Source organism: Leptonotus elevatus, chromosome 12 (assembly GCF_054856555.1).
Source record: "Leptonotus elevatus isolate MCC_2025b chromosome 12, RoL_Lele_1.0, whole genome shotgun sequence".
NCBI classification, from domain to species: Eukaryota; Metazoa; Chordata; class Actinopteri; order Syngnathiformes; family Syngnathidae; genus Leptonotus; species Leptonotus elevatus.
Window position 1 is genome coordinate 5639088 of NC_141250.1, and position 63321 is coordinate 5702408.

The 63321-nt window shown below is 38.8% G+C and overlaps 1 protein-coding gene across 2 annotated transcripts; it reads right to left on the reverse strand.

Annotated features, from left to right (window-relative positions):
* Nucleotides 1–14340: 14340 nt before the first annotated feature.
* satb2 (SATB homeobox 2) lies at nucleotides 14341–53523 on the reverse strand. Of its 2 annotated transcripts, none has more exons than XM_086091981.1 (14): nucleotides 53159–53523; nucleotides 45641–45856; nucleotides 42588–42773; nucleotides 34275–34401; nucleotides 32922–33045; nucleotides 31852–31954; nucleotides 30617–30667; nucleotides 29968–30545; nucleotides 28035–28247; nucleotides 27859–27945; nucleotides 25897–26049; nucleotides 24692–24886; nucleotides 16906–17085; nucleotides 14341–15992 (listed from the first exon to the last, which is right to left on the reverse strand). In XM_086091981.1, exons 2-14 carry the CDS (start codon nucleotides 45810–45812, stop codon nucleotides 15519–15521), a joined length of 2643 nt encoding a protein of 880 aa, XP_085948107.1. In that variant the 5' UTR covers nucleotides 45813–45856; nucleotides 53159–53523; the 3' UTR covers nucleotides 14341–15518. The 2 variants fall into 2 exon arrangements, with proteins under 2 accessions (XP_085948107.1, XP_085948106.1); XM_086091980.1 differs by having other exon boundaries at nucleotides 16906–17106.
* Nucleotides 53524–63321: the final 9798 nt, after the last annotated feature.

Below are 63321 nucleotides of genomic sequence, written 5' to 3' on the forward strand. Positions count from 1 at the left end.
ACTATCCATCCATTTTCTTAACCGCTTGTCCTCACAAGGGTCGCGGGGGGCACTGGAGCCTATCCCAGCTGGCTTTGGGCAGTAGGCGGGGTACGCCCTGAACTGGTTCCCAGCCAATCGCAGGGCACACAGAGACGAACAACCATCCACACTCACAATCACACCTATGGGCAATTTGGAGTGTTCAATTAACCCGCCATGCATTGTCTTTGGAATGTGGGAGGAAACCGGAGTACCCGGAGAAAACCCACGCAAGCACGGGGAGAACATGCAAACTCCACCCAGGAAGGCCGAAGCCCAGACTCGATCTTCAACAAAAACTAAACAAAAATAATTTTGTCAACGCACATTTTTTACCGGACTAAGACTAGACTACAGTAAAACCCTCATTAGTAAACAATAACTGCAACTAAATCAGTATGCATTTTTGTCGACTAATAAAATATACTTCACTTAATAAAAACTGTACTACAACATATGGACATTTTAGTTCCTTAACAAAACAAGATGAAAATTATATGATTTTGTAAAATCTTATCTCTGATAATCTGTCACTGTGACACTGTCATGTAACACACAGTGACACACCCCTTTCAAATCTGCAGCTAGCGAGTGCAACATGCACAAACACATGGGACAGACAGGAGGTGGATAACGGTGAACGGTAAAAAAAAAAAAAAGGAGTAAATTATGGATAGAATGTAACATTAATCCAATGGTTAGAATGTTCCAACAATAATGTTAATCCAACCGCTAACTAATGCTGGGTAATTTATTAGCTCATAGCATGGAGCCATAGTAGCCACTTGTTGATATATTGTAATTGTGTGTCAAGTTGTTTTTCATCAAAAATACATGAAAATTTGATGTGAAATAGTTTTAGATTCGAAATGTTCAACAAAATTTGCTGACAAAAAAATATACAGGGGTAAAATGATTGTCCTGACTAAAACTAAACTAAAACGTTGACAGTTTTTGTTGACAAAAAATAGAATTATGTTTTCTTGGACTAAAATTGACTACCGTAAATAAAAACGGGATGAGGTAGACTGACTATGAAACTGGACTAAAACTGAGACTAAATCAAAAAATGGCTGATAAAACAACACATAGGTGTAAAGTGGCTGTTCTGATTAATGTAGTGGTGCGTGTAAATGGCAAATTGAAATAGATTGTGTCACATGTAAACAGCATTCTCATTCCTTTGTTAATCCGGCTTCATTCTAATCAGAATACAAGGTTTATGTTATATTGTAAACCATGACCAATGTGAAGATTCAGTATAAGCATGATCTCAGACAGTTTCATTGGTCCACTGTGACAAGTTGGGCAATTGTATTGGTTAAATGTGACAAGACTATTGTTAAATAAATGTATTGGAGGCATGAAGCTGTGTCACAATTAGTCACAGGGTTCAAAGCATGGGAAAAAAAGTAGCGGCTTGTATTCCAGAAATTACGGTAGGTTTGGTTGTAATGGAGCCAAAGAGGATAACATAAGCTTAAAAAGGCAACATTTACAGTTAGCACTGGTAGCCTAACACCCCTCCTAATCCCCGTCATACTCACATACTTGCACACACACTGTAATTATGATACCATAATGATGACCGTATGTGACGTCAACCGCGAAAAAACGAGGTGACAAGTTTAGCCGTTTTTATTGTTAATATGTTATTTAAATAGCAAATCTGTGGGTGATTTATGACGGGACGCTTACGTTAGTTAGCGGTACAGTGGGCTCCAAGCTAGCTCCACCCTACCGGTCCAGATGACTCTGACAGATCAAGCTAACTCTTTGCAAATGTTATTTAAGATAAGATACATCAGTCCTTCAGTGAGTATGTACGTTCCAAAAGGTGAATAATTGGAGGGCACAATATGTAATGGAATACAGTTAAGTCTTGATTACGTAACGACATTACATGTATTGTTACTCCCCAAGCCTGGGCCTTTCTATTGATTCAATCAAATGGCGTCTTGAAATTAGCTAAATAAATTGTAAACTTTTTTTAATCTCATTTCCTCTATGATGCGGTGATAATTTTTGAGAAATTGTTGATCGACCATTTCTGCAGCCATTTTGGTTGTTGTGCCACTGGCTGGCTCGAGAAGGATCTTGTTGGAATTTTTTAGCACAAATTGGCCTAAGAGAGATGCCTCGATTATGTGTAATGTCTTCTTACCTGTATCTTCTTATTTATTTATTTTTCACTATTGCAATGAGCGTGCGTGCGTGTGCGTGTCACTTGTGCACTGTCAGCTCTTTAACTATTTCAGCAGAGGGAGCCCATTATGTGACAGCTTGTGCTGATGAATATTGAATACACTGCGCGCCCATGTTAATGTGCGCGTATGTGTGCTGGATCTGCACAACATGCGATAACGTCTGAATAATGACAATTTCCTCTCGGTGAGAAATGCATGCGATGTAGCTTCATCTTGGTTTTAGTTGATTAACGCACGCACACGCACACCCCCCCCCCCCCCCCCCACACACACACACAAATGATGGGGGACTTATGTCGACATGGGACACAGTGGCCCGCGCTCATTACTTATTTTCATGGTAGTAAATATTTGAATCAGTCTTGTTTGTCTTTGCCCTGAATGAATGGCTTAGCAAACGGAGGCAGCGCAAGGCTGATGTCCAGCCGATCTGCAGAATGATCGTTTGGATGTATTAAGATAAACACATGCAGGACAATAAGTGACCGGTGGCCATTCAAGCGGCACGCCCGACTCAATAGGCTCCTGATGTGGTTAATGCCTGATGAGAGTTCATCGCAAACGTTCGTAAATGCTAGTTACTCATCCACCGCTTGTCTTGTTTTGAGGCTTTTAATATAAGGTCATGGGCAGCACTGTGAAGTAGTGGATAGCACGACTTGCTCACGTCTGAGACGGGTCACGGGTTATAGCTTGTAGGACTGGGTTTAAAAAATCCAATGATCAATTTCAAATTGAATTTCCCTTTTGAGCCTAATATAGATTAATATGAACAAGAATCGATTTTCATATCTCTTTTCTCCATAAATTAAAAAAATATATAGAGAATTTTAAAAGCCACATTTTTATTTTATTTTACTGTTGTCTTGAAATTGAATATTCACACGATTTTCTTACATTTATGAAAGACCTGACTTATTGCATTTTAAGACAATTCAGAATCTTTTTAATTTATATTTAAAATTATTGAATTTGAGTTATGAAAATATTTTAATCTCATCCTTTCTGATGTCAGTGTTTGTGTAACACTTAAGTGATTATAACACGTGTTACTTTCATTCATAAACTAAATCATTTAAGCAGTTACTGCCGCCACAAAATTTTATTTGGAATTTAATGTTTGTGGAGTTTTTGTCATGTCCTTGACATTTAAGAAAAATGTATGTTCCATAATTAATCAATATCGGATTGAATTGAAGTGAATCGGATCGGGGAATCAAACTGATCTCTTGTGAATCGAAATCGAATCGATCGAGGAAATTAGAATCAATACCCAACCCTTATATCTCGGCTTAGTCCCACCTGTGAAGGGTTAGCTAATATTACTCATAAAACCTCCATTATCAGTTCAATGGTTGACATCACATTTTCTCTTTGTCAGCTGTCACTCGTACCCCTTTTTGGCGGAGGCATCACAAAACATTCCAATGGTCTATTTTTTTCCAAAAGAGTTTGGTCCATGCTTGACTTCAAGGGTGATTTCACTGTTTTAGTTGTTCTAGTTGTACTGTCGTCCTGTCCTGGCCGTGTTATCCAAGCAGCTTATCTGTCACGAAGCATCAGCGCTGAGTTAGGTGGAGTCTGTCACCGAGGGACGGCCCCAGGCGGCAGCGGCCTGCGCACACCTGCCGCCTGCTCGCCTGAGGGAAACTTGCCCGAGCCTCCGGCAGCTGAGCTTAAGATGCTATCAGTCTATTAAATTAACAGCTTTTACTGCTAATATTTCATATGTTGAGAAATGTATATGAACAGGAAAAGCCACATCCATCAATGCATCGTCATAATTGGCTGTTTATGTAAACACGTATACTGTTACGAACTTATGTGTTTATCAATTAGCTCATATTTGACTATTGTTGACTTTGTTTCTATATAAACCTAAAGGCTTGTTTATGCTCTCAATGCATATGAATGAATGAATGATGATGGTGTTAATAATGTTCTTCTGAGGAAGGCTGAGGTTCTCATAAACATCAGTGCATGTGCATGGTGATTTTTCTTCGCTATGCATCACTCCGGAATAATTCAAATCCGATCTCCGCACCTCAAGCTTCAAGTAATTGGACAGAAATACGCTTAAATGATGGAAATGATGGGCTGCCAGTGAAATGAATCAACCAGTGTGATTTAGCTAGCATCAAATGTAACTTGTGATTTGTTTAAAGAAGCGCATTCATGCCAGTTATGACCCAGGTGAATCTTTAAACTCATTTGATCTCCATTTTTTTTCTCATTGTTTGCACAGTGCAGCCTTCTTGGTTGAATCTTTTGATAGGGGCAATCATTACATTTTCCCTCATGCATCTTTCATGTCCCAGTCCAGATTAGTTATTCCAGGGTTTAGAGAAATGCTGAGTGTGATTTATTTTTAATCACAGCAGCTGTTTGCCTTCTCATATTGAAGATCTAGGTTGACAAAGAGCGAGATTGGAGGAGACGCATGTGACCTGCTGCAACACGGGACATTGTTTATTCACACCGCATTCAACTTTTTACATGTAAAATTGTTTGTTTTCTTTCTTGGCTGTTTGCAATGACCCTCAGTAGAGGGCAGAACAGAAATCGGTTCTTCCATACCCAATCCAAAGCAAAGGACTAGTGTTTTCACATGCATGTTTGCATCACATTTCTTAAGGTGGGGGTTCAAATCAAGTATTTTATTGACGCAGTGTCGTCAATAAAATACTTGTTGCCGGTCTGGGAACACACTTATAGAAAAAAAACATCGGGTAGGACATGTATTTGATGCACACTGTTGTCATATTTAAAAATGAATGAAATGAGATGGCATCTACCACAGACAGAGCTCAGAATCTGTTTGCCTGCACCACGATCAAATCCACCAAAATCGTCTAAAGTTTAGTCTACTTTCTGCCCTCAAATTGCCAGGTGCGCCATGGGTGAACATGTGAAAGAAAATGCACCTGTGTCCGCCAGAACGTACCAGCATGGCGCAGTGTGATCTGCCAAACTTCCCAACACGCCAAAGGAAGCTCACACCGGCACAAAAATCAAGATGCGCCACTCATTACACTGGAGCCCGTTGTACTGTGTCTAAATTTTTTTTTTTTATCAACAAATAAAATAAAATAAAATGTACTGTGTTTACAAAGAAAGAGCCTATAGTGTGCAGCAGACTTAAATCCGACGTTGGGAGTCGGACAGCGTTGGACCGTCTGATCAGTGTATAAATAAAGTCGGATCGAGTTGGAATATGTCGGGTGGGCGTTTTCAGCAAATTCGACATGTTGAATCAGCGTCAGGCCTCGGGCCATTTGATCACTGTGTTAGCTAGCGAATTAGCACACGGGGCAAGAAGAAGAAGTGAAGAACACGGATAAACAGTACTGATGGATAGCCTGGACCATTTTTCCCCCAGCTCATTTTACGCATCGTCACCCTGCTGTACCCTCCGCATTTGAACGTACAATGTCTGTCTGGACAGAAGATTGGGAAGATGACTTTGTCTCTTTGGTTCGTGGGAAGACATCGTGAGAGAAAAAGTAACCGGTATGCATTATTTACGTATTTAAATCCCGTCCCCGTAAAGAGGTTTCCGGTTTCCTTTAGGAATAATGGCTACTGCCGCCGATGGTATGGAGGGGAATTACTTCTCGCGCATGCGCTGAAGGAACGTAATAGTCGGGGTTGGTGCAATGTGTATTTACGTCATTTTTCTACGCAACATGCTGATGTCTGGGCTGACGCTACAGGGGGTAGGCGTCGGTCACATTTGGCCGACGTCGGATCGGTGTATCTTGGCTTTAGGGCTCCACAAGACTGCTTAAGTGCCTCCCTGTAGTTCAGCAGGTAGCGACTATTTAATGCTGATGAGGGAGGGAATGATGTGCCTATTTGAGGGAGGCATTTATTTATGGGTCCACACTGCTGAAATACTCTCATTCACATGACTGAAACATCCTCAGACACAATGAAAAATAAGAATATAAATAATAAAAATAAAATAATAAAAATAATGCTCTCAAAAACAAAACTCAAACACTCTGATATACACTACTGAAACTATGAAAAAAATAATATGAATAAAAACGAATAATATAAATAAGATAATATTAATAATAAAGATAATGCTCTCATAAACACTACTTAAACACTCTAATACACACTACTGAAACATCCTCAGACGCTACGAAAAATAATAAAATAATAATATAAATAATACAAATAAATTAATAATTAAAAATAATGCTCTCATAAACACTACTGAAAACTTATTTCAGTATATTTCAGTTTGATATGTAAGAAGATTTCATTCGTGAGTGTGAGAAAAAAAAATCCAATAATGTATGTGAGAGCATTTTAGTAGTGTGTGATAACATTTCAGTTGTGTATATGATGGCCTCTATCTGTATTTGTGTAACTAAGCTTTACCTTAATGAAGCAGAAGTGCGCACTTGCGTCTCCCGTGACCACAGCAGGAGGCCACAGGTGTGTGAGCACCGTCCGTATCGGGCCTCCCCTCTGGTGCTGCATTGTGGGTAATAATAGCAACAGCAGATGTGCCCCCTCCCTCCCCCTCTTATTCACCCCCTAATGTTCTCTAATCATCCTGCTTTCAAGTCTAATAGTCCACAGTGGTGCCCTCACAGCTGCCTTAGGAGCCCTGGGTATCCGCACACCTGTCAATCTCGCGCACACAAAAAAGACGCACGAACGAGCTAATTGGAAGCGACTTTGAACATCAATGTCACTTGTCCTTTGTGTTGATCCAACCTGGTGGTAGCAGCCATTGCCCCACTGCTCATGATTATATATATATATATATATATATATATATATATATATATATATATATATATATATATATATATATATATGGGGTTTTTTTTTGTTTTGTTTTTGTTTTGCGAAGACAAATGTGTTTAGGTCACAAATATTCCTTCAGGTGCTCTACCACTGTGCTTGGTGCCTCAACGGAAGCAAACCAAAAAGTGTTACAGATCATTTAATTTGGTACCATTCATAAGCTTTGCCAGTAGAAATCCAAATAATTGTGTAAGTGCTTGTGTAAACAGATCTGAAGTGTCATATTTGGTTTGTTTTGAATTTGCCTTTGATCCGCTGACCTCCGTCATCACAACCGGGAAGCGCATAGAGGATGTGATCACTTGAGCCTTAAAGCTTAATGTGCCTCCTCTCAACGCGAGGTCAAATTCATTCCCCTTGGAGACTTCCCAGAAGGCTTCGGCGGGGCAGATGCTGCACACACATCAGCACGCTGACGACCGCAACAGCCTCTGGGTGGTCTTGCGGTGTGACAGTACTGTCTGTCTTTCTATCTGTCGAAGCCCACTCCCATCAAACCTGCTGTTTAACACTGAGAGCCTGATATGTGTTTAACTGCTGCGACACCCTGCTGCTGCGCACCCACTTATTCCCAGTGTCTGTGTGCGTCTGTGTTTGCGCGCAGGCGGTCACAGATTCAGTCTGCTAATGACTACCAGCTTGTACAGGACCTGAGGCAGGAGAAGGAGGGGTTTGAAGCCCACCAATTGAGCGAATAATAACTTGAATCAGGAGATTTAGGGATGAGGTGCAAGTAGGAGGAGAAGAAGGGTTGGTTTGGAGCAGAATGAAAACCAGAGGTGCTTGTTGTCACCGCCGCAGTGGGCCCGGGGATTCGAGTCGAATTACGGAGGCTGCGGTGTGAACACAGCGCAAAACATGCCGATTTCCCGGAATGTTCTTACAAGCACATTTCCAATATTGTTGTTTTGAAGATCCCACGGCAGTCATTTTGACTGGCAGTAAATACAACTCTACTTCCTGTGGAATACTGTAAAGATTAAGTCTTGTTTGCAGAAATATTTGGTAGGATATAGGATATTTAAAAAGCAAAACACCATGCAGTAATTAGCAATATTGATCTATTTGTGCTGTGTTTGAAAAAACTTTGGTCCTCTCTTTGACCTGAATTGCCATGATTTCCATACTGCATATAGTTTTTAAAATACAAAATGTCATCAAGTGTAGTCGATGCCACAGCTGCCTTTCATGAACAGCATTCAGCAATCATTTGTTTCTGTAATGTGCTAAAATATCATTACTGTTATTGTCCTCAAATTTCCAAATGTATTGTATTGTATTAAGATTATATTGTAATTGTTTACTTGTATTCCTGAACAGAAATATATATTTCCTTGGTTGAATGTTTTGCTTTTTTTTCCTATCTGACCACAGTGTACCCCGTCATTCGCATTCCCGTCATATTGTGGATTTAATGCAATTACAGGAAATTGTGAGTCTAGTGGAATGTAAGATGACTGTTAATATCTGTTAGACATTTCACATATGTTAACGTTAGCTTAGCACATTTTCATTTGATGAAATTGTATGGTTTAGTTGAACATTTTGATGTTGAGGTGTGAAATTTTTAATTCTCTTTTTTTTTTACTTCAACTTTCAACTGGTAGTGACAAACAGCTTAAAGCAAGCACACTTTCACGCTTATTTTGAGAACAGTGCTAGCCATAGTGAGAACCAAGATTAGTCATTGAAACAAACAAAATAATTACAACTAGGAAAAACATGTAATTAAAAATGAATGAAAACGAGAGTATGACCGTAACTAACTACATTTTGCATTTACAAAACTATCTAAAACTAACTATAATTATAGTGAAAATGTCCTTTGTTTCCGTCTTCGTCAATTCAATTTGTAAATGAGCGTTTGGGGTTGATTTCAAATTAATTCTAATTTTACATAAATTTACATCAGGCAACACTCTAATTTGGTTCATGAATAAACCGTTTTTATCTATCTATCTATCTATCTATCTATCTATCTATCTATCTATCTATCTATCTATCTATCTATCTATCTATCTATCTATCTATCTATCTATCTATCTATCTATCTATCTATCTATCTATCTATCTATCTATCTATCTATCTATCTATCTATCTATCTATCTATCCAACTAGCTAGCTAGCAAACTTAACATAAAATCAAAGTCGATACAGCCTGTGTCTTATGAATGATTTTACTGTATGTTGTGATACATCTAATCTAACGTTCGAGCCAGTATTATCTATTACACTTACTGCACTTTAAAGTCTGCAGTCTGTACAGTAATACCTGTATTTGACTTGTTGATGGTTGTTCATCTGCTTGTTTTGCTGAGTTTTTATTACCCTATGCTTACTGTGATCTTGTTCAATTTTCGCAAACAGGAGACATCCCGTATTCAATAAAGTAAAGCTAACAAAAAAAGTAAATGAAACATTTTTTGTTTTTAATAAAAACTTATATATATATATTAAAAAAACTATATAATTATAGTATAACTAAATTTGAAAAACAAAAGTCAAACCATAATAAAAAACAACCATGGTGAAAATGTATTGTATCATTATAACCCTAGCAAGAGCAGGCACCCTCGCCATTTGCTTTAGTGCTTGTTCTACAGGTTTTGGGTTAGCTGGAGCCTGTTCCAGCTGACCTGAAGCGGGAGGGGGGGGGGGGGTACACCCTGGACCGGTCACCAGTCAAATACAGGCCACATATAGACAAACAATTGTTCACACTCAAATGTTCACAATTTAGCCTTCAATGAACCTAACAGGCATTTTTGGGGGAATGTGGGGGGAAAGTACTTGCACCCATCTTACAGAAAGGCAGAACCAAGATTGGATCCACAAAGAAACACTAACCACTACTCCACCATTCTGCCCAATTTTATTTGAGTGAATAAGATGGTTTGCATTGGAGCGGCTGTACATTCATTACAGTCATGAGAAGCACCCTAGACGATAGTGACATTTCCATTTCAATGTCATCGCTTTTCATGCTATTTTACATAATATTTATGACTGGTTGACGTTTTATGCTGTATGCTGATGGAAAAATAAGGAGTGTGACTGTTTTGATGAAGTTTGTTATTTAATTTCCTGAAGCATTGACAGAGAGGCCATGTGGTAATTCAATTTTGTTTTTCAGAACAAAAGAGAGCGTGCAAAACATTTGCAGTTATATTGGGGTTTTGGCCACTTATTAGCCTCTTCTTGCATAATGTCGTCCCTTTCAAGTGGATTAGTTTCGGCATTTCAAATAACTGGAAAGCATTGTTGTTTTATGCTGGCCAGATTGTACCTTTGCAGTTATGTGCGGCTCTGGAACATCTATTGAGTTAAGATCCATGCTTTTTTTAGTGTATAAACACAAGAAGCTGCATTGTCATCTACGATTTCCAGTAAATTTAGCCCAAAAAAACATCTCTGGGTTTATTTTTCATTTCTGGTTTGCTCTGATTGCATACATGTACAAATGAAGCAACATTTGGTTCCTGCGGCCGCGGCGTTGTCTCCCTCGCTCGTTTTCCTCGCTCGTCTCCGGTTTGCTCTACCGCTTTTTACACAATGCACATTATTGTTCACGACACAAAACGGATACACATGCTCTGTTAGTGAAGGATGTTAAATATATAAAAACAATTACGACAGGTTATAAAAATACCAACGGCACTAGTAAAAATATAAAGTTGTTATCGTGTCATCCTCTGGAAGTACTTTAGAAAAATCAAGTTTCCACAAAAAAATTCCCTACTCGACAAATTTGGGGAAAGGTAGTCAATAGACAAAAATCTCTCACCTTGTTACAATTATTTCTTTATTACTTACAGACAGCCATACAAATCACACAAATGCAAAATGTCAATTCAGCAATACTTCATTGTGAACTTCTGTTTTGACTTTTTAAAAAGATGAAATGAGACCTCAGTTCAGTGAGCATCAAGGTGCTGTGCATTTTTCTTTTTCTTTGACTTTTCTGCATTACAAAAGATAAAGGGTAGCAGTGTCTCATTCGTAAGGAATTGGACTTGGGAACTGGAGAATTTGAATGTGAGTCCACTGCGGACAAATGTTGAATGTTAAAATGACAATGAAGAATCACGAATATTTATTTAGGTGTATTGTTGAACTATTTTAGGAGCAGCAACATTCTTCTTTTTCATAATTGATTGTGTATGACTTGAGCGGTTGCACACTGTACATTCTTTTTGATTTCTTTTAATGACCACTTCCTGTAAGAATAATCCTTTTGTCCATTGAATTCTTGTAATCTCACTGGAGTGGGAAAAGGTGCTGTAATTTTATCGAAGCTATGCAGGGGGTCCGTCGAGACAGGCCATTTTCTTGGGAAGTACGTGGCTATGCAGTCATTTAAGGCACTTCTCTGCGGGTATAAATCATCCCATTGTGTCAAAATCGCAGCATGGGCTGATTGTCGTACCTCTTGATGTTTATAGATCATCAGCAACACTTAGGGGCTATTGTTTGTATCTTCAAAGATTTCCTTTCCCCGCCGCGCTGAAACTCATCTGAGGAGGCATTTAGATGATTTCTCGCAACAAAAGTCAACTTTTTATGCCTGCCAAATGGCCCTTGATTGACACATCCAACTGGGATACACTCTGCCTGTCCTACAGTGTGAACCACAAGCCATCTTGAGCCAGTTTAGCTAAGGTAGTTTCGCCCAATTCAGAGAAAACCTCCGTGACCCATCAACTTTCAACCACAAAACCACAGACTCCGCTCGGAGCCAAATTGACTCTGTCTTGACGACGCGAGCGAGGCAATAACTAGGTTGGAAAGTTCAAATGATGCCTGTTTAGCCTCGATATTATTCACTAAACTGTCGCTGTTAAGGCTGTGCTGTTAAATAAGGAACATGTCGAAAAGTACGAACCAGCAGGAGTTACCTATCTTTTCTGTGTCTTTCTTTTTTCATGGATCATCATTCATTCCATTCACTTATCCCGCTAATGTAAAAACTGCAGGGTGTCCCCCCCGGGCAGGCCAAACAAACCTCTCAACATGGAGGCTCCTATGAGGAGTCAAACTTAAAAAGACTACAGGGCAATAAACCAGGATTTATTTATGCTGGCGTTTAACACGAGCTGGCCTGGACACTTGCATTTTATTGCTTTCAATGTCTATTTTGTTTTAGTACTATTTTTAATTTCTAGTTTCTAGATTATTTTTTTTTACTGCATTTTAAATGTATGCTAGCTGAGCTGGATATCTCTTTTTAATTGTTTTAATTTGTATTCTTTCTTCCCTATTGTTTTGATTCATAGTGTTTTTAATATGTGCAGCACTTTGGGCAGTGTTATTGTATTATAAATGTGCTATATAAATAAATCTTGACCTTGATAAAAAACTGAAGGAAAGTAGTCTATACAATAAAATTGTGTAAAAAAAAAAGAAAAAAGATAGGCCTACATGAATATTAGTAGGTAAATAAATGTCTAAATAATAATGAAATCATTTAAAAGCTTAATAAATAAACAAAACAGGTGAGTCTTGGGCCTCCGTTAAAAGCATCAACAGTCTTGCATTCCTGATTCCCTCTGGCTGGCTGTTCCTGAAATAGTGGCTGAAGGCAGCCTCTCTGTATGTTTTTGTTGTAGGTCTAGGAACAATTCAAGTGCAAGTTCCAGAGGACCTTGGGACCCACGAGGGTTGATATGACAAAAGCATATCATAGACATAATGTCCGGTCTTCGTTAGTATATGAGGAGCTGATCTTTACACATTGTGGGAGTTTAAAATGCTGTAGTTTTGGAAACAGTTTCTCTCTCATGCCTCCCTAACCAATAACTAAATCTTCTGTGTTGTCCAGGTTGAGCTGTAGGAGATTTACTGTCATCCACGACTTCATATCTAAAATACAGATAAGAAGTGAATCAATTGGCCCTGTGCCATCAGGAGACTGTGGAAGCTGATGTCATGTCTGCTGATGATGTCCCAGACGGAAATGGAAAACATGTCAAATTAAAAAAGATTTGGACCTAAAATTGACCCTTGGGGCACCCCATACTCATTTTCATGTGTTCCGGAGGAACATATTTTCATACATAAAAATAATCTTAGATATGTGAGATAAGAGTGAACCAGTACCAGAGATGCCAACCAAGTTTTGTACTCTGTTTAATCAAATGTGGTGATCTACTATATCAAAGGTGGTGGTGCTGAGATCTAGTAGAACCAAGACAGTGAGTGATTGTGAATCTGTATACCTGATATCATTTTAAATCTTTCAAACGGCTGTCTCGGAACTGTGGCTCATCTATAATCCAGATTGATATATTTTAACAAGTAATTTTCTCCATCTAATAAGCAATTTAAAAAACAAAACAGTTTTTTTCTATATCTTACTTGCAGTAGGTTGGATGTAGGTCTGTAACTATTTAAAATGTTGGGTCTAGCTAACTTTTGATCAAATTTGATGTAACAAAGAAAATAATGAACTGCCCACAGCAAACATCCACTTTCACACCTGAGTGAAAATTTGCTCATCAGAGCCCTAACAGGAGACCCACCATTTAACTGCCTTTTATACTAAAGCAGGCAAAATGTTATTGCATTGTAGAGCTCCCTTGCACGTCTTTTTAATGGCAATGATTCTAATTCCCGTCGCAAAAAACTGCAAGGTCAACTTCATCACACACGTTCTGTGTCAATGCTGTGAAACAGGAATTGTGAACTTCCCAGTAAATAGTAAAACTGCATGTGGAAATTGCTTCATATTTTGTTCACAACATTGTCCACATTGGCTCTTTTTTTTTTACTTAGTCTTTTTGACATATGGTACTCGTATTCAAACCAATTTCCGTGTGTGGATTTATGTATGTTTTGAGACTATGAGTATTTTGTTTCAACAATAAAAAGCAGCAGCTCAGACTTTTTGTCTGCTCTTGAAATTCCACAATTTCAATTATAAAATTCCCTTTGAGATTACTCAGTTTGGTTGTGTTTGGTTAGGCTGTTTAGAGGTTTTAATAAAAGAACGTAAAGCCAAGTGAAACTGACTAATATTCAGTACCATGAATATGTTTAGACAAACACAAGCTAACAAAATTGAGTGTTTTCAGTGTTTAGGAAGCAATCATAACACAATCGTTGGTTTATGTTTCTTTTATGCTTATTCATTTGAACAGTTTCGTCCCGTTTCAGTTATAGTTTTAGGACCTTCATTGAAAATGATAAATTTTGCAGTCTTCTATTCATTCTTCTGGTTTACCCAAACCACGACGGTTCACTATCAAATTAAATTGGAATAAATAAGGATTCCGACAGAAAAGACACTTCTTTTAAATTCACACATTTTATTCACTTCAACACTGAATGAACATTTTGAAATGATCTCATCGGAACTGTTTTTAACCCTGATTCCTGTCTTACAGAAAAGCACAACAATATCTGATCCGTTGTGACGTGATAATTAGAAGGCAGGTTGTACGGTCATGAGAGAAACGATTCATCCTCATAATGTTTTCAACATATGTGTACACCACTGCACCAGACGTTAAACACTAAACACTTTTCACGTCTTCTTAAATACTCTTGAAAAAAAAAAATTATCGTATTTGGCTGGCACAATGCAACAAACTGATTTCACTGAGTTGACACAAAAAAATGAGTGGATGTGATGGAAGGGATAGACTACTAGACTACCGCTCGTAAAGTGACTGATTGCTTTGCTGTTGAATCTTCGCACGAGTACCAGAGTTTTTTGTTGTTGTTGTTTTTGGCTTATTCTTGTCACACGTGAATGGCGCCGGGAAAGGTTCAAGGCGTGAAGCTGAGAGTCTCTTTGCGCCACATCCTCCTTGACTTTGGTGCCCTTGCAAAACGGTCCATCTTGTGGTTTCTTTATCAAGCTCACAGTTTGGTGAGATTTGACAGCATATGGTAAAGTGGGTTAGAGGGTGAGGCTAGGCGAGGGTACATCACATCCACAAAATACTCATAAGTGCTAGATAGGACTGGTAGTGATTTTCAAGGGCTATGTGGAATGATTGGTTGGTCTTCTCAGGCAAGGAACAGCAATAAACACAAGTGTGCGTCCTGAGGTTTGACGAGAGGTCTCAAGGCCCAAGTCTGCGAGAGCCGCGCCTCGACTCCGAGGGTCCAGCTTGACTGTGCTGCTCAGACTCAAGAGATGAATGTCTTTGGCACGAGCTGATCCTACCCTGCCAACCCATTTCTAGGAGCTCTTGACTTTCATTTTTCTGACCACATGAGCAGCTTTACTTGAGCTATTGAGATGTTCACATTGACACGGGGCCCACTAATTGTTTCTCGGGGCCAAAGTAAAAAGCTAGTCCAAGATTGTCATCATGAAATGTTTCTGGCCAGTGGTTTATGATTCCTGTGCCTACTTAAGCTGTACATTTAAATCATACTCCATTGATCAATACATTAATCGGTTTCATTGTCCTACTTTTGTCCCCTCGCTTTTTCTTTGTTGTGTTCGCCCATCTCTACCTCTGGTAGTCGGGCTGCTCTCTGGGACTAGATGAGGAGCTTCCACCTGGTCGAGGGTGACTCTTGTCCTGGCCCTCCTCCTGGGCCAAGCTGTTCCCGGAGGACCCCTGACTAGAGTTGGAGGAAGCTTGAGGCTGGTTCAGTCCTCCTGTGCTTCCAGCAGCACTCCCCTCAGACTGGTAGATTTCCTCCGCCCCGTCCTCACTGGACTCGGGATCCTCTGAGCCTGAGAGCAATTCCTCCTCACGATATTCGCTGACATCCACGCCTCCGCTGGCGGTAGCCCCCTCGCTAAGTTCCTTGAGGCGCCCGTGATGCTTGACGTGATAGCGCTGGTTCTGGAAGAACTTGATGATGGTGTGCTTGGGCAGGTCCAGCTGTGCCGACAAGGTGTGGATGGCCTCTTGGTCTGGATACAGTCCGACGTCCTGGATGAAGCTCTGCAGGATGCCCAATGCCTCCAAAGAGATCTATAATGCGTGGATTGGGAGAGAATGTTTAGTCCAACCACAGTAGCAATAACTTTTTGGCGCTACAAGGTTTTTCCATGCCACCCAGTGCCCATGCCACCCAGTGAGTTTAACCCAGCAGATTTGGATTTGAATGAAACTTGGTGTGTTGGTTGATAGTGATTTGACAAGATTATATCTCAAATTTGAGGTCAATCGGAGCAGGCGTTTGCGAGCTACTGCCTGCCAAATCTTGACATTTTCAGTAAAAAGGGGCAACCCTTAAATCTCAGGAACTGGGTCAAACTTCACAAAATTGTTTTGTTTTTGAAAAGGAATTCAACAAGAATTCCAAATCTGCAACCATTTTAGAAGATTGGTGCATATTTTAATTACCTTTTGACCTTTTGTTTTAGTTGAACTTGAAATTTACTTTGTTGATTATGTGACTTTAACAATATTATATTATATTATATTATATTATATTATAAGTGAAACAAAAAGTTTCAGAGAGGTAAAATGTTTTGTTTATCAACAATAAGGAGTCAAAGATTCCAAACTCTTAGATACTCATTGAAGGTAGAACTTTTAAGTACTTGACCAAGTTTGCATGAACATGTTTCTTGTTTTAGGCGTATGGAGTCGAGAGTGGGGTGCGCCAACACACCTGCCTTCAGGAAGTTGGCAAAGTATGTGGCTTGGCAAGACTATACCTTAACACTCACGGCTTAGGTGTGTTGGTCATAGCGAATGTACCAAATCAATCAGGATGTAGAAATGGGTGTAGTTGAGAAAGGACTGAACGAGACCGCAGATTTCCTAACTGAGTTGCAAAAGTGCCCTTCAGGGGTGCGCAGGATCCGAAGTGTAAAGACAGTCGGCCAGCATAATGACCCTTTGACCTTGTTTTTCCCTATCAAGTGTTTTAAGGTACCTTCGTGCGCAATCTTGGCTTCTTGCTGATGCCAGAGCTGCTAGTGGTGTTTTGTGCACACCCTAGGGTCGTTGCCACGGTCTGCGTGCCCTCCTCGTTAACAGGGGCCGATAACAGCTCCTCTCGCATTGGAGACAAGCGGTGCTCCTTCATCTGTGTCGGGGGTGGTCTGTGGAGCGCCTGCCGAGAAAAGCAAAAGAGCTAATTAATGGGGCGCAATGACCCCTGATCAAGACTACAGCTTGGAAAAAATCGCACAAATGAGACCCATAAGAATGTTTTTTTTTTAACACCAGACTGTATTGTTAGCATGTTGTTTGAGCACACAGTAGCTCTCAGGGTGAATGAGGGCGTTCACAGTCCGCAGCATGTCACGCACTATTAACCAGCTTGACGAATGGACAGTCTAACTACCATGTATCCATTATACCTTTGACCTAATGTGATGAAGGGCGGCAGTTCTAGTGAAACACTAACTTGACACGTCTCTCAGTTATTTTATTTTTTTAACTCATTCAAAGTGACATGGTGTATCTTCCACTCATGATTACACGACATCCATAAAAAAAAAAGCATTGAATCTGAAAGATTAATTGGATGGATTTGTTGGTAATTTGGTACATTTGAAATTATTAAGAGAGGATAGTGTTATGACATTTTTTCCACATGGATACACAGCCACTTTGTTTTTGTTATTGGAACAACTTCGTCATAGGTACTAAAGGATGCCCGGCGGGATGTTCTGTGGTCATGTAAAACTTTAAATTACTAATTATATTCATTTTTAGTACATCAAGTGAGTGGTGTTCCTCATGTTCTTTTTTTTCCCAAGAGTACTTTGCAGGATGGCTATTTGACAGAAAAAGTCAAAGGCTCGATCCTTGAGGTACTCCACTTTTCAGTTTTGATGACAAGAGGACTACACAAAATAGAAACTATCATTGAAGAATTGCTCTCCAAAAATGAGAATTAAAAAGTACAAAGTTGAAGGGGAAAAAAAGAAAAGAAAAACATGCCTTTGCATGTCATTTTTCTTAGGATGATCAAAATGGATTAATAACCATTTGCAAAATAGCTCTTCAATTGTATTATGTGAAATGCTCCTCTCCAACCATAATAATAAAATAACCATGACATCGCCAACTATCGGTCGACGGGGACAGGGTGAGGTACTAACAGAAAGTCCTATCACATGGTCCTCTATTGTACCATAAGTTCATCCAGTGAGGACCGAGGTTCGCGGGGGAAAAAATGAGCACCAAGCAACAACCTCTGGTTGTCTCCTTCTTTGGACTATGAAATGGGAAGATTCCAAAACCAAAGATGGTATTCATACCGCCTCACCACAAAAATTGGCCAAACATTTCTGTATTGTGAATGTAATATACTTTAAACAGTTTTGAAGAATTTGTTTTCAGCTTATGATAGTTGCATGTAAAGAAAATTGTTCTAAGGAGACAAAAACGAGTGGCATTGTGAACATGTTTGCCGCCGACAGCTCCGTGATCAAGTGTTGCGAGACTTGGCCTGTTTGTCAGAAAGTGGCGGCGTGTTGTGGCCATGTCACTTTAAGAGCAGGGCGGGGCCCTTCACCACTGGAATGTCCAGCTATAAATCTGCGGCACATTAAAATTAAAGGAGTCACGCAAAGATAATAGTCATTCTCTCTTAAATAATGACAGGGTATTACTTCAATAATGGCAAGGGCAGGCTCCAGTTTCAATCGGGGGGTGCATGAATGGTCAGCCTACAGGAATTTGGTATGTTTATATTTTCCCTCCCTGGCCCATGCTCGCCTACTTTAACGGAAAGTGACATATTTAGAAGTTGAGAAATTCCTTGAAAAACTTTCCCCCGCCCCTCCTCCATCACAGTTCACATCTAATGCATCATGAATGATTAGTTGAAGAAGGTCTCTGTCAAGCTCAGCCAACTCAAGCTGGATGATGCCAGGAACTCTGCATTACCGCCTCCGCCTATTTTACTCCCACTTTTTACACCTCTAGTTCCAAAAATAAGAACAAAATCTATTAATTTGGAAAAACAAAATCCATGAATCAGGTTGTCAGAAGTAAAGTTCTTACATGCATGTTTTTTATATTTATACATATATATAAACATCACAAAATACAAGGTAAAATACTGATTATAATGCCTTCTAAAGATGGGCATGGTAGCAGCCATTTGCTAGCATGCAATGCATTGTGCTCTGATGACAAAAATCTTGACAATAACATGTTCTATGCAGTCCCACTAGTCTAAATACAGTATTTTGGTTAATATTGTGTTAGTGGAATATGAGTTTAAGCAGCAAAATCCAGCCATTTTTAGCAATATCAGAAGGCGGCCATTTTGCCACTTGCTGTCGAGTGAAAATGTTATCACAGTGTCTAAGGTCTCAGGTAACAACCAATCACAGCTCAGCTTCAGAAAACAGGTGAGCTGTGATTGGTCAATCCCTTAGCCCTGAGCAACTGTGATGTCATTTTCAGTTGACAACAAGGGGCAAAATGGCCGCCCATGAGATGAATAAAAATGGCTGGATTTTGCTTTATAACTCATATTCCACAAATGTAATATTAAACATATTTTTGTCAAGAAATGTTTATGGTTGACTTCCTCTTTAATGGACATGAAATCAATTTGAAATGTTTGTAGAAATAACATGTCGGGTGACACAATTCAATGAGACATCTTTAAACGGAGACTTTAAAAGATTTCATAACTTTTAAGGATAATGGCAATTAAACAAACAGAAACCACCATGTGCACTCCTAAATGCCACACCTGTCACTATGGATGGGCTTTTTTTCTTGTTATAGAAATCCATAGCAACTCTTCTCATAGCGTGATACTCTCAAAGTATTTCTTTCCTGAACATCAAACTCTATTTTCCCGCTCTACTGTGCCTGCTTTTCTCTTTTAATGCACAGCCCTAAAAATCAAGTTTCCTGTAAATTGAGGCAAATTACAGCGCAGAAGAATAAAAGAATTATAAAACATCAAATATTCATCCTCTCCTTAATGAGCCCTCACCTTGTGAGGAGGGGGCTGGGAGGTGCACACGTGTGACCACCAGAGACGCCATTAACACAGCGATAAATTTGTAATGAAGAAGAGAAAAAAAACTTTTCTGTTAGTTTTGTGCTTGACTTAAGACATCCTGTTATCAGTGAGCGTGTTTTTCTGTTTGCTTACTTTTGCGTGTTTGTGTGTGTGCGTGTCTGCGAGGAATGGATGAGTCTCAGCACTTTCGTCTGTTATTGTGAAATGATTCTTTAGACGAAAAGAGCACACAAGCTGGTGTTGGCGCTGAGTGCGTGTGCTCTCTCTTTTGCTTTAATTCAAAGCGTTTGTCTGTGTGTGCGTGCGTGTGGTATTCATTCGATTTATCTGCAATTAAATGGTTGCGTTAATTGTGGCTTGCCCCCAAAAAAAGCAGGCTCCGCCCCGCTGTCGGCACCAAGAGGCCACCAGAAAGTTGTAATCAACTTGTTTATTGTTCGTATTTAGCTTTAAACTTTGTGGAAAAATAGTTCATATCGTTGTCATTGTCCATTAAATCACAACACAACTGTAATGTGTTAGTGATGCACTGCATTTATTGTCCAGGGTTTAAATTTGGAATTGTCATATTTGTTCATTTTATTTGATCATATATTGCGTATCTAAAGCTAGCTTCTTTCTAATCTCCAGAGATAACTCTCACCTTTGCCTCTTGCCTGTGATCCGTGTTTAGTGTGTTTTACACCATGCCACCAAACATGCGCGCAGTGACTACTTGTCACCCTTTAAATGGGCTGACTGATTGCTTACGATTTTGAAGACACGTGACGCCAATTAGAGGCAGGCCTGTTTGTTTCATGATTTAAAAAAAAATATATATTATTATTATTATTATTATTATTATTATTTCATTAGCAGAAGGGTACCAACAATTTTGTCCATGTGTGGAATCCACCTTTCAAGATGATGATATAAATTCTTAAGTACAGAACTCATCATATTGTACAAAAACGCAATAGTGAGCAACTGTGCCACGTTCATCATCTGGAGCAGAATCAGTATTTATCTAATGACATGCAAACAAACAAAAAGAGGGAAGGGAGAGAGAGAGAGAGAGAGAGAGAGAGGTCAATTTGACATTTTTTCTATTAAACTCAGACATACAGAAGGGACCATGTGCCCGGGAATTGTCTCTTCTTGTTCTAGTCTTAGACTCCGGGGGTCCGAGCTGCCTCTACACACACGCAGACACACGCAATCACGCACACACACACACAGGCGTGCAGCAGAAATCAATTTAGCAAAAACAATAAAGAAATTATTTATAAGGGCAAGCTGTGCCAAATTAGCTGTGGGACGCACTTAACTGCAAACAACATATGAATAAAAGCTGTACAGCGAGCACGGGGCTGTGTCACTCATGAAGAAATGTGAGGCTGCTGTGGGGGGGCACTTACAAACACACACAGCCACCACAAACACCTATACACAAACTCACCTGCCCACCTAATAGACACTCAATCCCAAAGCCCCTCAGACATGAAGCAAAAAGCTAAAGTAACAACATGTATGTATGTGTGGCTCCACTGTACATCCATTTTTAATTTTGCATTGTTTGCTCACCACCCCCATTGTCCGAAGACAAAGGAGCACACTCAACTATCTGTGCGTGCGACACATGGGACACATGTGTAGTGTGTTTGTGGTCACCTCCCATGAAGACATACTTACATGTCCTATATATATTTAGATGTATTAAATATACACTGGCACACACCTCATTTGCCATTAATAAGTCGGCAGCCCTTCACCACATGTGGCCACGGGTGGTGAGAATTAGGGGGCTCTAAAAGGGCCAACAGTATTTTAAGAGTGCGAGAGAAGCGGAGGAATGTCATCATGGTGCCACCGCAGCTTCCTTCCTGTCCCGCCATTAGTCTTTAATAGAAAGCTCGCCATTTGCACGCTGAGTCATGACATGTGGTGTACTGTGAGGGCCAAACAATTGTACTCAGGCAACATGACGGCAACCATGATCAGCCTTTTTGGAGGGTTAACATCAATGGGAGAATAACAAAGTACAAATACTTTGTTACTGTTAAATGCTAATCTCACAACTTATTACTTTTGCTTCCTACATTTTAAACAAACAACCTATAGTTTCTACTTTTTACATTGTCAAAATAGGCTTATGTTTTTCTTACTCAGTTCATAACGTTAGCAAAGTTGTTCTGAAAGCATAAGGGTTGAGCTAGCTAGCTCTTAACACTAGCTAGCTCTTTAACAATGCTAGCTAACTCTTAAATAACAGCACGCAACAACAACAAAAATCTCATTATGAGCACTGTGTTGACAAACAAAAAGGTTATCCATTTGGTCATGATTAGGCTTGCGGGTGAGCTGGAGCCTATCATGGCTGACTTTGGAAGAGAGGCAGGGTTCACCCAGGTCGCCAGTCAAACAATCATTCACACTCATATTCACACCTATCACAGGTAGACCATGCTGACTCCAGGAGACCATGCTGCCCCATACAACTTCACTAAAGGTTTACTGTTTTATCTTAAAATTTACAGTGGAGCCGTCAAGTTAAATTCCCAGACATTAGTTGTATTATGATTCTATAATTCAGGGTCGAGTTGTCTCTTCGGGCAATGTTTTAAGTAACATTTAACAGCATTCAAGTTAACAGCTGTTAATATTAAAACAAACAACAAAAGTCTTATCTTTACCCCTTCACCATTAATGTGGTGAGTTGCCTCAAGCATCTCACTTGTTTTCAATATTCGTCAGTCACCTACAGTAAGTACAAAAGTAAATTAAACATTGCTAAGTGTTAAAAAAAAAAAAAACATTGAAAATGTTGATAACGTAACGTGACACTTGTGGTGATGTTAATCTTGCTGCTGTAAATTCCTGTCTGTCTTCTTCGCTTAACCGCTTGAATGAAGCTTCAACATATTTTGGAATAAGTGTCACAAAAAGCAAAATGCAAATAAGTTAATCCTTTGCAGCTCTGTGAACTGAGTGGTCAAATTCCAAATTTTACTACCTGAAGGGTGTTTGACTTAAAAGGTTCCACTGTAATTTATTTCTTAAACGAGGGAAAGCCACTTTAATCTTCTATGTAATTAACTGCTTGCTTTCTTATTGTTTGGTTTTCTCATTTTTTTAGTGTGCATTGATTTATTCATTGACATTCTTCTATTTGGCAGAACATATTTATTAATACAAATAAAAAAAAGAACAACAACACAATTCATCCATAAAGCTAATTGTCTTGCCTTGAGTTTAATTTCCCTAAAAAGCATTTTTAGAGAAGTTAGAGCCAAGGGTCACAATTAAATTAGTTAAGAGGTTCTAAAAAGCTCTCCATGTCTTTAACTTGCAACTAACTAATCTTGGTGTTTGAAGTCACAACTCAAGATTAAACACATACACATTCTCTCCGTCTTTAAGCCAGCCTCCTCAAAATCTAATGTGGCATTTCCTGTTGTGCCACCCAGCAACCATGTTTACGCTTCACTCTGCTGGGACAAAAACTAATGAGAAAGTAACAATAGCCACATTTCCACCCAAAGTTACATTTCGTGATTTCGCAGTAGCTGCTGGAACTACAAGATTCCAATCATGTCCAACACGACCCCCAAAGGTTTCTGTACCTCTCGAAAATGTTTTGTCCCCTGATATTGTAAGTTACTCCCAAGTTTTGAGGACACATTTGAAGGCACTGTGTGTTTTTGTACATGTGTACCCCTTGTCCATGTTAAGTGCTGGGACAAAAGATAATGAGCATGAAAGAAAATCTTGCAGGTGCTCCATAATGTTGAATTGCACCAAACTCACATGGCGACACATTTTAAAGGAAGCTTTTGTACATGAGTGTTTTGAGCAATGTTTACCGCTGGGACAAAAGACAATGGCAACACACAAAAAATAACCCAACTATGGGTAAAAAATGGACTGATCTACTTGAATCCATTTGACCCAACTTTGAGTCAAGAAATGGGTCTTTTGGTGTAAAACAATAGATAAATATTAGTCAGATCCTTTACCTGGTTCCAAAAAATTGGGTCATTTTGTATAAGAAAACCCAGAAAGTTGGGTCTAATTAACCCATTAAGTGGATCGGTCCATTTTTTATCCATCATTGGGTTACTTTCGACCCAACTTTTTTTAGAGTGTAAATTGAAAGGTTTTGGAATGAATAAGTTAAAAATTTTGCAAAACAAAATGATAACAAATTTGTGGATAGCATCTGGCTTTGTACTTTGTACTGGGATGAGGTTTATTGTAATGTGTAAATAAGAAAAGTCTCAAAGATGGACTTGTTGAATAATTGCACGCTCTAAAAAAAGTGGGGTCAAAAATAATCCAACTATGGGTCAAAAATGGACCAATCCTCTACTTGGGTCGATTTGACCCAACTTTGAGTCAAGAAATGGGTCTTTCAGCGTAAAACAACTCATAAATATTGGTCAGATCCTTTACTAGGGTCAAAAAATTGGGTCATTTTGTATAAATCCACCCAAAAAATTGGGTCTAATTGACCCATAAAGTGGATCGGTCTATTTTTGATCCATAATTGGGTTGACCCAACTATTTCTAGAGTGCACAGATTTCAAATGAACATGAAATTTGAAAGCAGTGTTTACTGCTGGAATACAAACAAATGAGCAATTAACTCTGATTAAGAAGTCTCAAAAAAGCATTTCGTAAGGACTTGTTGAAGTCATTGCGCCGCAGGCAAATTAAATTTTTTTGAAGAGAGTTTTTGTACCTGTGTGTCCTGCGGCAGGTGGAGGACAGTGTGTAGCCTCTCGTTGTGATGGTGCCGCGACTCCTCCTCGTACGCCAAATCCCTGTCGCTCTGCGGAAGCGCAAGGAACCTCCGGATGGTGCACAGGTTCTCCCACAGGGTACGATTCTCTGGGCTGGGGTTTTCCTTCCAGCGGAGCAGCTCGCACAGCCAACCCTGTGATGACCGACACAGGTGGACCGAATGCAATGTTAGTTTCAAACGTCATGCCAAAGAATTAACAAAAAAAAAAAAATCTTAGAACAAAAATGGCCAACGTGAGAGCAGCTCTTGAGGACATATATAGCTTCAGGCGAGCAGATCTATTTCATTTTCAAGCTTTTCAAATGTAGGGAGTAAAAGTAAAAAGTCATCAGAAACATGATGAATGTTCAAATAGAATACAGAAAAATCTACTTACTGTAATATAGAAGAAAATTTGAACTGCAATGAGGGTAAATGGGCTTAAAAAGTGTGCAAGGTGTGTAAGCTAGGTATACATCCAGAAGTGGAGATGGAGAAGATTCAATTATGTCTGCTAGACTGGCTCTGTTTGTGACACCAGCTGTTGTGTTCAAGCCGCCACCTCAGGCAGCGTGCGACGCTAATAGCCTGATCATCTCTTGCTGCTGCTCGCGCTGTCCTGGTGGCCAGCTGCAGCAGATGGGTGCACTGAACTGTGACCCCCTCAACCCCCACGCCCACCAACTCCCACCCCGACCCGGGGGACCTAACTAACCATGCACGCAAACACACACACACAAGCACAAGTGTGCAAGTACTGTATAGAAAGTGCGTCTCAGACCTTCACGGTCTGATAGCGGCTACACGCTACTGTCCTACTGGTTGAATAGCTGAATTCCTTACGTGCAAAAAATGTTGAGTCAGGTCTTAAATCTCATAAACATTTTGGACATAGGACAATTTCTATTCATATTCAGTGAAAGTATGACTGTGAGTGTTAATGGTCAGTGATTTGCTAGCGACCAGTCCAGGGTGAAGCCAGCTAGCTAGCCCTACTTTTGGCTAGCAGCCATATACTTGTCACATGAAATTAAACAGCAGTGTTTTACATGTGTGTGTTATGTTTATAAAACTCACCCAAATGTGTAAATTTCCCTCATATCACTAAAAATGCCGCCTCTTTTTTCTTTTTTTTGCGGTGGTGGTGTTCTGTGTTCCCTCACCTGACTCTTGTTGGCAGCCACCTTGGCAAAGAGCGCTTGGGACACCTTGGCTCGCTTCATCTCCTGCTGGATTTCGTCATAGATTCCCGACGTGATGTTGACTAGCGATTCCAGCTTGATTGGTAGGTCAGGCACCGGACCTATTGGCTTTGGCTGGACAGGGGACATGTGACGGTAACACAGTGAGTGCGGGTTGAAGGACATTTGAATTGCTAATACAAGATAACGTAGCCTAATTGCAGTTGCTGTATCCCACTTGAAACGTGTAGTTGTTTGTGCACACAACATACAACAGTTTGGTCACAGTTTGTTTTTTGTTCAACCTGGGCAAAAAGTGGTAGCCTACACTGTCAATTTCATAGAGTAAATTTTACTCTAAAAAAAGACTATGCTCAGTCCCAGTCCAAACAGAGTAAACTTTAAACTTGGAAGAGAGTAAAAAAAAAATAAAAAAATAAAAACACTCAAAGGTTGAGGAACAATCGTAAAATCTTCAGATTGGGAGACGGCCAATCTACCTACCTATCCTACTGTGTGTCAGTATATCGCTTGTGCCAGGTAAAATCCTCATACCTCCATTATTGGTCTCCTTTTGGACACGCCAGCAATATGTTAACAAACAGCAGGCATGGCAAAGCCCAAGTGGTAGAGTGGCCACCTCCATGCTGAACGATGTGGGATTGTTCCCCAACCCCTGAGTTTTTTTTAAAAATGTTTTACTCTTCCAGGTGTAAAGTTTACTCAGTTTAGACTGTGACTGAATATAGTCTTTTTTTAGAGTAAAGTTTACTGTACGAAATTTACTACATCAATTTTGACAAATTACGACACGTTTTCTCAGAGATTCATTAATTTGCTTGTTTTGATGAGCAACTTTATGTGCCAAATGCATATGGGCCATTCCACCTAATCTGTGCCATTTGCGTCCCCAATAAGTAAAATGTATAAATGAGCAATATTATACAACTGCTTGTAAAATACATTATCCCACTACGCAAAGTATCATGCGCATTGATCTAATCATTAATTTAATAAATACAACTACTACCTTGAACACTGAAAAAAAAGTTGTTGTTTTTTTGCCTGTGCCTGCTTTCTAACATTAGAGGATATAATAATGTATAACCTTTACCAATGTTATATTGTTTCATTATTTGTGTTACTCCCTATGCCAACTATGTTAAATTTATTTTCTTTCACATTACACCCTCTAAAAAAATATAATTTTTTTTAATAAACTGGAATATTCCACAAATCACATAGTCCACCGGATGTTGCATCGTTTAGATCCGTGCAAGACTGGTTGAAGGCCAAAAGGAGATCTTGAATCCAAATCTTGTACAGTATAGAGATTATTGTAGGTAGGGAGAAAAGCTTTTCCGTAGAAGGTCAAAATGTTGTTTTAGAATGTTGTTTCAATGTAAGTGCTATGCTAACTATACATGAGATCTCAACATAAAACAGTATCTCTTTCTTCAATTATGAAGAAGCTATGAGTGTTTTATATTCAGTGTCTGAAGAGCAGGTAGATTGTTTTGTTCAATGATTGTTTTTAAACAACTTTTAAATACACATACCATATTAAACATCCCAGCATGTCAACAGTTGACATACTGTATCAAACTCATTTAGCTTTTGCTCTTGTGTTATGCCTTATGTTTGTTTCCGAGTGCATCGAGCTCTCAGACCACTCGCCTTGTTTTGAAGTCATCTACAAAGACGTGCACAGACGAGGTGATCTTACATTCCAGATACTGAGATAATTTGGCATAGACATAATAAATAATAGCCCACACGGCATCAGAGTTAAAAGGTCTTATCGCTGAACATGTTCTATTACATCCTTTATGTTTACAATAAGCTCCTATCTTTGAAGTTGTTGTTCCATTATACGTGGAATTTGTTTTAAAGGAGATATTATTCACATTATTTACATGATATGCAAGATTACAGGGAACTCACAGAGTTGGTTATCTTATTCTTGTTCTTCCAAATGGAGGCCCAGGTATCAGGCATTATCTGCTCATCCAAGCTCCTCTCCCACACTTTCTAAGCACACACACACACAACATGTAAAGATGGAGTGTGTACGGCGCCATCAAATCCTCATTCGATTTATGAGTCGATGCGTCTTGTACCTGCGAGAGGCGTGGAGTGCCGGGGTTGGACGAGTTGGAGGCAGGAAGGCCCACGGTGGGGTTCATGGTGCGCTCCCGCTCCTCCTGGTAGATGCGGTCGCGCTCGCCTTCGAGCAGGTTGAGAAAGTTCTGCATGGCCTTCAGGTTGACCAGCAGCGACTGTGAGGCCGTGCGAGGGTCCTCCTCCTTCCTCAGGATCTCCGACAGCAAACCCTGAGTTGACAAGAGTGATTTGTTACTTTGGTGCAGCTGTAATGTATACTGACCGGTGCTGACGGCTTGGCTTGCAGTTCCCACTCATTAATGGTGCGATTTGTTGGAATGTATTTTGGGAATAAAAGCAAAAAGTCATCATTAAATAAATACGCGAGTAACGTGCAGACACCTGAAAAATCGAAACACAGTATATGCCAGTACATGGGCTCGTGGGGAAAAAAAAACTTGGCTAAGTGGATCACAAAAATTGGTCGACATAAAATGTCTACCTTGGAACTATAATTCATTCAGAAGAAATTGTAAAATAAGAAAAGTACTACTCCAAATAAGCAAAATTATCTGCCAACAGAACAAGAAAAAATGTACTTAAATTTACCTGCAAGATTTTGAAAAAAATTATAATAATACTAGGCCCATATCAACCATAGCATTCTTGAAAATAATATTTATAATATTGACTGTTTTCAAGCTGTAATATATAGAACTACTTGCTTAAAATTCATACATAACCATTTGTGTTTGGCCAACAGACAGAGTGTCAAGCAAGGAGATAACAGGTGCCATTTTGATTGGATTTGGTATGAGCCAGCCAGGGATTGAACCCACAACCTCCCAGTCTGAGGTTAGACACTCTACCACTAGACCACTGAACTGGTAGTACATTTATTGGAAAGAAGAAAAATTAGCTTAGTAAATATAATGAAACCAAAAATAAATGCTTACAATTGTTTGCTTGTTTTCACAGTATTTTTTTTCTATCGATCTTATTACGAGATTATGCAAAATCTTAACATACGAAAATTCTACTTTTGAAACCCCCTGTTCAGGGCCTTTAATGTTGGTTAGTCATCTTAAAATGTGGAAAATGTTTGTTTTAAGCCTCCCAGTAGGAACATGCTCCTTTGCTTCCTCGGGCCCATGTTTAGTATGGTACACAGCAGGTCACCAAACAGCACAGTGACCGCTTGTCACCCTTTAAATCAGCCAAGTGACTGATTAAAAGTTTGAAGGCACCTGTGATGCCAATCAAAAGGGCACACCTTGGTCGTACATTTCACTTTTCTAGGAGAAACTATCATTTTTGTCCAGCCCTGGTTCATTAGTTTGTTTATTTAATAAATTCTCATGAACTACAATTCAAAAACAATACCTGCTTTTCATCAGTTCATTTTCACTTATTTTCTTTTTTAAATTTATAATTCACTTCAATCAAGTTATTTGTGTGACCACTATGGGTTTTTCTTTTATTAACAGAGGTGAACCAACAATTTTGTCAGTGTGTATGCTCTTCATTGTTTACACGTTCAGTTCGTTTCTTCAAATTGTCAACATTAGATGCAATTGATTGTGCCTTGAAAGTAGCGTTCACACCTTTTCTTGAGTAAATTATATGAGCCATCATTACATTGATCTAGTGGGGCGTACTGTAAACGGTTTAGCGTCGCCTTGGATGCATCAGGTGCTTGTGCCCCTGCGGTGGAAGAAAAGAGGGCTAATGAGCCGGCAAGCTACCCCGCCATGCTTCTGCTTTTACTGCTGAAAATACCTCCAAAGTGGGTGTCCGCAAATGAGGCCAACACTGCGTGAAGAATTAGAGTGGATCTTGATCATGTATATATTTCTCTCTTCTCACTGTGATCTTTGGTCTGATTGGACTCAATGACAAAATTCACTTTCCCGCCCTTCTAACTTGCCGTCCCGCTTCCTGTTCCCTTACCTGTGTGCGGTTGAAGGCCACCCGGGCGAACACAGCCTGGGAGACGCTTGCTCTTTTCAGCTCGTCTCGAACCTGCTGGTAGATTTCAGAAGAAACCTCAGAGGCCGAGGGGTTGTTCCCCGGATGGTCACCGCCGATTTTGGAGGAACCTCGCGGGATGGGCGGATGGTTGAGGAACTGTTGGTTGATGGCCTGCGGGTGCTGGTGGGCCAACAGCCGACTGACGGCTATCTGCTGGTTGATGAGGTGGGCCATGGCGAGTTGCTGGCGCACCAGCTGTGGGGAAAGTTGAGACGAGAGCAGCCCACCTGGGCCCAGCAGTGGCTGGAGGGCGCCGGGCGGATGGGGTGGCGGCGGTGCGGGCACCTGGCCCGTGTGGAGAGGGGGGCTGTGGTGCAGGGGGCCGTGCGGCGAGGGCTGTTGCTGCGGGAGGGGAGGCTGCTGGGGAGGCTGCGAATCTCCGGATCCCGCCTTGAGGTGGGGGGCGCCGACCAGGTGACCGAGCTGCGCCAAGCCAGCCAAGTGAGGAGGTGGTCTCTGGCCCAGCATGCAGAAGTCGGCCATGTTGTCTCGCTCGACTGTTGAGCAGACCAAACTGTCAGTTGTTTACTCAAACATTTTCTTGGATGTCAAAAAGAAGATTACTTACTTTTGATGTCAGCCGGATCTCGCCCTGACCACATCTTCTCCAAATAATCCACTGCTCAAAGCAAACGCAAAGAAGAAATATAAAGCTTCATTTCATGGTAAAGTAACCAATCTGCAGCTATATCTGTTACATTGTATTATATTCAAAAATGGACCTGAAATATTATGGAAAATATCTCAAACTCTAGTCTCTCTCTAATTCTGTATGCATTTTTTTGTATTTTATGTGACTTTAAGGTATGCAGTTAGTTTTATTGTAAAGTATTAATGATTACTCTAAGGAAGCCTCTTTCACACTTTAATACATTCTAGGCTTTGTTTGGCCTATTAGTTAGGAAAAGCTGATCTGACAAATAACTTAAAAGGAACACCGACTGTCATGACAAGTTTGCTCTATAATATGTATTTGGTTGTTATTAGCATAGGCCTAACTGTGAGATTAATTTTTTTTAAATAATTTCCAGTTTAATACATTTTGAAGAAACTTTATTTGGACATTGTTATTTACGTCGCAACACATTCAGTGCGTAGTGACGTAAAATGGCGGCAGGCACTCTGCCAAGCAATGTGAAACGCCTATAAAGTAAGCATGGTAGCGTTCCTAAAGGGACGATCAAAACTCTTGAATGTGTCTGGTGAATGACGAGAGCACGGCGTGGGGGAAGGTGACTCTCCCGATCGCATGTTGTTTCTTTAGGAACGCTACGAGGCTTAGTTTGCTTTCTTTATAGACATTTCACATTGCTCTGCAGAGAGCCAGCCGCCATTCTACGTCACTACGCATGGAATGCGTTGCGACATAAAGAACAATGGCGGCGTAGGCCTACATCCAAATAAAGTTTCTACAAAATGTAATTAAACTGGAAATGATTTTTCAGCATATTAAGCTTTTATAAAGTGTTTATGACATGAATTGTAATCTATTTGTGAAGCCATATCAATGAGGCTAACGTTGTAAAGTGATAAGTTATTTTGTGACATTTGACGGTGTCTATATATAATACCGTATTGAAAACGTGCTGTGTAATGCACACTTTAAAGTACCACTTCTTTATGCACTTAAATGACAATCAACTGTAAAAAAAAACTGCCAGTGGAATGAATTATTTCTATTTACATTAACTCTTAGAGACATTTAAACTGAGCAAAATTGAAGGCCAAACTGATTATTTTGGAGTCGTGAGGTTCCACTGACTTCATTGCCAGTCAAATTCACATTGCGGCTGTCGAGCGTACCTTTGATTTTCTTGTACTTCTTGTACCAGCGACCAAACTCTTGGCATTTAGCAGTGGAGACGTTGGCATAGTAGGAGCTGTTCACGATGGACGAGATCATACTCTGAAAGCCCGAAAAGACACGGACAGAGATAATTAATAGCCGGCGTGATACCAAATGTTTACAGTCACGCAAAAAAGGCCATGTGACACACACACAATTGAAACAGTCAGTAATCATGACTGGAAGCCACCCGTGGAAACTTGAACTAGTAGAGAGCAGTGAGAGAATCTCTAATGCGCGCACGCACGCACGCACCCACACACACACACACACACACACATATGCTTGCAATTGATCTGCTCGCTGCCATCAACACACCCCCACCAGAGCTCCATTTAAGCCTGTAAATCTCCCGCAGCAGCCATTATGATGCGGCGGGAGCGCTCAACATGCAGCTGGGGAATTAAAACACGGCAGAGTTTGATTAAAATGTAGCAATAGTTATTAATCATTTTTATTTTCTGGCTTTCTAATTGTGTGTGGCGTTAAGACAGACAACTTGCACCGGCATCTACTGAAACTCAAACAGAATTTGCTTCTCCCGCTGGTCACTGAATCAGTGGAGGCTGGTGTTTGTGGATCTTACTCTGCTTCATCTATCCTTCCTTCCTTTAGTCTTTCCTCTGGTCTCTTGAGGTCTCCCTAACCAGTTGGAATTTAGATTTTTCTGGGTTATTGAAAGATTCTGGTTTTGTAACTCTGTGGGTAGTAGGTGGTGTCTGGTTAGTGCTGGATTTCACTTTGTTTCATCTTTATATACTTTGACCCTTCCTCTGGTCTCCTGACAACTTCACGACTCTGGCGGGACTCTAAAGGATCCGGTTAAGGGTCTGGGACTTATAACAGGTATCAAGTGAATTAAAGACACTCACACACGCAAAATAAAGTACAATAAAAGAGAGCGATGATGATGACATGTTGACTCGGGAAGGCTACCAAATGAATAATACTGATCTCTCAAAAAAAAAAAAAAAACAGACAACTTGTCACGACTGACAGGGTGATATTTTCTTGCTTCTTTTCTAACCTGCGACAGAGGACACTCTTTGGCCAGAGTGCTTTGGTTCATTTCCTTGAGGAGCACCTTGAGAGCGTTTCGGACGGTCGCGTGGTTCCATTGCTCACAGGGAAGGTCCTCAAGCTTGGAAAAACTACAACAAAGAAATAGTCAAGTCAAGGACAAATGCCTGAAAAGTTTCAACAAATATTATACTTCGACAGCGACTACTGCTTTCAACACACAAGAGCGGCAGGAGAGAGTGTCAGGTGTTACTCCTAAAGGATTGTAGCACTTTGCAGCAATTTCATGATGTAATTACACCTGAAAATCTGCACTCGATCAAACCCTCTAATGTCATAATTTCCCAAATAATGTAATAAAACATCCTGACTTATACACCCTAAAAACAGTTGGGTCAAAAATAATCCATCTATGGGTAAAAAATTGACTAATCCCATTTTTGACTGAATAAATGAGTATTTTAATGTAAAACAACTGATAAATATTGGCCAGATTATTTTACTTGGGTCAAAAAAATTGGGTCATTTGATATAAAACAACCCAGAAATTTGGGTCGAATTAACCCACATGTGAATCAGTCCATTTTTGACCCATAACTGGGTTACTTTTGAACCAACTGTTTTAAAAATGATATATTGTAATAATATTTTTACCGATAATCACCTTATTACATTATTATCATGCATATTATATCATATTATATCATATCCCAGAAATATTTGCGGCAGTTTTAATCAAGCGGGTGGATTTAACTCTCTGCAGAGTTGGTTTAGCACTAAATAAATCAACTCTGTAAAATAACTCCAACACTGACCGTCATTTTTACATTGTCAGGAAATTATTACATTATTGGCCGCTTCTGTCATGTGATTCTCCTTCAGATTACACCATTTAATAAATCATTAAAAAATAAGACTGAGCAATTTAATAACTTTTTTTTCCTTACGCTTTTATGACAATTAAACCATTTCCTGTACAGTTAAATATACTCAAATTGGACTCAACGCTTCATATTTGTTGCCTTCACTGCCACACTTTTACCTCAAATAAATTAACCCAGCGCCATGCGCCCAGCTCTGTCATCGTTACGGAAACGCGCATCAACATGTCAACAAATCCCGGCTGGTATGTGCCAAGACAATACCAACAAAAATGCCTCTCATCTGTACTTTATCGAGTTCTATCTGTCCATCAGGGCAATGGCTCCACTCTTTTCCCAGGAGTCTAATGATAGATCATTGTTGAAGGCTTTGCTAATCAATTCTCGATGTGCAATCAGCTGTGGTGACATCAACGCTGGAGTGTGACCATAAAAGCTCAACTTAATTAAATTAAACCAAACAACAAAAAAAGTCTGACCTTTGTAGTTGGATACGTAGAGTGACCATGTGGTAAACCTCCATGAGCATGTCGGCCACAGTCGCCTCTGGAGCATCTGTCAGGAAGTGGATGGGCATAGGGTTCCACCTCCCCACCTTGATTATACCTGGACCAACCAAAGCAGATTTAGATTTAATATGAATAGACTTTAATTGCTCAACTCCAAATGCTATTTGGCCTTCTTTTTTTTTGCATTGTTCATTATATTAAACAATATTACTGATATATTACAATATACTGTATGGTGTTGAGTGAAAGTGATGTTTATAACAAACTAGACAAAGTGCAATTTCTGCATTTCCTGATAGTCAGTTGGTATTGAACCATTAGCATAACAGGATATATTTGCCATGTACTGTCGGAGGTGTGACTCAAACCTGTGACCTCCTGCTTACTGGACAATGCACTTTAGCATCTGCGCTAGTGAGCAGTATCAGACCGGCGGAAATTATGATAAGTTGTATGTATGGAAGTGGGCGTGGAAAGTGGCAAATAGAAAAAGTTCAGTGTCAATCCCATTAAAAATGAATAGGGAAAAGTTTATATTTAACGTTAAATTGTGCCTATACTGTAAGTAATGTGAAATCAGACGATATATACCCCGGGAGGCGTGAATTTAGGAAGCAAGTTGACGTTTGAACGGTGTAAATCGGAAATAATATGTGGGAATTGTTACACGGCAAAAAAGTGTAGCGAATACAAATCACAATAACAAGCATTCCCACAAATAAATATATTATCATGGAGAACTATAGAGAAACAGCAGAACTGCAAGCATGGTGAAGCAATCACAGTATTTAATATTTTGCATTAACTTTACAACATGCAAGAAGCTGCTTCCATGTGTCAGTCAGTTGATGCTGCTTATTTGGCTAGCAACAGAATTCTAATGAGCTGAGCAGCTTCACACAATGCCCATGCATTACTGAACAAAGACCCTTTCATTTATTTTCTGCATTGCCTAACAAAAAGGTATCGTCCCACCTCTGCTACTACATCCAAAAGTGGAAAATGTCCCCTTCAAATTTCGTCCTATGTAAAAAAAAAAATTAAAAAAATAACAAATAAAAAAGGCAATCCAACATTAACTTAATTTTTTATGGCTGGATCTTCATCATTTAGACTGCGGTCGGGTTTGAGTTTTGGATGAATGAGTTGTTTCTTGTCTCTGGGGTTGTGACATGATGTCAATATGAAGCTCTTGATTCAAACAACATGCTCAACATCTGAATTAGGATGATAAAAATAATGCGCGTACATGAGAGAATACATACAAATGAATATATAGACACGTGCGTTCACACACACTAAGTCACTCACGCACGCTGGCTGGAGCTGTAAAAACTAAACAAAGCTAATCACATTACTGTCCTCTAAATGAGATCCAGACCAGTCTGAGAAAAATGTCTTTCTCTTCCCCAACCCCCTTTGCATGCCCCTCTACTTCGCATTTCTTCGGATTTGTTTCTTCCCGTTAATCCCTCAGTGGTCCTTTCACTGTGTTATGGTCAAAACATTAGGCACTGTTTGCACAAATAATACATCGACCGGATACACGGTATAAAAGATGGATGGATGGACATGGCTCCAAGGGGTGCCACCAGGAATTTGTGAAAAAAAATAACTTTCACTTATTTTCACTTACTTTCACCTCTATTATCTATTTTCTGAAACCCATGTCAGTCGCTTATGGTGCCACTGCACGAGACCACCAAGACAACATCCATGTGGAACACTTAACTTAATTATGAAGATGTAAATTGTAGATTATCAAGCCAACATAAATGTTGATTTATACACTTTATATATTATATATATATATTTTAATTAACTGTGGCTGGAAAATGCAAAACATCTACTACACATTTTTTGTGGATTTTTGTTTCATCCACAACCATAGGTTTTGTTTGTTTTTTTGTTTTTTTTAAACAGTAAGTCATTATTGTAGTTGTAGTTGGTTCAGCCACCAACATTTGGAAATATTTTAATATTGTCATTGAGCGCTCTAAACTGTCCATGGGTGTTGTGAGTGTGAATAGTGAGGATAAGTGGGAGGAAGGAATGAAGGAAGGAAGGAAGGAAGGAAGGAAGGAAGGAAGGAAGGAAGGAAGGAAGGAAGGAAGGAAGGAAATAAAAAAAACTTTAACTTAAAATGTTGAGTTTTTAAAATGTATTATTTGTTAATATAGCTATAAATGTATGTGTTTTTAATGGACCACAATATTATTCATATTTGTCAGACATGAAACATAAAAAAAAATGTAAGCAATTAAATTTAAACAATTTAAACACAAAATACAGAATTGGATCCTCAATGGGGAAACAACTAATTTTACCAACCAAGCCAATAATGCAAAATGTAATATATATTTATATGTTATGACATTTCTGTGGAAAGCAAGTTGGATGTAAATGTAAATTTCCCATCTCTGAATCCATCTTTCTGTATCACTTTGTGTGGTTGTTGTCGTCTGCGCTCAGCACGCCTGATAATCGGCCGTCTGAATCAAATGCGCGAATAAGCAGACAAACACACAAACTCACTGTGGACGTGTCCATGCAGCTTCTGGCATGCAACCATGCACGCACACACACACGAAACACACATGCATACTGCCAGTGTGATGGCAAGTACGTTAATAATTGATTGATCATTTCTGGTCAGCATGGAGGCTCTCCGCTTGTTGTCCACATTCCAAAGCTGAAATTCATGTTTCCCGCATTAAACATTCCAAGTGCCATCTGTGCTCCAGCATGGATGCCCACGTGCACGCTCCCAATCCTGGTGTACTCGTGTCACAATTCATTAGTTAAGGGCCTTTTTAGCTAGACTGCTAACGTACAAGTTAGCATAACTCGTGAGGCCACTAATCTTTGATTCACTTGATTAAAATATTTTAAAGCACACTGTGTGCTTACTTTCCACTGAGTGTCACTACTAGAGTGTTTGTGCTCACTCACTGCGTGCAGTCACTCTCTTCAGTCTTAAAGGGAAAGTCAAGCCCCCCAAAATGTTCTATGCAGCCCCACTAGTCTAAATACAATATTCTGTTTAATATTGCGTTTGTAGAATATGAGTTAAGCAGCAAAATCAGCAGGCGGCCATTTTGCCACTTTCAGTCAACTGAAGGCGACATCACAGTTGCTCAGGTCTCAGGTAACAACCAATCACGGCTCAGCTTCAGAAATCAGGTGAGCTGTGATTGGTTGTTGCCTGAGCCCTGAGCAACCGATGTCATCTTCAGGCGACAGCAAGTGGCAAAACGTCTGCCCCCTGAGGTGGATATAAACGGCTGGGTTTTGCTGCTTAACTCATATTCCACAAATGTAATATTAAGTCAGAGTGCCATGTTTAGACTAGTGAGGTCACATATAACATATTATTGTCAAGAAATGTTTAAGGTTGACTTCCCCTTTAATGCAATGGTATAATACACTGTGTTAGCATATTGTTGCAGTGTGCCATCTTCTCACTGTAGCAATACTGAGCAGTATATTAAACCCCCCCCTTTCTAAAAATGCAGTGTCAGAAGTGTTTAGGAGTGTGTGCTTGTCTGATTTCCAATACGCCACATGCAATGTAACTGAGTTCACAAATGGTTGATACACTTGGTTAAAATATGAATGAGTAATAACTAGTTACACAGTAAAGTGTGTCTTGATAATCTATAATAAAGTAGTAGCCAAAAGAATAAACAGTTCAACTAAAATATATATTTTTAAATGTCTCAAAGAGTGGAATGTCCAGTGTGTTGGTGCCGCACGGACCCGTCAGACGTGGCACTGCAACAATACTGACCACTGTTCACTGTTCACCGACGTCAAGCCCTAAAGTACACGTCTGCGCCCATCCGTGCTATAAAAGCCTTCAGCCCCTTATAATTGAAATAAACAATATATCCCGCTTAATTACCGGCCTGGGCTAATTAAAGAATGGCCGTGGTCCTCGGCCGGGCCTTTAAATACACCAGTGGGACGCAAGAATGCAAGACACAATTCAAACAGGCAGAAAATAGCCGGGACTCTGTGTAATTTTGGTCGTGGACCGCAGAGGGAAAAATGTATAATTTAAGCCAGAAATTATTCAGTTAACATAAATGGTTGTTTTAAAAAACAAAAAGTATTCATTAGAGAGAAGCCGGAGGGAGGCGCGTCTATTTTGTCTGCGAGGCTGCATGACTACACACTCTTGCATTCACTGTGTATGAGTGTTTTTGATTTTGATTTTTGATTTTGATTTTGTGTGTGTGTTGATACACACTGGCCGTAAGTGACTCGTGCTGCGCTCACATTGTTTTTGCATTCTGTCTGTGGCGTGTGAAACAGAACACTTTCATATCCAGTAGGTGTCATTTTAATTTGAAAAAAAACAACAACAACAACACACAAACCCTGCCATTACAGTCTTTAAAAGTTGGGGAGTCAATTTAAAAAAGAATGTTGATTAATATTCTTGTTTCATCATTAAAGTAATATTTTGAAGTATTTACAATGCCTTCTGACTTTGATATTGTTCCTTAATATCTCTCTCTGTCCTTTCTCCTGCTTGTATACACTAGAACCACATCTGCCTAGCAACCAAAACTGGATGGTAAAGCGCTAGGTTTACTCCGTCGCATTTTCTTAAAAACTTTGCGAAAGAATTGTACTTGTCAGATTAAATTGAATGCAACACTTTTTACTTTTACATTACATTACATTTTCTATTAATGCTTTTACTTTTTTTGGGGTTCGACAGAGAGACTTCTGCCTCAAGCGCTGTCACATGACCCTGTTTCACAAATCCAATGGAAGCACTAGTGATTTTTGACTCAATTTCACCAATCCCCCTAAAAAAAACAGGCAGTCACATGACCACACACAGTCTCCACAGTACCACAGAGAGGCAAAGTTTTTAAAGTGACTAATTTACGTGGTATGGCAGAAACAACAGAGGAAGCAACGGCGTGCCACTTACAGTCAGAAGGTTAGAACAACTTACAGACTATGCCAGGCCTTCTCAAATAGCGGGATGGGCCTCCCAGGGGGGGTTGCAAAGACTAGCGGGGGCATGTGTGACCCCAGGGAACTTCTTTTTTTTTTTAGGCTGTACTTACAGTAGGTGGCCATAGAGCTCTATTTGTCAGAGATTGCACATAAAATATTAGCTCCTCTGCAGAAGTGAACTTACAACAATTTTAAAGATGAATGACACTTTTAGTCATGGCAGAGAGTTTGCGGGGTGGGGGGGAGGTAAAAGCGGGGAATGGCCAAATAAAATATTTGAGAAGCACTGCATGGGCTATGAAAAAGAACAATTATGTCATGCACTTTTATCAGTGTCTGCCTATTGCCTATTAATGTCTACATTTCAGCCTACAAAAACTTGAGAAAATACATTTTTATGGTTTTCTGTTTAATATCTACTTGTTGAGTCAATTCACGAATGTAGACAAAGAAATTAAATTTAAGACCACTTCTTGCAGTTCAATTCAGCGGTATTATATTAAATATTTTATATTATATATTTATTATATTTTATTGTATTTAAGCTTATTTTTTATTTGTGTCTGTTCATGCTCTAATTTAAATGAATAAATAAATATATCATAATAATAAATTAGTTAGTTAACTAAATATTTAATTAAACAGTTTTATCTTATATATTTATTATATTATATATTTATTTGATATATTAAATTTTTTGCCCGTTCATGCCCAAATTAAATAAATAAATGCATATATAATTAATAAATAATTAAATAAATCTGAAATTGCAGAGGAATTACTCAGTACATAATAAAAAAACAAAAACAAATCTTATTTGGAGGACTCCTTTTTACTTGTGTCGTAAAATTCTGAAGTTACAGTATTCTTACTTGAGTACAATTTTAGGCTACATTAGCCACCTCTCTTCTAGCATAGAAGTGGCCATGCGAATGTAACCAGGAAAACGAATGAGCAGTTGCTTGTTAGCTTGAACATTTATTTTGTGATTAGTTTTTTTAATATAAATCACCTCAATTTTTTTTTTATTGCTGACGAAAAAGTTACGTACGTAACCTACCTACAACATTTGTTGTTTTTTGTTCATATACAGTAAAAATGCAACTTGTTGGAGAGTTCAAAGTGAGTGTTTATATGTAGCTCTCAGAGAAAAAAAGAATCACTATGTTTTTAAACATTTCTACTACTCCTCGTGAAAATGGTTTCACAAGCCACCACATGAAAAATATTCAGAGAGTATCGCTCTGATGTAAAGTTAACTTAAAATTAAAAGTGGTTAGTGACTTGTGAGTTGCATCCAGTGCATGTTAGCGTTCACAAGGCTTTGCCAGGTGAGTTGCAGGCCTGATAAGAAGCACTGGCCTTGAGGCCATAAAAGAGGATTTATCTTCACCAGTGTGTTTACAAGTCAGGAAGAAAACGACAAACTCAATCACATTAAAGCAACATGTTCATGTGTATTTACGCATCCGCTAAATTGAACCGGACCAGCAGCTGATGACACATGAAAACAGTTCAGTTAAGATTTCGAACAGATGGAAGTGTCGCTTGTTTGTTTTTTTCATTTTCATTTTTTCGAGTGAGTGTTACTGTCGTTTTGCAGATGACTTCCATACGTGCAACACTGTTCTACTTCATATGCATTCTTTGCACGTACTTAACACACATTCACATCCAACATTTTGTTGTTGACTCTGTCTTGTGTTTGCGAAACATATTAGTGCCACTGTAACATTTACTGGTAAAACGTTCCAAATACAGTGACTTTAACGACTTTAACAAAATGTCTGATCATGGTAAAAAGACAGTCATGACAAGTTTGGTCTATATTATTTATTTGGTTGTTACTAACATAACTTTGAGATTAATTTTTCAAAAATAATTTCCAGTTTAATACGTTTTGTAAAAACTTTATTTGGATGTGAACATGCGAAGAGTTTTGATCGTCCCTTTAGGAACGCTACGAGGCTTACCTTGCTTTCTTTTTAGGCGTTTCACATTACTCGGCAGAGAGCCAGCCGCCATTCTACGTCACTACGCACGGAATGCGTTGCCACGTAAATAACAATGCCTGCGTACGTCCAAATAAAGTTTCTACAAAATGTATTAAACTGAAAATGATTTTTCAAAAATTTCACTCATAGTTATGTTAATAACAACCAAACAAATAATATGGAGCAAACTTGACATAAAGACAATACAACCATTCAGTACCTCTGTATAAACACTATGATTCTATGTAAACGCTCATCATCACTGTAACAGTACTGCTCTTGTGTGTTTGTAAAAATACAGTAGCTGCTATTTGAAACACACGTAACAACAACATGGCTCTCTCTAATGGTACAGTGTGCATGAGCTCAACCTTTGGTGAGCAAAAGTCATCACTAGCTAGCAATATGCTTTTGGCGGTAGGCTATGTCAAACTGTGTTTGAAATTGAACCATACTGTAGGCTACATGTATTTTCAGGGGCACATTTTAAACAAACTGAGTACACACCGTGTACAGTACCGTGTTGTTGCTGTTCCTGTGCACTATATTTGCTTACGGAATAGCTAGTGGCTAGGCCCAAGTGAGCAACTTGTTACTTAAATGCTTTCCCAATATTATATCTTCTGTGTGGGAATTTGGTACAACTCAGTAACTGTTGTGAAAAAATATGAATACAAATATGTGTTGTTCTTTTTTACTAACCCAAAATGGGTCCGGTTGACAATCACTGCTTTAGAGTGTGCTTGCTATTACAATACAGTTTCTACTGTAAACACTTAAAGTGTACTCACTGGAGCACAACAGTTTTATTATAAACACTGTCGGGTAGGTTTCCATCCACCCATTTTTATTCGAATTTTCAAGAAATTCGAAAATAAAACTGACTGGAAACGCTAGAAATTAAAAAAAGGGCCCAAAATTTGCAAAAAAAAGTTTTTACGCTTGGACGGGGTGGATGTCGAAGCGTATTAAAAAAAAGGAAAACGCAAATTTTGGCTATGGAAACAGGTTTTGCGAATAAACGTTGATAAGACCAGATACAATGTGAAACGCCTACGGAGCGTTCCTAAAGGGACGATCAAAACTCTTGAATGCGTCTGGTGAATGACGAGAGCACGGCGTGGGGGAGGGTGACTCTGCCGATTGCATATTGTTTCTTTAGGAACGCTACGACACTTAACTTGCTTTCTTCATAGGCGTTTCACATTGTTTGGCCAGCCGCCATTCTATGTCACTATGCACCACTTCCAACTGCTGCTCATACAGAATTTAATCACAATGCCCCTTATATCATAAAAGTCATGACACTGACCGTGGGCTTGCGCAGCCGAGCTGTGCGAGTAGCCGAGGGCCAGCAGTGCCGTCTCCACCAGCTGCGAGAAGAGAATGTCCTTTCGCACCAGAACAAATTCCGCGTGCTCATCCCTTCCGTCACAGCCGTCAGCCTGGATCCCTCCATCCATCTGCTCTACCACACAGAAGACGGGAATCATCAGACCTAGCAGAGGAAGAAGAAGAAAAAAAAATATTAGACTTTTAGTGTCTTTCCAATGGGAATGTTATCTGAATCGGAAATACAAATGTCAAAAGAAAAAGGATGTAAGGGATGCATCAATGACAACTGAGATAGAGAAAAAGTTTTTGGACTTATGGACCACATTCTGAAGTGATGTGAATTTTGTTTTTTCATTTTTTGGGAAGTTGCAAAGAAAAATAATAATCTGGGTGTTAGAGGGATACTTGACTCATTGAGCCATTTTCAGCAGTAAAAAGTTTATAATTTGTCCAGAATGAATTTGATAGCTTCATTATTTTTCATGTACAATTAATAAGTTTAAAAACTAAATTTTCTACTTGCTGTCGGCTGAAGATGACATCACCTGTGCTGAGGAAGTAGGTAACTACCAATCATGGCTAACCAAACCCAGAAAACAGGTGAGCCGTGATTGGTTGTCACCTATTTTTTAATACTGGGTCAAGTATCCCTTTAACTTGCTGATCTGGGTACTGATTTTTTTTTTGTACTCCAGTTAGAATATAGCCTTAAACCTTTTACTACCTAGTTCACTAATGTGGTACAGCTTGGATCAACAAACCTTGAAAAGGCTTCCATTTTGACTTGGACATCAAACCATACTCGCTCTACAGCATGCAATTGGCCAGTTTGAGAAAACAAACAACTCATGTCAAGTGGAAAGTGAAGGTGAACACTTCTCTGTCAGCCATTCATCAGCTGGCGGCGTGTCTAGCTCCGCCCTCCAAAAAGCATCGCACAGTTCCCACTGCATCCTGTACTCACATAATGAAAATGTGCCCAATTTGGCACTGTCTCGAATGGAAACTAAATACGTAACAAAACTGAAAAGGTTTACCAGGAAAATGAACTTGTTCTTGTCTGCTTCCGTAAAAGTCTTTCAGAACCCTGATGAACTTTTTTTTTTCTATACGTGAAAGCCTTTTGTTGTGGAGCCACCTGTCAGCTGGCACTCGATGAAAGCTGCGTGTGTGGACGTGATGGACTTGAGAGCGTTAGGCAGCGTCCCAGCGCTAATAATGCAGCGGAGCATTAGCCTCCCCCTCAAACCCCCAACACTTTAGCTCCATCCAGCTCATTGTTTTAATCAGTCAATTCCGATATTTCTATTTCCTTCTCATTAATCACTCCATTCGCGGGCCCTCCAGGCGCTCATGGAGTGAATTACACACCGGAGCGCTGTGCCAATTGGAGTAAGTGAATTTTTCCCCAACAGGGAAATATAACTGTCAACACACACTCTCTCTCTCTCCCTCTCTCTCCCTCTCTCTCTCTCTCTCTCTCTCTCTCTGCTCGCCACTGGATGCTCTGGTTTGGATGATGCGACGTGGCTTCAAACCTCTAATCCCTCTAATATGTATGAGGGGGGTTTAAAATAAGACGTGTGTGTGTATGTGTGTGCGTGTGGCTGTGTGGTTTTGGCCAAGACACGTTGAGTTTCCTGTCTTCAAGGAAAAGGCTGTCATTATTCCAGCATCGGGAAACCCCTTCCTCCTTCCTTTCTCCTTCATCGTCACCTTGTTCCTGCTCCTCCTCGCCGTCCCATCTCAGCTCCTCCTTGCTTTGACAACCTCTTCAACTCGTGCTGAAAACCGCTCTGTCTCCGCAAAACCACTCAATTTTACGTTTGTCATTCCAGCAAAAGAACCCCAGGAATGTTTTATGATAAATATTGGGGAGGAGCGCCCAAATGTATAAATGTCCTTCTAATTTTAGTGTGCGTCAAAGGGAAATGGACTCTTTGGGATGAAACCTGGGGCAAACATATGGCAGCAGGATGCACATGTGCAGAAATAAGAATGAAGCTGTCCATGTGAACACTGGATCAATAATCCACAGTGGTCAGTGTAAATCTGGTTTATATGTCGCAGTCAACGCTCAACCCCTTCCTATTCCTACTCGCCTTTTTGTGTTCAAGTGACACTGCGTCTCTGCCTTCTTAACAGAGGCTCAAGAGTTCAAAAGTCAAATACAGTTCACAGTACAGTCAAACCTCAAAGGCAGGAACATGATCATCACATTTCAAGAAAACCTTCATCTCAAAGGAAAAAAAGTCTAAATATGAGAAACTCTTTATTGACTGTACCGTGAGGTACTTTTCGCATTATAGTAATACAAATACTGACATTGTACGACTTAAGAGACATCATTTTCAGAATTCTGAATTTTATGGCATAAGTGGTATTTCACTTGAGATTCCACTCAACTGGAAGGGCAACTGGTGGAGGCCCGCAATCAAACTCCTGAGTGGCCCCTCGATTAAGAAAAAAAAAAAGGTGGGGGGGTGATCTTAACCCCTTATCGTTGTGTGCATTTATTTATGTATTTATTTATTTTATTTATTTATTTAAATTTTGTTATTGTTTTATTTATTTTGGTGGGGCGGGATGAGATGTTGTGGAAAATGTACATTGTAAATTAATAATTAGTTAAATCATTAAAAATCACAGGCCCAATTGCCCACCTATAGCCTGGTTCCCCTGTATAGTTTTAAGTTGTAATATCAACAATCAACACTAGATGGCAGACATTGCTTATTTACACTTACACCCGGTCTTGTAATATATTTTTTTATGGATTTGGAATGACATGCAGGACAAACATAGTACCTCAATTATATGAAAATTTAGAGTGAATTGAATTGTTGGACTCAATGTTGATTTGCTGTTTAGTGATTTTGTGCTGTCCTTGGATCGAAATTTTTCTCAACTGAAGGCAATAGCGCTTTCATAACAGCTGTAGGTGTAACAAAGCACTTTACAGATTTTTGTATGTAGAGAGGCCTTTGCACTGAAACAAACACCACTGACAATCACACCTAGGGCCAATACCTCCAAGGGGTCTGAGAGGTGCTCCGTTTTGCCGTAGGCGGGGCCCCGTGGGGCTGCCGTTGAGTTCCATGCGGCCCTTCTTGCCCGGTGGGGGCAGGCTGCCGAGGTCCGGGCTGCCCCCTCTGCGCTCTGGACTGTCCTGCGTAACGGGACTCTCCCCTCCTCTCTCCATCCTCTTCCAGACCCCCAGTGGAGCTCCAGCCAGCGAGAAAGAGGCTAAGGAGAAACACAAAGTTGAATATGTAATATTGCAATGTATCATTTTCATAGCATCACAAGCAACAAATATCATTATTATACATGTCTAATATCCAAGTAATTTATGACAATGGTTAACCTAATTTGGCAATCTTTGTATCTAAAAAGACCCATTAAAACATTGCTCACAATGTTCTGTGTTCATCCATTTAAACATTATAAAATGTTTATTTAATGTACAACATACTGAGAGAGTTGGGGGAGTATGATATTTACATATGCAACAGATTTTTACTCTTGTCTTGCTAAATGTTTTCTTCAGTAACACAGACTTTTTTTTAAATCTCTTGTAGATGGTTTTCTTCTGATATTTGGACTGTCACACAATTGTCATATAATTATAGTCTAGTATAGTTATTGGTATCATTGGCAAAAATAGCGCAATATCATTCTATTGTGACTTACACTCACCAAAATCCAACCTAATACATACACTATATATTGCTAAAAAAACATCAAATATATATAATTTTATGACTGACAAGTTTTAACTTAGTATCTAAGTGAACATGGTCATGCTTAAATATTATAAAACGTTGCATGTACATACTGTGATGGAAAAAAACACATTTCTGGTACTGCTTAAATCTATCCAATAACTACAAAACATATTCTCAGTATCAGTATCTCATATTCTCCAAACATATCGATTATTGCGGTCATGTCCACTTGAACAACTGACTTTTTTATGCTCAGTTACTTTTTTTTGTAGATCACTGAAAAATTGCTTTTTCCAAATTTCAAGAGTGAGAGGGTTATTATGCTTCTTTGGCGTGCTGTTTTTGTTGTTGTTGTTTTTTTAACAGACCGCAAATGTGTTTCCATTTCAGACGGATGTTAATATTAACAACATGAGGATAGGCAAAGATTTTATTTTTGCCTCCATTTAAATATGTTTATACTCTTTGTTTGTGTAAACATAGTCATAGAAATGTAAGAATTGTGGCAGAGACTTAACAGAACAGCAGTGTAAATAAACAGTCATGCTTGTGTGTATGTGCGTGTGTCTAATACAGGCTAATGCATTAGAAGCTGTGCCAGGCCCAATGCAGCTTGCTTAGGGCCAAATTGACGTCTTTTATTTTCACTGGTGGCCCCTGGACAATATCTGCTGGCATGTGTGGTTAAGGAGAAGGGGCGAGCAAGACTAGAAGCCATGAGTGAGCAGCGAGAGAGAGAGAGAGAGAGAGAGAGAGAGAGAGAGAGAGAGAGAGAGAGAGAGAGAGAGAGAGAGAGAGAGAGAGAGAGAGAGAGAGAGAGGGAGAGCACTATTAGAGGGTGGAAATGGAGATTTGAGAGGGTGACAACACGGGCGTCTGTGCTGACAGACTTTTTCCATCGATTCGTCAGAGCAAATGAGAATGCATGCTTATTGTTTGAACTGACATTCATGAACGTTTGATGGGAAAGTGCTCCACTCACACTTTTTAGTCCCTCTGCACTTTTTCATGCACCAGCTGTCCAAACCCTGCATGGAAAAACAATTGGCTCAGCCAATTTTAATCAGCCAATTTGTTTAATTAAAAATGTTCCATTTATAAATATATTTAATGTATAATAAGGTTTATAAATATTCATTTATTTCTTCTGATTAAATGTTGCCGAGATTTAGGGGTCTGATTTCACATTGAGACAAATATATCAATTTATAAATGCTATGTAGGCTTCGCTCGAAATAGCCACTAATACAAACTCTGCACGTATGCTAATTAGCTGAGCTTGTACTCTGAATTGTAAATGTATCAGCATTTTTTTTTTTAAATACATTTTCTTAAATCATTTTGCTAGTCAATATCTATCTATGTTCACTTTTTTTTTATATTAAATGTTATTGAAATGGCATTTCATGTTAAGGTTTGTTTGCAAAGTGTGCTAACTACCCCAAGCTAACAGCTAACATCATCAATCGACACAGAAAGCTATAGTATTCACTATTCAGGCTGCCTGAATGCTATCTTACTTAATCTGATGAAACAAAATCTAAGATAGCTCAATTATTTTTTGTGTAATATTGATTGTGTGTCCTGAATAGCGGCTCGCTCACTAGCAAGCTAATCATATTGTTCGCAAGAATAAGCTAAGCGTTTATTGCTGATGCATTTGCAAAAGCTCAGCTAATTCATATAACTGCAAATACTCTAAAGGTGTTTGTGTTTGACATTTTGGGGCTAACTTTACACATAATTTATATATTTATTACATTGCTTATTTTTTATCCTCAAATTTGGATAGCTGACTTAATGCTAGCCAAAAATAACTTTACACAAAGAACATAGCTGTTTACATATTTTTGAGTCAATTTGTAACCATTTAAGTGCATTATTATAATTTTAACTTAAGCTTTAAAGAAAACTGTGGAACCAAATGAATGCCGAAAATAAGCATACTTTGTTTATCTTTGTTGCTATTCTACAAGTTACATTTAAATATTTATGAAGGTGGGTTTGCACTATAAAATGAGCCTTTACAATTTCTTAATTATAGATAAAGTTGTCAAAGTAAGATGACATAGAGACCCAGAATAGATTCTCCCTGCCCAGGTGAAGTGAGACTTGTTATTCCAAAAGTAATAACTTGAAGATTGCATCTATGTCATCTGTAACGGGCCCTGACCTGTTGTAGAATCATGGCGATGCCTATCAAGAGCTAGCTAGCTAACTGTTGCCGACATCTCGCCATCTAACCTGTACACAACATCAGCATCAGCATCCAGCATCGGGGTCTCTAATCTCCCAACAATGACATCACCTTTTGGTGTTAGACCCAGCAGATAAAGACTGTTGTGATTTCAAAAGAACAAAACGTTCAGTCTGTTTCTCTTGCTTTTAAACCAAACCAAACTACTAGTGCTTGTAGGTTTGCTGGCAAAACAAAAAAGCTTTAGTGATGTTATGATACTAAAACAAGCACCACTGAGGCTCGTTCGCAAACATCCATGATGGCATTAATTAAACTATATTCCAGAAAATGTTGAAAATGCTGACTCAAAGGTGTCTGAAAAGTGTCTACATGATGGGGATAAACATTTGTAGTCTTTGCAGCATTAAGTTATTCTGTAAAGTTGGTCACCACATGCCATTTAATATGGGCCTGCAAAACTTAGCCACATTTTTTCAAAACTAGCCATAGAAATTAAAATAACCAAATTCAAGGGAAATTATGATGGGGCGATGATCATACTCCCACAGTGGACTTATTAAATAAAGATCAGGAAGTGTAACTGACAATGATGAAAGTAAATTTGACACCCATGCACCAATTTGGCTACGGGTTAACTCTACCCTGCCGATTAGCAAATGCCCATAAAAGATTATCCTGATTGACTAGCTTGTGGTGTTGGGTATGTTAAGAGTTCTTTTTCATCCCCAATCTTGTCGGGAAACGGTTGGGCCGAGAACTGCAATCATTAAACAGTCATCCAGTTTGTGTACTTACAGGCTAAGCTAACAGTTAGCCTAGTTTTTTCTAGTTGTACTATTACAACAACAACAATGCTTTCTTCTTTTAATTTTCAGACAGTCTGGATGCCTTATGCTGCCTCTCGCAGGTTAGTATTGGTACTACGACAGGCACCTGGTTTTGTGTTGGCCATCTTGACTCCACTGAAAATTACAAGAGCAGTATGCACACGCTCATGCTCACGTTTTGAATGAACAATACATTTGAATAGGAAATGTCCCTCAAACCACATGATTAGCATGACAACAATAGTTGCATTTTGTCCAAATTCAAAGTATATTGACACATTAAGAGTCATTATTCCTGTAAAATTGTTGTGTCACTGTGGACGTTCGCCCGTGCCAAGATGTTACGACATGACCTGTTTAGATGGAAATAATAATGTTAATTTATCTGCGCGATATTACCCAAACATCCAGCGACTGATAAAAGCAATAATCTGTACTTTATGTGCCGTGTTGAGCAACTCCTTTCGTACTGTTTTTTTTACGACTTGATAAGTGAATAATGGCGTGTACGGTGCATCAACGAGGAAATCAAGCAAGCTTTTCACAGTGTTATCGCCCCCTGGGCGCATCCCCGGAACCAGTCGTCAAATAGGGCATGTGATCGTTAAAGCTGTTAATAAAGCAGCGATAAGAGGCACTCTTACGTATCTGCTATGAGACATATAATGTATTTTTGATAAGCATGAGTTCAGGACACATTTTCCACTTTATTGCTGCAAGGGAAATACTCTGCTTCTCCTAAAAAAAAAGTTCTTTACAGTAAGAGCTAACTGACACAATGTTGTTTTGATGCTAAACGGCTATCAAATGACACAATGATCAAACAAATGTTTATTATTGTATCTAATGAGCAATTGTGGGTTGAAAGCTTTTCATTATAATTCCTCTGAGGTTTTATTATGGGCCGAGCATGTGGTGCAAAGCTTTGTCTCTTCGGTTACGGTTATAATTTGTACGCCCCAAAAAATCACCATTTTGCGGGTTTTTCTATACTCAAACACTGAACACATTTTGCTGACGCATTCATCTTGCTTGAAACTCACATTTGGTAAATGAGTCGACCCACAAAAATACACCTCAACAACTTGTGCCTGAAAAGTCACAGCAAGTCTGACACTTTAAGGTCATTTGGAACATTTCCAAGAGTCCTTCAGAAACAAACTCCTGCTAGAAAATTCATCCAATTTCAACCAAATTTGAACTTGGTATTGAGTCATGTTGCCCATCCCATGTTGTAGACATAATAGATAGACAAGGGATGTTGACACGCCTGGAGAATGACAAGCCACAATAACAACACACACGTATTTTTTAAAGCCAGTCTAAACTTTCTGATTGGTTACCACAATCCACTGCTCAAAGACGTATCATTCGTCTCACTTAAAAGCTCGTGTCAAGTCAAGACATTTTGCTGACTCTATACCTAAAAGTAGACAAACACTAACCCTGCAGGTTTGACATAATAAAGCAAAGAGTAAAAAGTTATATAATAGGACAAAAGCTGCCTCCGAAGATATTAAACAAGTACAGAGTTGCATCATCTCTTTTGTACGTGAACAGCAATTGAAGCTTATCAATTATTAGCACAGATAGCCGAGATAAACGCAAGCCTCTTCCCTCAACGAGATGCACTTTTATCGCATTATGGAGCTATTGGTTAATGCTTGCCTCTGCTGATAAAATAAGGTGCATGGACGAGACAGGAAGATGGCCAGACACAAAATGTGCAAAGCAACTCAGGAGGAAGAAGAAAACAAACAAAACAAAGAAAAAGTTTCAATTTCACACACAAAAAGTCAAATCATCGAGTGTGTTTATGTTGTTCTTACATAAGGGACGCTAATATGTTGATGTTGCGAGCATTTGTGGGTGAAATGTTTATTCGCAGTTCCTCTGAGGTGTTACAAAATTGTCTGTAGAATTTGTCAATTATCAATTAGCATGGAACGTTCACATCTTAGTCTTAGTCTTAGACACACGCACACGCGCACACACACGCGCGCACACACACGCACGGCTAACATTTCTCAAGGACCTCACACATAACCTCAGTGGCACACATATGTGGACAATGCACACGTGTACTGTACAAGATGTGGCAGTCAAACAGTATACAGAGAAAGGCAACATATGTTTAAGTAAGTTAATGCAACTTATTGTGAATAATGAGATGTGTGACTTTGCAAGGGTCCTAATGTTCAGTTTGTGATTAATTGAACAATTTGTTCATGTTAGTGCTTGCCGTTTGCAGTGGTGCACATTTATCTCCTCTTTGAGAGCGATATATTAGGAACAACTTTCATGCTCACTTTTGCTTACTGCAAGCATATTAGACGTCATGTTAATTAAATACCTCCCTCGATGACACTGTTAAGAAGGGAGCATTTTTATCTTTGTAAAGGCAAACTTTTTTTGATATATTTCATTAGATTGTAGCAATGTGCTAATGGATGTTCCATATAAGTAACGTTCATATCTGATGTTTTAATGTCCAATAATGACATTAAATAAGATGAGGTCCTGAAGCAAAAACGTCATGCAATTTACTGCACACGATAGGAAATACATGTATTATGTTAGGTTGTTTTGATAATGTTGTTTGCGTTTCACAAATTTACTCCAGAGATACATTAAATCGTAATGTTATCTTTTTGTTTCACACTGAAGTTGTAAAAAAAATAATCTTTTAATTTTTAAAAACTATTATTTTTGATGGTTTGGTTGTGCTTGGCTAAAATAACTGGGAAATATCACCAATACTGGTTATTATTATTATTATTATTATTATTATTATTATTATTATTATTATTATTATTATTATTATTATTATTATCATCATTATTATCATTATTATCATTATTATTATTATTATTATTATTATTATTATCATTATTATTATTAATGCAGCTTCATGTAATGTGACAGAGAGGCTTGATTTTACGGGTTTACATTTGTTCATGAGGAGAAATGTGAATGTGCTCCGAAAAATACAAACAATAATTCGTGTGAAACGGAAGATTCTGTTTTACGTCATTTTAACACATTTTCCTGGTCCCATGCACGTAAAAAAAATCATCTTTAAAAAGTATGCTATATATGAACTGGATGTTGCTCCGTTGTCCTTTATTTTTGCTTGCGCGATTAGTGATTTAATTTGGAGATTAAATTCGCACATGGAGGCCTTTTGCGGTCATCTCTCATTCAGCGTAGTGAAACTTTTAATTTTGAATTTAACCACCCCTTGAGATCAGAATATAATTATTTTTTCTATAAATGGATGTTGCGACGCTTTTGCACAAAATTTAAACACAAACGCTGAATGTGCGTAAAACTTTTGCGCGTGTTGACGCAATGTGATTAACAGGAAATGTAATTTAATATTAACTGGATTGTAATTACACTAACACAAAAGGCCTAATTACCTAGTGTGCATTAAATACAAAATTGAAAGACTAATTGGGTTACACAGCAATGTTACAGTATGAATTATAACACTTTTCTGTAACGCTCTCATTTTTATTTAAATGCAAATGAAATGTAACAATGAGAACTATTAACGATTATTTGGATATTGATGATGATAATAATAATAATAACGTATAGGCTTTTTATTTTTATTTTTTTGTGGCTAGAGTCTATTTGATATTTTTCATGGTTGACTTTTGAACGTGCACCAGGCAATTTCCTGAGTTGCTGTCATGTGTGTCAGTACCGGCCCTATTGGTTCCCCTTTTGGGTTGCGCGGTGCAGGTGATCGTGCACGCGGGCTGCGGCTATCCGCCTCCATACTCACGGTTCACGGCGTGTGTGTATCGCTGCTGGCCGCCGAGGAGGTTCTGTCCATTGATAAGCAGTAGTGAATCCAGGGTTGGGCTTGGTTCGGTTTGGCGCCCGGACGGATCACACTCTGGTCGGGGATCCAAAAAGTCTCACGTGCAGGTGAGGATGCGCGTCTTTTCTTCTTCCTGAACCGGAACCAAAGCACTTTCTTCTCCGCAATGTTTTTCTTCTTCTTCTTCTTCTTTTGAGGTGTTCAGAGTTGCGCAACGGAGTTCGGCATGCCTGCTCCGTGGGTGTGAGTTCTGACGCGAAGCGGAGCGCGGAAACGCTTTGGATCAGCTTTGTAATCAGAGTCACTTTCAATGAGTGCCTGCAAGCGCGCACTCACTCGCTGAGTGAGTGACGGAAGGAGGGAGCGACGGAGGGAGGGAGGGAGGAGAGACACAAAGAGGGAGGGAGGGAGGGAGGGAGGGAGGGAGGGAGATATGGAAGGGGCGTCGCTTCTAATGCCATCCATTAAAGCAGTGAGTGGGCTGGATCTCATTTCTTTCTTTCTACTTTTTCATTTTTTCTGTCAACCAAAACACATTTTGCACATAATTGACATTATTCATACTCGTTATATCCCTCTAGAGTTGCTCTTTGTAACTATAGACTCTTCAATCCGCTTCTTCTGTTTTACAATTATTTCCTGAAACTGATTTCCTCATCGTTATCGAGTTCTGATACCTTTTCCCACTTCATTGAGTTCATTTCTTGTCATTCTTCTCAAATTTTACGCACTTTCAAAATAATTTTTTCACTTCTAAAATTGTCCTGCTTATTTTTCTATAAAGTTTTTCTTTCGTTTTCAAAGTTACTAGAACTGTTCTAATTTATTTTGCACTCTTCTGTACATTTTCTTTTCACTACATTCTTATCTTATATCCTATACGCACTCATTCTCACTTACTACTTTTCTTCCAGTTCTTTCCTTCCCACTGTGATTTCCCCCAACTAAATTCTTTACAGTAGGCTATTTCTAATAGTTTAACTTTTTTCAGTTCCTGCAGTGTGTGTGTGTGTGTATCACCGAAAAATAATCATGTTTATTATTATTATTATTATTATTATTATTATTATTATTACAATACTACTACTACTACTACTACTACTACTACTACTACTACTAATAATAATAATAATAATAATAATAATAATAATAATAATAATAATAATAATAATAATAATTCAGCTTGCATGTATACCCTTGGTGTGTCACCAAGCAATTTAAATCCATGACCACTCCCACTACTAACGAAACTACTATTTGATTGATGGACAGGTCAGCGCACATGAGTCTGTGCTCTATTGTGAAAGGGCCGGAAATTGCATCAGAACCACTTGACGCATTGAATGATGGATTCCAATTCCTCCACACCACACAAATGCATGTGAGATGATGTTGATGATGATGATGATGATGATGATGATGATGATGAAGGCTCAACTAGAACATCGTTGTTGTTTTTTTATTGTGTCCCCATGGATGCTGCATGCATTGCGTTTACAAATCTATCAATAGCCTATACTGATAACCCCAATATTTTTGAAGTAGGCCTTTAGCCTTGTTTTTGATTGTTTGTTTAGTTTCGTTTTTTTTTTTTACCACAATAAAAAAAAATCACTGTTCGAACCCTGTTCTAAAATGTTTCACCTTCATCATAAATTATTTTCCCCCCAAATTAACTGTTCATTGTGGTTTGCCATATTTTCCATGCAGGCATTGTTTTAATGTTCCTTTTCACCCTGCTCTAGACCGTTATTTGTTTTGTTTTATTTTGTTTTATTTGTTTATTTTTCCTTTCGGACATACCCGAAAAGAAAAAGAACTGACGGGTTGAAGCCGAAGCTTATTAATTCCCGTTCCCAGCACATTTCTTGTTCCTTCACTTCTAAAGTAGCCTCCTTTTAAAGTTAATTAAAATACTTTTAATGTGAAGTACTTCCGATTGTTTGGAGGTGCCCCCCCCCCCCCCTCTTCTTTGCTAGCAATATTTCCACTAACAATCAATTTTAGTCTCAAGGCCCTAAAAGTCATTAAACGAGATCATGAAGTAGATCAGAACCGGATTTGTCCTCATCGACAGTGGCTATATTGTCACTAAACACTGTCTGCAACTTTTATTACGAAGGGGATTTCGTCGTCATCTTTTTTTCTTTTTTTTCACAGCCTTCATGAAACTGCTTAATGTTGCGGGAGAAAATTTAGAGTTGCAGGTGGTTTACTTGAGAGTGGCAGTGACAATCATCGAAAATCACGTTCGCCATGGCCTTCTACATAATGCAAATTGACATTACATTTCAAAACGCACTAAAAGCAACCTCACTAAACATTTGTTTACATCTTTGACTTGCCACATTTTATGTGACGTTGCCATGCAAATTGCTTATCTCTCACGAGTACTTATTTTTATTAATAGATGCACAACCAGGTTTCCTTTTCATATTTTTGTAGAAGCGTTTTATCATCTATTGCAATAACTTGAATGTGGGTTATTGGTCATGCTGAGTTCGGAGCATGTCTTTTGTTAAAAAAAAAAATGGAATTCTGCACGTCTGAATAATTAAAAGCCACCTGCACGGGGGATGTTTCTTCTCGTCTTTGTCTAGTTTGCACTTCTTGGGGATGAAGAGCGACTCCACGTAGGCGGGCAAACTAGCGTGAACAATAAAATATTGATTTAAAAAAAACAACCCGCGTGGACTGGGATGATTCATTATGTATGTCATTCACGTCGCCGTGGGTGGCCTCCGTGCACGCGTATGCCATAAACAAAAGAAAATAAATAACGTCTTAGATGTTAAAAGTTAGCAGAAAAATGAAAAGGGGAATTTGTCAGCTCTTAAAACAATAATTAAGCATAAACATTTGCAATATAGCCTATTGTTTTACTCTAACTGTTCTCAATAAGACACAGTGAAATACACATAATAGCCTATTAATAAATAGAGACCTATAAAGTATATGCATCTTTTCTGTTTTTGCTGATGCGTTCGTGTTCCATGGGCGATAAAGCAGACGGAGTTTTTGCGCCAAATTGAGCAAAAGCAGAATTAAAGCGAGGCTGAATAAGCTGATGATGATGACGATGGAGCCTCCTTGTTTGTGAATGAACATGGTTCACCATTGCGTTGCATCTCTTATTCATACGCATACCAATTCGCTGGAGGCACGCGCCCGCGCACAAACACACGACCACGCGCGCGCTTATATGCATCGCGATGGCCTTTAAACAAAATAATTAATAATACATGCAAAACATGTGGTATAATTTTATTAGTTGTAACATTAAACGAGGTAACAAATCTTGTTCTCTGTTTTGTAATAATAATAATAATAATAATAATAATAATAATAATAATAATAATAATAATAATAATAATAATAATAATAATAATAATAATAATAATTAGAAGAAGAAGAATTGCAAGGGTGGCAGCTTTACTATACCACTGTTTTTATTTGAATTTTCCTTCTTTTTTTTGCCCACTTGAACGTGTCATGTTTCCAATCAGCTTTAATTAAAAACGAAAGTAACGAACAACAGACACGCAACAGACAATTACAGGGGGGAATGAGCACAAGTAGGCTAAAGGAATTATTTTTTTTGCGTGGCACCACAATCATGTTCTTATAGATTTTTTCGTTCTTACGCTATAGTGGGAATTGGGGCAAACTATGCAAAACATGTAAAAATGTTTAAATGAACTCGTGAACTTAATTTTATAAATGATTCCTAAAATACGTTTGTGTACGAATTTGTCAGTCACATTAAAGTGTACATGCACACGTAAACTGGACTGTCTCGTTTTTGTCAACCATTAATTTGTCTTAAGGTTCGTTTACGTTACGTTAAATATATATGTATATATATATATATATATATATATATATATAAGCATTGCTTCCATGCTTGCACAGGTCACGTCCCCATTAATGTTTTTCTTTTCACCTCTCAGACGGTTTCATTTTGTACAGTTTAAACTAAATTCCTTCTTGTGGAAGCATATCATTACCATTATTAATAATAATATTAGGGTAAGTACTTTGAACCCTAAAGATCCATCACTCAAAAATAATGATTGATTGGCTGTCAGTCATCCTTTGACCACATGAAGAGAAGCTTCAGAGCATCTCAAATTAAATTAAACCATTATATGTGACACCACTAACATCATTTTTCAATTAAAGCCAAACATTACCACTTACGTTCTATGAATACAATAAAAATGAATATAATATGTTCTATTCTAATTTTAATTATAACCAAACAGTAAAGTTCTTCAATCATTAATTTTCCATAGTGAGGAGAATGCTAAAATCATTTGATAAAAAAATAAAAATAATTTTCAATGTGAATGTGGAAAATCTGCAATGACTTAATATATAGTTCAATTTTAAGTAATAATTTCAACGGGGGAAAAATCTTTCATTGGGCCCCAAATGGTTACTGATATCTAAAAAAAAAAAATATATATATATATTTTAAAAAATGACAAGTTGACCTTGAAGGTCTCCAAAGTAATTCTCACGAGTCTTATTTTCGGGGGCGAATTGCCTCTCTCGTGTGTCTCTTTGGAGCTCAGGCGATTATTTTTCTCCTTCTTTCTGCTAAATGGTTCCCGGCACCCTCCCCTACCCCCCCCCCTGCAGCAGACCCCCACCCCCACCACCACCACCACCCCTCCCCTCTCCAATATGACTCCCTACCTGAAATAAAATCAGGCCCAGCTAACGAGGAGCTTGTGAGTGTCGGCACTCTGCACTTTGTCACGGGGCCGCAACTATTTGACAGTTGGAATTATCTGTAAATACTTCATTTCAAGTAAGAGTTCCACCCAATGTTCCCTCTAGTGCTGCCCGGCCCTCTCATTGCACTCTTTACACATGATAACATAAACACCAAAAAAAAAAAAAAATCTCATTGGTAACAGCTTGCGAGAAGTCTGAACTGGCCAATAATACAACAAAGTCGAAATCTTTCGGTGACTCGATATGAAGTGCACGGCGACACATTTTGGGCCCATGAGCCGCAGTTTGTGAACCCCCCAGAAAACAGCCTAATGAGGCTTTGGAACGTGTGCAGTGTTTTTCTGCCAGCTTGCTATGTTATTAACTCAAAATGTGGAAAATAATACGGCACTCAGGTTCAGGCCCTCTAAACTTGGCCCCTAATAGTCAGCCTTAATCAAATTAAAGCAGAATCCTTTCCCTTCTTGTTAGATATGTTTATACCATTAAGTCTTTCCTTGATGACGTCCTGTTCAGGATTTTGAAAGAAAACGTTAAATTCACTGGAGGGCGCGGAGCATTTTAAGCACAATAAAGTCACAACATGTCCATCCTAATAAGTGCCAAAGCGGGCTCTCGTTAGCTCTCAAAGCCCATGTTTGGACGGGATGGAAAATGATACAGGGGAGTGTGTTATTAAAGAGGAAGGAAGGTAAAGCAGGGGCAGGGTGACGTGCTGTTCCCAGATCAGCTAAGAATAGCGCACTTGATTTTCATCCTACCATTAAGCAGCTCGGCCTTCCATCAGGTCGTCCTCGCTTCCTGAAATATTCCAAAGCTTTCTGGGTAAAGAGAAGTGATCTGACTTTGCAGGACGGGGGGGCGGGACCAGTGAGAGAGCTGTCAATCATTTACCGTCAGACATCAATGATGAAGCGCTTGTCCGCTCTGTGATTTGTCTAAAAAGAGTCAATGATTGAAAACATGCACAGGGGCGGACGCCTATTAGCCATTCATGGTGTGGTTAAATGTGTGTGTGGGAGTGTGTGTGTGTGTAAGTGTGATAGTGATCTGGCGGCCTGCGCCAATGGTGCGAGGTCAGAGGTCAACCCGTCGCTGTGATCCTGTGTTTGTTATTGCTATGCTGCCCTTGGACGGGTTAACATAGCACACGAGTGCGTCAGCTGGCATGTGAACTTCCTTTAGCACACACACATGCGCACAAACACACACAAAGGGTCACTTCCATGTGTGCTGATGGGCCCTGAGTGACTTTATCTAAACTGTCAAAAAGTGTTATCCAGAACAATGTTTGCCAATTTAAGTGGGTGTTGAAAATTGACCCCCACACACCTAACTTTTGGTATCATAATTACTCAACTAAAGATTTTTTTTTTAATTATTATTGTTAAGTATTCAAACTGGTTGTGTTAAAGTGTGAAAAGGCCCAAGTACAGTGCTTTTCTTTTCTTTTTTTAGTCTGGCATTCTTAGCCATATACAAGACATGACCAAATATCCATTATTATTTCTCTTGCAAATATTAGTCGGCATTCACATTTGATTAAAACTTGACATAGAACAATACTTCCTTAAAAGATGAGTTTGTTAATAATAAATAAATAAATAAATAAATAAATAAATAAATAAATAAATAAATAAACTGTCAGCATGGCCTGGCAGTAGCACATTACTAAAATTATCTGTGGGGGGTTAAAAAAAAAAAAGAATAAAGAAAATAAAAATTAAAAACATTTGTTTTTATTAATTTAAAAAATAAAGCCTTCTGTGGCCCCATCTTGTAGGCCTACCTCTAATTAGATTTTTAAGAAACAAGCATGCAAAGTAAATAAAAGTCAAACTTGGTAGAGGGATTTAATTGTATCTGTTTGCCATGACTATAATAACTTACTTTTCTTGTATGTACTGTTTTTTCCTTCTTTTTTATGTATATATTTTTGTTATAAACTACTAAATATGACTTGTTGTTCTTGCTGCTGTTGTTTTTGTTGTTTCTTTTCTTTTTTTAAGGTCCAAGGGTTGGGTTTGGATTGGGTCAGATGTTTATATCTTAAGTTGTTGGAATGTCTGTTTAGTGTTAACTATTCTTTGTGGTTATTGTATATCTCACTGTTGGTAGGTATTGTTTATTAAAAAAATAGAGAAAAAAAGAAAATACAAAGAAAATATTTGATCACAAAAAAAAGAAACAAGCATGTCCAAGGAAAAACAACCACTCAGAGACAGAACACATGATGAGGTGTCAATATTTTCGGTAGACCATCAAAACTGCTGGGTAAGAAAACACAATTTTGGTTAAAAATAAATCAATCGGATCATATATCTGGGTAAATTTGACCCAGCTTTTGGTTATTTGTATAAAATTCTGTGCACACACAACCCGGAAAGTTGGGTCAAATTGACCCAAGTAGGAGGTCAGTCCTATTTTTGACCAAAATTTGGTTATTTTTTAAGAGTGTGTATTCACAGTAGGCATACTTGACCTGTTGTTATCTTGGGCTTCAGGAGCTTTGCTGAAACTATTTTGTAATATGGACCAAAAATGCCCATTACTTCTGCTCAAAAATCACATTCTTTTATTTGATTTTATATTCCCCAAAAATAAAACAAACTTCCCCAAGGGAAATATTTTAATAAATGTGATGTTCTCTGGCAAAAGGGTTCGCACACTCTAAAAACAGTTGGGCCAAAAATGGACCGATCCTCTACTTGGGTCGATTTGACCCAACTTTGAGTCATCTAATTGGTCTTTCAGCGTAAAACAACTCATAAATATTGGTCAGATACTTTACTAGGATAAAAAAAATTGGGTCATTTTGTATAAAACAACCCAGAAAGTTGGGTCAAATTGACCCATTAAGTGGATCGGTCAAAAACAATTTTTTATCCATAATGGGGTTACTTTTGACCCAACTGTTTTTAGAGTGCATGTTGCAGGGATTAGTACTATTGCAGTAGTCAAGTCTGGGGGTGATGAAAGGCATGAATGAGTATCTTAGTTGTGGTCTGAGAGAGGAAGGGATGCGATGTGCAACGTGCAATGTTACAGAGGTGGGAAAAGGATGTTTTAGGGATGTGTTTGTTACATGCTATGGGAGGGTGGAGTTCATTGAGATGGGGAAGGGTGTGACTTTGTGAAAATTCATGAGGCAGGAAAAGCTCCGTGAAGAGAGAATGAGAAATTCATCATCATTATCAATAGCAAAATGGGCTGTTGCTGACAAACACATCCGTAAGATTATTGAATTTGATGTCGACTGTATTAAAAAACAAGAGGATTTTTGGTCTGTCATTCAGCATCAGTTAGGTTCTCCAGACATAAATCTATTCTTTAAAATGAATGGATGGATGGATTCTTAGTCTGACACGAACTGTCATTGAAATTCAGTAGTTCTTGCACTGACGATGAAGTCTTTTTCAATATAATTTGGGTTAGAACAAATTTCACCCACTTGTATGCCAAATCAGTTAGATTCATTTACTTTCACATTCCGAATCTTACACTGGCGTAGAATAACAAACCCTGAATGTTTAAAGGTGGTATGTACATAACTGCAACCTCCATTTTGCAGTGATTCTGAGAATGAATAATAGCGATGCTCAAAGTTATCATTTTTCTCATGTTGTTGCAGTATTTGGCTACATTGAATGTTCCTCATGCATCTTAGCCAATGTGTTTTAGATTGGCTAAGCGTCTTAGCACCGAGCTGAGGTATGCTAACAGAGTTAGAGGATAGTTTTGTGTGCGTCACATGTGCGGACCACCCTACTCCTCCATTTTCATCCTTCAAACATGGCACACACACACATACACTAATGGGGAACATATTGGAGGGAAGGAGCGGAGTTCTGAGGGAAGAATACCCTCCTAATTGTTATTGTCCTACCGCTGGAGGTTTAAAATCATCCTAAGGCTTTGTAACCTCTATTCAAATAAACACAACATGGTACGTCCATCCTCCCTTAAAATGACACTTTAAAGACAAAATTATTAGGAAGCACCCTTAAACATTTATGTAAGGTGTGGAAGAGAAAGCCCATGAATCGTCTTTGTGGAATAACACTCACTTTTTCCATTTTCTGTATATGGATTATATGTCTCAATACTTTCACTCATTTATAAGTATATGTCACATTCTGACACAATTACATTCCAAAGTAATTAACAACTTCGCTGATGGTGCAGTGGTACATTTGCCTGACTTCTGTGCAGACAGCATGGATTCAGTTCCCACTCAGTGACGGTGTGAATATTAGTGCCAATGGTTGTCCATCTCTATATGTGCCCTGCAACTGACTAGCTACCAGTTCAGGGTGTACCGTTGTTTGCTCAAAGTCAGCAGGGATAGGCTGCAGCAGCCCACAAGCCTGAAAAGGATAAGTGACATTGAAAAAGGATGGATGGAGTAACAATCAATCATACACAATTGTGAGTGGAGTTCCTTAGGGAAGTGCTTGCAGGCCATTAATTTTTCCATCAAGATAAATGAATGATTTGCAAAAAGGAGAACAAGTCCACATTTTCTTCAGTTCTTATTTTCTGTATGTGAAATGTTTCCTGGTTTCTTTGTCTATGTAGTGCACATCACATACTGTACATGATTTTGCACAATGACACACAATTTTGTGTGTGTTCCTCAGGGAAAAGGTTTGTGATCCTTTCATTTTGTTTAAAGGTGAATGTAAAGAATGAATTCCACATTCTCTTTTCATTTCCTGTTAGTGGAATGTGCCCCAATACTTTTGTCCATGTAATGTTTTTTTTTTCAGAGTAGTTGACTAATTGATTTGTCAAATTTGATATTCCACAATGAGTCACCTATCACCTTTTTTTTTAAATCACAGGAAGCAGATCTATGTGCAGCAACAGATGTGTGCGCTGAATGAAATCACATTTACAATCACATTGTCAATCACATTTACTGATTGAAATTTGCTTCTATTTCTCTATGCACCACTTTGGTAAGCGAGACAGAATCAGTAAAGGAGGGGAAAAAAGCCTGGCTCAAGATTATTTGATGATGAATGTTGATGAGTATTTATTTTTTTTTAATAATTTTTTAATTTTATTTATTTATTTATTAATTTTTTATTATTTTTTTATTTTTTTACTACTCTATAATTATTGCAAACACCATATATGCCCACCATGTTGAAGCAGCTGCCTTGATTTTTCCTGTTAGGCCAAGTTGTGCAAACATTACCTGGCTCTCCCAGTGCCAACTATACTAAACGAGAGGATTTTTTTCCCTCTTGCCTGAACTACCATCACACGTTAATAGGCCTGTACATGATGTTGCACGGTGATGTTCCGAAACAACAATCAGTCACACACAATTTTGGCTGGAGTTCATCAGGGAAATGTTTTAGGTCGATTCATTT

What these genes read in the sequence shown, in the direction of transcription:
- satb2 (XM_086091980.1), bottom strand. Translation starts at nt 45,812, where the DNA reads ATGGAGAGAGGAGGGGAGAGTCCCGTTACGCAGGACAGTCCAGAGCGC. An exon ending in GAAGTACAAGAAAATCAAAG is followed by an intron (nt 30,668 to 31,851) that starts GTACGCTCGACA and finishes TGCTTTGAGCAG; the next exon opens with TGGATTATTTGGAGAAGATG. An exon ending in AGATCCGGCTGACATCAAAA is followed by an intron (nt 30,546 to 30,616) that starts GTAAGTAATCTT and finishes TCTGCTCAACAG; the next exon opens with TCGAGCGAGACAACATGGCC.